Consider the following 71,430-nt stretch of genomic DNA (forward strand, 5'->3'; position numbering starts at 1 on the left):
TGTAACAGCCTAGAAAACTTAGTTTTTTTTATATATATATTATTATAACCATCATTTTTGATGGTTAGTACTAGGAAAAAATAAATGCCATTTTAGCATATTATAAAGGAACTTAGGAGCCCATTAAAGTTGAATGGGAGCAAATTCCATCCAAATTTCAACTGTTACTCAAAAAACTGAAATTGATATATAGTCAGTATTTACTTTGCATTTCATTCTGCTCTGCAGTATTTGTATCAGGGAATAGGATAGATGCATAATGTTGTCAGCATTTCTTTTAAGTGATTGGATATTGTATAGCTCTTGTTTGGTTTCTGTCATCTATATTTGAAATAAAATCAAAATAATATGAAATCCCCTAAACATATATTAAAAACATTGTAAAAAGTATGACGATTCAGTTAATTTTACATTTTAAAACATAATTTTATTTTAATCACCAGACAAAATTTAAGAGATTTTCAAGATCTCACTGGAAAGTTCTCCAAAATGGGTGCTCTCTACTCCAGGACTTGCAGAATTTTAGCTTTGTTAGGCAAATTTGCAGGCAGGCTGCTAAATGAGTAGGCAAACCAGATGTCAAGAAGTCAAGACAGGCTAATAAACTTGTATAGCAGACACACTTTTTCAGGTCTATGCTGCGTCTGACCACATGCCTTTGCTGAGTCAGGAGACCATCCATCATTGCAGGCTGAGTTTTCCAGGTCTGTAGAGTTTTCTCCTCAGGCACTGACCAGGTTCGGCAGAGGTAGCAGGAGCCGCAGCTCCCTTCCCCAGCAAGCTCCAGTGCAGACTCCGTCTGAAGCCAACACTGCAGGACTAACAAGACAGCTATTTTCTAGATACCCTTCAGTTTGCTCCCCTGTTGAGACTACCAAAACCACCGTTGACATGACCTAGGAAAACTGCTTGTGAAGAATTTGTTAAAGACACTCATGGTATACAATCCTAGACTAAACTCTTCATAAAAAAACAGTAGCTCTTATGGAAAGCAGAACTGATATTTTAAAATAAGATAACAAAAATGTCTTCATGACACAAATACACTTGTGTCACATACTATACCTGAACAAAATATATTTGTAAAAAGAGGTTTTTTATCCTTATCTTTTTTATCCTTTTCAATCATGACTTTATTGGTCTCAGTCTTCATCAAGGGGTTCGGTTAACTCTTGTTGACTTAATGTCACAATGTACTTCATATTACTTGTAGTTGTAAGGAAGGCTAATTGATTCATTAGCTATTCATTTGAAGTAAAATCTTGTGAATTCAGTTTGGAAAGCAGAGACTGCAAGCATGTTTTTAAAATAATATATATATATATAAAAATATATATCACAACAATTTTTGTCTTTCCTTTCAAGTACAGAGTGAGGTAGGAGGAGGTGGGCCACTTCTTGTGTGTTTCTTATTAATATAATGAAAAATTACAAAGCAAAATAGAAATTATTCCAGGTTTACATGAGTTCTGTTTTTATGATTTGCAAAAAGTACAGCAGAGCTTTGGATCATTGCTCAATATTGTTTGTAGGAATTTAAAATCTCAGCTTTTCATATTAAAGTGAACATATTACAGGATTATTTTGATGTGTCACTTGGTGATATTTAAAAATATTTAACTATTATGAAGCAACAGTATGTCCACTCTTCAAAGGCATTTTTTCTTTAGTTGTCCGGCTAGGAGTAATTCAGTTAAAAGGTGAAATGGAACAAAGGAAGGTTTTGTTAACATAAAGCCAATAGTGATGTAAAATATTTATTAATATCTAGAGTTCCTATTTTCTTTTTTCTTTCAGGAAGGAATAATGCAAGTTAGAAGACTTTTACTCAATGATTTGAATGGTTAAGTTATATGAGGACTTTTCCTGATGATTATTTATTTCTCTGAGTACTTACAGCCTTGACAACTATAGGAAAAGTACTATTAAATATATGGCATAATTTAAAAGCTGGAAAGCTATAAATAGTACAAGAGATACAGATTTATGAAGGGAGTCTGGTGCACGCAGGTGCTTGTTAAAAGAAACCAGTCATGCAGTTCCTTAATTTAGCAAACTGATAGCATCAGTATGTGTACTAAGGACAGGAGTAAGTTCTCTGTATATTAATAAACATATAACCTATGTTTATATGAATATCTGTATATGTGGATGAAGCTTTAAATACCATTTATATATACAATCATTATTCATTTATTTTCACCTTAATAAATTGTATTCTTGAATCATTGGGCTATGATTTGCATCCAATTTGATGACAATATTTAGGAAAACAGCCTGAGAACTCATAATTTAAAATAGTATATACTTCCTGGCATTGTAAACCAGACATAAAACATACACTGTTATGTACTTTTCCAAATTTGTTTTCGGTACTTAGTGTTGCAAATAGTGTTATACAAATCTATATGTATATAGATGTTAAAAAATGGACTTTCTGAGTGAGTAAAATCTTCTCTAGTGAAGAAAATAATATGAAAGTAAAAAAGTGTCCCTTAGAAGATGTGAAGATAAATTTGTATAAAGGAATAAGATTCAGAACTGAGGTCTAGTCTGAGGACTTTTACCAAAAACTAGAGATGTGACATTTTGTTTACATTTTTTTTCTCCAAAACCAGGTAGCTTAAGCTTTGTGTTTTCCCAAATCAGGGCACTGCATTTTTTGATATTCCTGCTAATTTTAAAAGACAAATTTCCCACGTCCCATGAGATGTGCCTCTCCCTAGCTTCAGCAAAAGAAAGAGCGAGTATAGTAATATAGCTGTAGGCACAAAAATATCCCCTTCCCTTCTTCCCTGCCCAATTTTCTGCATATAGCAGGATCCCATTTTGGGGGGCTATGGGATGCCTCTCCTAGGGGAATCTTCTGGTTCCTTTCCATCTCCTGCTGCCCTGCCACAGTGCAGGCACTATTAACATCTCCACAGCCATTCCCCCACTTTTGTCTGGCTCTGTTAATCTAGCAAATAAAGCCTGGAAGTCACAGAAAAACTGCAGCACTGCAAATGAATAGCATATGACTAACAAGTGGGCTTATCTAACTCTTTTTGCTCCTTGTCTATAATGACTGTACCCTAAATGACTGCCACCCTTGATAGCGAGATCTGTGATGTGTCCCTACAAGAGGACAACAGAGACTTTACCTCGGGCTCGCCATCGGTGTGTGTACAGTTACCATCACTGTACATCTGTTTGTCCACCTTTAAAAGAGCATAATCAAAAAACAATTGACACAACTCTGAGTGACTGACATATCTCTCACAGATTTTTCTTGATTATGTCTAATGAATTATGTCTTTAAAGAATATATATGATTTCAGAACTTGTGATAAATTTTGGCCAGCTTTATGTTTTCTGCAAGAAACTTGCCTCCTGAGCTTTACATGCAAGCTCCAAGCTTTATATGCAACACTGAAAGCTTGTAAGTAATTTGTTTTCCAACTCAGAACATTTCTAGAAAAAGCAAGTCTCTGTTAATACAGATGGTTCTATATATGTGTATATATTTACACACACACACATACATATATATCTGTGTGTGTATGTATATTAGAGACATTCAGTTCCTGTCATGTTGCATCCTATAACTAGTGGAGGAAAAATTACACAGGGTTCCTCACTTGCTTCCAGCTTGTAATGCGTCTGGCTCAGATATGATATGACAGATGTTCAGAATATGCTTATTTGTTCAACATTTTAAGGTGATTAAGCAGAGTCTAATTAGATTCTAATAGCTTAAATTAGCCATGGAATTTACAGAGTGCCCTAATTTTCAGTTTTGTAGCAAAGAGATTCAAAGCAAAAGATCAGCATATTTTCAAAATATTAGTAACTTGTATGTTGATGCTACTTTTCTGGATTCTATTGGACTAATACCATATAAAATATTAGGAAAATTGTCAAATTATTTACTATCACAGCTATTTACATCACAGACTTGAAGTGTAGCATCAGGTGATGGCACTAGGTCACAAAGAAACATCCTTTACCCCCTGGTTCACTTGGGAAGGATCTATTTGCAGAACACATTCAGTTCAGGGACAGCACTGCACCACCAGTGTATGCAGAGGTAATGTGTACAGAGAGTCTGTTTCAATGGTTATTCAGTTGCTGTGTTGCAATGAAATACATTCCCTTGTGTTCTCTTCAAGAATGTGCAAACTGTATTCATAGACTGTGTTTCCAGATTATAGCCATTTTATTATTTGTATACTTATCCTTTTCACTAAGTGCCCAATCTGGAGTTCAAAAATGTATGTGAAATTCATGATATTCATACACATTGCACTTTATATTAAGAGGATTCTTGTAAATAATTTATAAATAGGCAATAAATTTTAATACTTGCTATAAGTGCATAAGACAGACTACAGTGGAAGAGCTGATAAGGAATCCTGCTTTGGTTTCAGAGGCCTCAGTTTCAGCCATGTTCTGAACCTCTATTACAGGCCAAGTCTAATTACTTAAATTGAAATCTGGTTCATGGTCATTTCATCTAGCTACTCTAAAGCTAATATAGATGTGATACTGGCCATATGAGCGGTAGCTACAAAAAAGAATTCTCTAAAATTTGCTCATAGCCATAAGTCAAAAGGACCAACAAAGCTCAGGTGGACCTTTGACAAATATATTACAAACATGAGTCATTCGCATTGAATTACTCTAAGCATATCACAGAATTACAGAATGGTTGAAGTTGGAAGGGACCTCTGGAGATCATCCAGCCCAAGCCCCCTGCTCAAGCAGGGTCACCTAGAGCATGTTGACCAGGACCCTATCCAGACAGCTTCTGAACATCTCCAAGGATGGAGACTGCACAACCTCTATGGGAGACCTGTTTCAGTGCTCAGTCACCCTCACATTAAAAAAAAGTTTTTTTTTCTCATCATCAGATGGAACTCCCTTTGTTTCAGTGTGTACCCATTGCTTCTTGTCCTGTCACTGGACACCACTGAAAAGAGTCTGACTCCATTTTCTTTACACTCTTCCTTCACATATTTATACACATTGATAAGATCTCCCTGAGCCTTCCCTTCTCCAAGCTAAACAGGCCCAGTTCTCTCAGCCTTTCCTCATATAAAAGATGCTCCGATCCCTTAATAATCTTAGTAGCCCTTCACTGGGCTTGCTCCAGTATCTCCATGTCTCTCTTGTACTGGGGAGCCCAGAACTGGACACAGAACACCTGGTGTGGCCTCACCAGGGCTGGGTAGAGGGTAAGAATTACCTCCCTTGACTTGCTGGCAATGCTCTTCCTAATGTACCCCAGGATACCGTTGGCCATCCTTGCCACAAGGGCACATTGCTGGCTCATGGTCAACTTGTCTACCATGACCTCAAGTCCTTTTCTGCAAAGCTGCTTTCCAGCAAGTCAGCCCCCAGCCTGTACTGGTGCAAGGGGTTATTGCTCCCTAGGTGCAGGACTCTTCACTTCCCTTTGTTGAATCTCATGAGATTCCTGTTCATTTCTCCAGCCTGTTGCAGTCCCCCTGAATGGCAACACAACCTTCTAATGTATCAGCCAGTCCACCCCATTTTGTATCATCAGCAAACTTGCTGAGGGTACATTCTGTCCCATCATCCAGGTCACGGATGAATAAACTGAACAGGATTGGACCTAGTATTGACCCCTGGGGCACACTGCTAGCTACAGGTCTACCACTAGACTTTGTACCAGTGATCACAACCCTCTGAGCTCTGCCATACAGCCAGTTCTCAATCCATTTCATTGTCTGCTCACCTAGCCTGTACTTCCTGAGCTTGCCTATGAAGATATTATGGGAGACAGTGTCAAAAGCCTTACTGAAGTCAAGCTAGGCAGCATCCACTGCTCTCCCCTCATCTACACAGGCAGTCATTCCATGACAGAAGGCTATCAGGCTGGTTAAGCACGATTTCCCCTTTGTAAATCCATGCTGACTACTCCTGATCACCTTCTTGTCCTTCATGTGCCTGGAAATGGTTTCCAGGATTAGCTGCTCCATCACCTTTCCAGGGATCAAGGTGAGGCTGACTGGATGACAGTTCCCTGGGTCCTCCTTCTTGCCCTTTGAAGACGGGAGTGACGTGATTTCTGCCAGTCCTCAGGCAGCTCTCCTGATCACCATTACTTTTCAAAGATGATTGAGAGTAGCCTTGTTGGACATCAGCCAGGTCCCTCAGCACTCGTGGGTGCATCCCATCAAGGCCCATGGACTTGTGTGTGTCTAGTTTGCTTAAGTGATCCTTAATGTGATCTCCCCCACCAAGGAAAAGAATTCCTGCCTCCAGACTTTCTCCCTTGTCTCTGGGCTTGGGATTCTTGAAGGCCAGTCCTACAAGTAAAGACTGGGGCAAGGAAGGCATTCAGTACCTCAGCTCTTTCCATCTCCTTTGTCATCAGGGTTGCTGCCCTATTCAGCAGCGGACCCACATTTCCCCTCGTCTTTCTTTTGTTACTGATGTACTTATAAAAGCCTTTCTTGTTGTCCTTGATGTTCCTCACCAGATTAAAATCCAGATGGGCTTTGCCTTCTCAGCCCCATCCCTGCATGCTTGGACAACATCGCTACATTCCTCCCAGTTTAGCTGTCCCTGCTTCCACCTTCTTTATGCTTCCCTCTGATGTTTTGCCAGGAGTTCCTTGTTCATCCATGCAGGCCTCCTACCACCTTTGCTGGACTTTTCACTCATTGGGATGGACCATTTTTGAGCTTGGAGGAGGAGATCCTTGAATATCAACCAGTTTTCTTGGATACCTCTTCCCTTTTGGGCTGTATCTCATGGGATTCTTCCATGCATGTCCCTGAAGAGGCCAAAGTATGCTCTGCTGAAGTCCATGGCTGTTAGCCTGCTTTTTGCTCTGTTCCCTCCTCTCAAGATCCTGAACTCCACCATCTCATGGCCACTGCCTCCAAGGTTGTCCATGACCTTCACATCCCCAACCAGCTCTTCCTTGTTCGTAAGTATGAAGTCCAACAGAGCACCTCTCCTTGTTGTCTCTTCTGTCACCTGTATGATGAAGTTGTCTCTGTGCTCTCCAGGAACCTTCTGGATTGTGCGTGCCCTGCTGTGTTGTCCCTCCAGCAGCTAGTGGGGAGCTTAAGTCTGCCTTGTTGACCAGAGCCTGCGAACGTGAGGCTACTTCTAGTTGTCTGTTGAAGGCCTCATCTACTTCTTCCTGATCAGGTGGCCTATAGCAAACACCCACGACAATGTCACCCATATTGGTCTACCCCTTCATCCTTACCCATAAGCTCTCAGTCAGCAAATCGTCCACCTCTAGGCAGAGCTCCATACCTTTCTGTTGCTCTTTCACATAAAGGAAGACTCCCCCTCCTCACCGCCCTGGCCTGTCTTTCCTAAAAAGCCTGTATCCATCCTCTGCAGCATACCAGTCATGTGAGCTATCCCACTGTGTCTCCGTGATCCCAATGAGATCATAGACCTGCAACTACGCACATATCTCTAATTCCTCTTGCTTATTCCCCGTGTTGCATGCATTAGTGTACAGGCACTTCAGACAGGCACCCAAGCATGCCGATTTCCCAGAAAGGGTGTGAGAGGTTTCCCCATAATGCTGTTTTGTAGCCACTTCCTTGCTTATGTGCAAATGCTTGCGGTGCCCCCACTTAAGTTCTGTTTTGTTGATTACGTGTTCACTTTTGTTCACATCAACCCAGGGCCCTTGCTTGCCAGCCCAGCGTAACGCTCCCTCACACGGCTGCTGCTATCAGTGAATATTATCCACTGTGGCCGAGTTAGGCACTGGGGTTGTTGCAAGGGTGACAGCAGAAGCCAGAATCAGAGCAAATTGGACAAATGCAGCTAGCATTTTCCTTCAGGCTTTACTTCCAGCATCCCCTTGGCCAAGGATGCTTTGGAGGAAAAAAAAAGATATTTCAGCAAGCTGTGAATGTGGAAAATGGACTTATAATAGAGGTTTGCAGACCAACCACTTCCAAGTATTTACCTGTGTTTGCTGCATGAAACCTGTGATAATCAGTAAGAATGAAACACACAGCTCTTAGACTGTGGTCTTCAGTGAGAAAGTGCTTTGCATGCTTCAGCCCTTCTTAGGTGAGGAGCATATAGTGTTGTGGTATTGTAAAGCCCAGTTGCAGAACTGGCTGTGAGAGGGGAAATATCTTGAGGCTCAGAGACAAAGTTACAACTTTTTTTGCTTCGGGGAATCTCCAGCAGTGTTTGACATGGAGCCACTCATGGATCAGGAAAGATCTTGGGGCACCATGCAAGACAGACCATGACTGGCAGCTCTCTTCTTGGCTGTGTCCAGCTGGGCTCCAACACAGCAGTTCTCACACTCTGGATGTTCAGCCTCCCATATTCCTCTTTTTCTGGAATATTTTGTCCCTATTCTCCTGGGACTGAGAGAACAAACAGGGGAAGGGAAGGACTAAGGCCTAATGAAATGCTCATTAGGCTAGGACTTTTCTTCCTCCACTACCTCCAGATTACAGTCCACGCACCCCAACTGGAGAACAGCTGCTCAAAGAGGGATATACGAAATGTCCAAGAGGCAAGCTGGTTCAGAAGGGAAGTGGTGGCAGGGGGGCTTCCTTGGTTCCTCCCAAAGCTCTACAGGGAGTGCTGTGATCACTGGAATAGGGAACGACGATTCATTTTTCCAAAGGACAACCTATCAAGAACACATTGTCCAGCTTGGAAAGCTGTAAAAAGCCACAAAGCCTCTGCCCATCCCCCAGCTGCTAACGGAGAAGCGGAAGAAACCTGAGCACACCCCTTTTTCCAGCCCCGGTACCATAAGCTGCAGACCAGCTTTGCTCACAGCTTTTACCCTGAAGCCTCTGCTTGAGCTTGGTGTAGCTGAGAATGCCATGCATGTGTGGGAAGAGGGAGTCCCTGAGGTTTGGACACTTGTAGCTAGTTTAACTCCTTCCTACAAGTTTGGGTCTCAGATGATGCTTTTAATTTGTTCAACCTCCTTTTAAGAATTCTTCTTTCACTCACTGGACACCAGGGTATGGCATATGGGCACCCTGGGCACCAGAGAGCCGTTTTGTAGCAACTGTATTTCTTGCAGGTCTTCAAGTGATTTATGGACTGTGAGAGGATTATTTGGATCTGGTCACAACCGAGAGGGAAAGGAGAGAAGGTAGCGCTCTCTCTCTCTCTCTCTCGCTATTTCAAGATGGGCTGGAGATACCTCTGCAGGAGACTGTGCTAAAAAGCAGCAGCCAGTGCCTGCCTTGGCTCATAGCACGGTCAGCCCCTATGGTTTGCCTCTCTCAGCACCACAGTGCCCTTGCCTTCCTGTGGAAAGGAAATGAGGCTGTGTGGTTGCACCCCTCTTCTCCCCGACAAGGTCCTCTCCTCCCCATTCTGGCACATACAGCACATGCACATCTGCAAGGGAGGTTCAAGAGTTTGCTCCTTTAATATGCAATAAAAAAAGCAACTCTTCCACATTCAACAAGAAATACCATAAGCAGGAGCCCCAGGCTTGGCACCCTCCTCCCCTGCTGCTGTTTGAAATTAGGTAACATGTGCGGTTTGCTTAGAAGGGTTTTTCTCTCCATGTGCAAAGGAGCTCCTCGCTGCAGCAGGGCTGCTGGCATGAGATGACTAATGTCTTAATCTACCTCTGTGCTCACCAGCTGAACAAACTACCCCAGAAACAGAATGTTCTCACTGGTATAACAGTGCCTACCATAAGGGCCTCTTCCTTCAGGGGACATGGCTGCCCCAGCATACACAGCTACCCTGAGGGAACCTCTAGCATTGGCTTGATTAGAGGCTCAGAGAGACTGCCTGACACCACAGGATGATGTGGTGGAAGGCATCAGTGGAAGTGAGAGACAGAAGTGAATCATATGGGGAAAAGAGGGGAGGAAAGTATAATAATACAACAATTAAATTAACTGCAAAGAGTTTGCGGAAGGCACATCCTACCCCATAACAGACAGCCTCTTCAGCCCATGGATTGGGAACCATGCACAGCTCAAGCCCTGTGTGCAGCCATAGGATTAGGTAACTGGCTGTCATGCAACGGAAACATACAGGTTGTGGGTAGAATTCTGGATAAACTGATGAGGAAGGGGAGGACAGGAAGAGGAAGAGAAGAGGTTGTGAGTGGGAAGGTGTTGCATACCACAAGTACTTGTGCAAGAGAGGCTAGAGTAACAGGGACAGACTACCATTAGTGTTCTTCCTTTACTGGCTTTAATGCTGCGGATCCCCAGGCTTTCCAGTCTAAGAGTGATAGGCAGTGGGCTGGAGACCCATTCTATGGAGAGGGATAGGAAAGAGGCACGCAGGAAAGTTTCAGCAGCCTCTCCTGTTTCTTGGGCAAGATTTGTGGTCACCTCACTGGAGAGAGAGATGGGGAGCTTCTGCTTTGCCCACATTGTACCAAAAAAAAGTCCACTGAACTTCCATGTTCTCTAGCAGCTTTGAAACCCCCCTTCGCAAGTCTATTGCGTGACATCCCTAAACACAACAATGATTATCTGGAATCTGAAAGCAGCTTAAAAATAAAAACAACTCAAAAGAAAAACAGGAATAGAGTGGAGGAAGGGGACAGAGTCCTTCCCCTGCTGGCCCCTGGTCAGAGGCGAGCAAAACAACACACACAGCCTCTTACTCCACAGCACACCAATCTGTAGTGTTCACAAGGCAAACATAGCATCATCTTCCTTTGCCTGCTTCCGATGATGGCTGGCAGCAGGAGGGGAGACAGACGTCCCTGCTGAGGAGCTGGACAAAGTGGGTAGCCGGTCTGCAACTTTTGCTCGCTCTTCCAGGAACTTGTCAAACTCTGGGGCAAGGGCAGAGAGAGCATTAGCAAGGAGGGAGGTTTGTGGAAGTGCCAAGGTGCTGTCAGCAACAGCTGAAGAAAGGGGTTGGCTGGGACTCTTACCTTCACTGGTGACACCTTTCGCATCCTCTGACTCTCCCTGGGGAAGGAGAAGAAAGGCAAGGTAAGAGGCAAGGTAGACAAAGACACCTCCACAGACGTGGTTCTCTGCCTGCATGGAGGGAGAAAGGATGGTGCTCTCCTCCTTCAGCAGTACAGGCATGTTAGAGCGACCCTGAGCCCTGGTTCATTAGCTATGCCTCCTAAAAGGCTAATTATACTAATAGGGTACCTCAAACCCTGGTGTCCTTTGCTTCTCCTCCCATGCTCCCTCAAAGCAGGCTGTGCCACACGTTCAGCCGTGCTAGGGCTGTTGTACACTGCCTAAACTCCAACCCTTCAGCAAGAGTCAGGCAACTCTGACAGGAGTGCTAGCTCCAGGAAAGCAAAGGTCATGAAGGTTTTCAGCAGAGCTGCTAAGAGGGAAATGGAGACATAGTCTGGGGGGCTGGGAGAGACCAGTGACAAAGAGGCTCTATGTTAAGGATAAGGGAATGTGAGCAGTGCTCCAGTCTTCATGGTTCTTGCTTGATAACTATCAGAGCCTCCCTACAACTAGTTGAGACTTGCAGACAGATGCTCTATACCAGATGCACAGGAGCCACCTTGGTCCTGCCCCTCACTTACCACATCAGTGGACAGCCACTTCTCTATGTCTTCCATGAAATTGGCTTGGGGGACTGGCACCTGGGACAGAAGAATGAGAAAGAGATGAGGCCAAGGAAAGAGAGGATGTTCTTGAAACCCACTCCTCCAAAAGGAAAGCCCAACCCAAAAGCTAACCCTCTTGTCCCACCATTCAGTCAGCTCAGGCCCTTCCAAATCCAACCAGTGCCACTGCAACTCTCTCCTTGCTACCAATGCCACCATTCACCTGCTTCCTTCATCCCATCCACACCTGGACATGCATGTTTTTCAGGATACGTACCATTGAAAGCATCTGAGGTCTTAGGACAGACTTTGGGGCATTAGCACTGGACCAGGCTTTACATTTTGGAAAGGAACTACTAGGTGGAAGTTGGCTGCTCATTGTTAGGCAGCCAGAGAACAAGAGACATACTTTTCTTCACACTGCCTGTCTTCCACAGAGCAGTGATATGCCCAGTGATGGTCTGATGTCAAAGTCTGTGGTGCTGCAAAAACTTGATGTCCTCAGTTTGATACCACATTGAGGGGGAAAAGGCACCTGCCTTACCTCCCTGGTAAGATCAGTGTACAGCAGTATCTGACATCACAACAAACTATAGAAACACATACTTCAGAGAGAAAGTTCTCAACAATTAAGGTAAATTTGACTACCAGTAGGGAAGAGGCTAGTTCAGAAGAGTTTAGGTCCCTGGCCAATTTATGCAGTGAAGAGACACCTTCTTATGGACAGAGATAACCTTGAAGGCAACCAAGACCAATTCAAACCACAGATCCTCTTCTCCAGTCATGAGCTTCTGGACAAAGCTGAGCAAGGGGCAGCCCTTGCTAGAGGCTCCACAAGCAGAAGCAGGAAAGGGCATTTGTGGGAACTTATTTCTCAGCCTCTGAAAAATGTATAGTTCCCCTGCTGTGAGGAAAACAGCAAGACCAAGCACAAGAATAACCTTTTCTTACCAAGAAAAGGCAGATTTTCCCCAAACCATGGAGTAAGTTCGTTACCATGAGTGGTAGACATTACCACAGCAAGATAGTTACCATGGCTAGCAGATGGATGGGTGGGGAGGGAAGACGATGTGCAAGATTAAGGAAGTTTCAAAGTGAAGTGGCTTTATCTATCCAGAGAGGAACTCTTTGGGGTAGAAGTGTATCCAAGCCAACTGGACAGCACATGGGGAAACTTGCTAGAGCAGACATCAGCCTGGGCAGTGCCCATTTTAGGAAGACAGGCTAACAAGCATTAGACCTGAGAGTATGTCAAAGACTCAATGTGCCTGAAGGGATACAGACGTAGGATTCCTGCTGCCAGAGACATGCCATTCAACAGCTTGAGGGCTCAAACACTTTATCAATGTCCAGCGGCTACAGGAGGAGGCCCTGAACAACGTAAAAGGGGAAATTGTGTTTTCCTCCAAATGGGGAAGCTCAACCTGAGAAAGAGAGGCTCCTCAACAGGCAACACAAATGGCAGCAGCCTTCCCCAAGATGCCACTGGTTAGTGCTTCTGCCCCAGAATTCAACATGAAATGGATCATCCATTAGCTCAAAGAGTGGCACATGCTCTTTGGCCTCAGAGCTCCTAGGGTTGTTCCCTACAGACAGGTTTACTTGAGGAAGGACTGACACTCTGCCTGTTTCCTTCCTTGGTCTCCACTACTGGCCCAGACAAGGGGTGCTCCATTTCAGTTTACAGTCTCTCTTGATGTCTGCTGTGCATCCTCATGTGCTGTACCAGTGCCACCTCTAGTCCAGCAGCCCCAGCTTCCTTCCTCCCTGCTGGCACTGCCATGATCTCACCATTCCTTGTCGCATCATCCATTTAGTCAGTTGGGCTCCATCACTGGAGACACCAGGCTCCCCCTGGTTGAGAGAAAGTCTGCACTGAAAGCTGCTGTCACAGAGGGTGAGGTACAGGGGAGGCAGTGGGTTCAGTGCTGGATGGGCAGAATGCACTGTTACTGATGGCCCACCTCTCTGATTGCAGAGAGGAGATGAGTGGACTTGAAAACCTGCTAAATGGAGTAAAACATATTTCCAGGTAGAAATTTCCCTGCAGATATAAGGAGGCCATCCTGTTACTGAATGAGTCAATTCCAGACTTCTCATACCTCTGGCAAGGTGGGGAGTTTGCTCTCCCCGCCTCCAGAGTTTAAAGAATGGGGTATAGAGTCCAGGTATTAAAAGCTGGTTAGTATTTGGAAGAGTTATCATCAGCCATGTTAAACATTTGATCTTTGTTCTAACAGACTGCACATTTATTGTGTTGGGAAGCAAGAAGGACACTCACTCCTGGTGTGCACTAAAGGCTCTGCAGCCACTTACCACTCCCGTGTTCTGCTGCCGGACATCCAGGGCGCCAGCAAGTCCTTTGGAGGCTTGGGGATCTTCGTACTTCATCCTGAAAGCATGAAGTTATTTAATGCACAGACTGGTGAGCAGCTTGAGAATGTAAAGCAGGAACTGCTAGACATATATTCAGGGCTGCTGACTGCACAACCATCCATCTCCTGTTATCTTCATCTAGAAAGGTGTGCAGAACCTCTGCTAAAGATGTAGGCCACAACAGAACAGACTAATCTACCCACTGCAAAATTTCTGAGATACCACAGGACAGCCCTGGCACATTACAGGAGGATGATGAGGGATCATATGAAAACAACCATCCAACAGACTAAGTTACAGACTTAAAGAGCTGGATGCATCAGTGACACACATCTTTATCTGGGCTGACTATAGTAAGAGAGATACATAACACAGACTGATCAGAAGATTATAGCTACTATAGAAAAGACTCTAGCAACAAGCCCCCATATGCTCAGCTGCCTTCACAGGCACAGTCACAGCTCAGAAAGATATCTTTAACCAATACCACTCAAAAACTGATGGCAGCAGAGATTCACTGGCCCATACACAGAAAGTGAGACTGGGTGAACAAAATAGCCCTGTGTTGCCTCAAGATTTCCAGACGCACCATTATAGCAACCTCTTTCCACAGACTGACATGTCCCACCCATAATCTCCCTCATCCCATTTCTGCGCCCCCTACTAGGATGCTGCCACACGTGCCAAGGCCACACATCACCATCTGATCCATGCAGACTGGGGAGAACAGTCCATCCATGCTGGAAGAATGAAGCCTCTCCCAGAGACTCTCCGCAAGCCTCCCCTCCAGCTGCTCCCAGAACCCTCCTGGCAGCTCTAGGGGACCATCAAATGGAGCCATTCTTGTTGGACGCCAGAGGCTTGGGCCACCGTCGCTCAAACTTCTCGAAGAAGTGCTCATCAGTGAAGGGGCCGCTGTGGACAATGGCATCAAGGATGAAGTACAACGCTGCTATCATGCCACTGATGAGGAAGAATGGCAGGAAAGGCTTGAGATGTCTCAAACACTGCTTAACTGAGACACTCATGAAGCATGGGGGCTCAGGAACAAACCCCAGCTATCCTGCCTGTGTCTCCTGCCAGCATGTCCTGTCAGGGAACAGCAGGGGAATGGCTCTATTTACAGGGAGGGAGAAACTGAGAGCAGGGGCTGGTGTGTGAAATGGGAAGCCTGAGCCAGTGAGAGTAGAGGCTACCTGGCAGGAGAGCAAGTGCAGGCAGATGGCGGGTAGTGAGGAATAAATAGAAGACGTCTCGTTACTGCAAAGATCACAAGCCTCTGTCTGTTAAGGATTGGGCCATGTTGGAGGGGATATGATTCCAGCCCTGCCCAGATCTCCCTCAGCCTCTAGTCGTGAGCACATACCAGCAGCTCAGACGTCAGACCCAAATCAGGCACTGCTGCCACCGGTGTTTTTGTTCCAGACTGCCCCTGTCCCCAGGGTCTCCAGCACACCCCACTCTGTATTGGGAGCACCCTCCAGGCAGTACCCCTGAACACCCTGATATACTCTCTGAGCAGGAATTCAGAGCCCTGACTGAAGTGGTTCAGAGCTGTGAGTGGTGACAGCCAGGTCCAGTAAATTGGCTGGCACTAGCTAAGCCCAGAACAGTTGTGTATGTGTTTAAGCACTACTTTTCGATACCCCAACATGCTTCTAGAGCAGCAGCGTCATGGCCTAAGGAGAGGCATAGCTTGGTCACAGCACAGAGGACAGAGCCAGTGGGACAGGACCAGAATTCTCTCCTAGAAAAGTCAACCAGGCTCACGGAGACAGAGCAGGGCAGTTGGCTTGGGAAGCTCAGTGCTTGGACAAGATTGCTAGGAATAAAACAGGCCGTATGTTGGCCATTAATCTTCCTGCCACTTGTACTAGAAGCAGTCTGAGGCAGGGGAATGAAAGAAGACATCCTTAAGGGATTTTAACTTGCGACTGTCCAACTGTGGGACAAGGCGATCCTGTGGACTGAGACCAGGAGCAAAGGTCTTTGACGGCTGGAGGCAGCTAGGTGCCTGCAAGGCTCATAGAGCCCTGCTCAGTAACCTATGGAGAACACTGGATGATTCTGACAGACGTAACAGATCCCGAGTAAGATCAGATGTAATCTCTCAAGCCAAAAGTATCCAGCTAGCATGGCTTTTGTCACCTCCTCCCAGAGTAAAGATTCAGGAATCCACTCTTTGCAGTATGGAAGAGACCTCTTCAGCTTAGATGGTACTATGGAGACACAGACTCTCAGACTGTGCTTTATATGAGGCAGTCTCAAACACATTACAGAGGAAGAAACCACAGTCCTGCTTACCAATGGGGAAGCTGAGGCACGAAGATGTGCCCTGACTTGCAAGCCACAGCAGATTATATACTTCCTGCATTCCAGTTCAATACTCTGTACTTCAAGCTGTATGGACATTCAAGAGTTCCAAAATTCAATATCATCCCACTGAGGGTAAAGAGCAACTCAAGGGTTCAGAGACAGATAAGCAAACTTACCTAGTCCCATTCCACACCTTCATCTCCAGATGTTGAGCCTCCCCAGCTACAGCCCGACACAGCACTGAGAGACATGCACACACAGAATACACTTCCTTCTCCTCAAACCCAGGAGGACATTGCAAAGGGAAGCTGATGGAAGCAGGAAGAATGACTGGGAACAGAGACGCCATCCACTGTGGAGGTCAAACTCTGTACTGAAAGGATGAGCTTCTATAGCATTCTATTGCCTCCCAGGAACTGTTGCTGGTTGGGATCACAGTGCCAGCCCTCCCTTCTGAAGCCAGGTGTCCCCCTCACCCTTTGTGAGAACGCAGGGCAGCAGGGGCTGCCACACTTACTCTTTGCGCTGCTCAGCCAGTGAGCTGCCACGAGTCAGGGCAAACATGTCAAACTCTTCTTCCAACTTGCCAGAGGTGTCAAGGGAGTGCAGCCCTGCACTCACACTGCTCGAGCCCAGGTCTGCAGGAGAAAGAGCAGGGTGAGCAGGCAGCACAAAAATAAATGGAAGACCATGGGCTTGGAGGTGCTAGGTAGAAAGCTAGTGTAAGAACAGCCTAAACTGCCTTGGGCCCACTCATCTATCCTGCCCCTGGGCAGCAGCACAATATATATGCTCATTCAGTGTTGTGAGTGAAGTGACAGAATCAGTTTCTTTGCCTGCTCAGTAGATATTTTCAGCTCAGTCTCTGGCAGCAGCAGAATCAATTTACTGCACTGATTCTGAAGGCCAGATGTTCCTGACTATTTAAGATAACAAAGAGCGAATTACTCCATAACCTGTGGATGAGGCTAACCTGTACTTCTGGCAAGCACCTCCCAGACAGATGAATGAATTTTCATGACTCAGGTGTCATCTGAAAGACCCTGACTTAATAAATACATCCACTGAGTTCTGTAAAAACTATCTTGCCAATTTTCTGTAGTTTCATCCAAGCTGTACTGAATGTGCCTGCTGCCAACAAAAGCTTCAGGCACTGACATGTAGGCTGGTGTTATGTCCTGAAGGTTCCTCAGGACAGAGTGCTTTCTTGGTAGACACCCTGCCAAATCTTGGGTCCTGAGAACAAGATGCTCGTGGCTGCCTTTGCAGCACAGCTGAGCAGCTTTTCTTCTTCCAGACCTCAGTGATTAACCTCACACTGCACAGCAAGAGAGAGGCAACCAATGCTGCTAGGGATCAGAGGGAGAGTAACTATCACCCTTGCCTTGCTGGAAAGCCCAGTCCCTAGCCACAGCCTAACGCTGGCGTCCCTCTTAAGTCATGTCCATGTCCCACATAACCTGAAGTGTGGATGCTGAGGCATATGCTTGTGTCCCTCGGCACATAAACAGGTTTCTTTGTGAATTTACTAGTTGACAACACACCCTATTTCTCTAGATTACTCTATGAAGGTGGCTAAATAATTTTGGGAGGGGAATCAAAGGCATTAAAGGATTCCCAGAACAGAAGAAGGAGTGAGGGGAACAATGTATGGCAACATACTCATTCCAGCCAGCTGAGAGGAGAGATTGTTGGTAGCTTCAGATTGTCTCACTGCAGAAGCAGCACTGGGTCCCAGATCAATCAAGCTGTTCTCTGCCTCATTTGGCATCTTTAGAGGAAAAAAAGAAGACAGTGAAGACTTTTGAACCCAGACAGCTTGCATTTCTCAATCCCAGTTTGTTAACACTGGGGAGGAAGGCCTTCTACACCCAGCAAAAGATTGGCTGGGGAGCCTCTCCCTGCAAGAAGGGGGATGGTGATCAGAGAACTGGCTGAGAATAGTGTCAGAATAAGCCTTGGTAGCCAGCCTCCCAGCTCTGCTGGATGCCAGTAGGTCAGGTAATGGCTCAGGGGACAGGACAGTGCTGATATAGCTTGAAGTGGGGCAGAGCAAATCTCTCTCCAACTCAGCAGGACATAGCAGAACCTGCAGGATGCAAACCAACAGGCACAGAGGGGGAGTTACCTTAACAGGCTGTCCGGTCCGAAGACGCTCGAACCTGCAAGAAAGATGAGAGAAGACATTTTAGTAATGTGAGCTGTCCAAGTGCTTATTCACCCTCAGACCTGAGAGATTCCTTACTAAGGGTTGGCATAACTTGCCCCTTCCCACATATTAGGAAATGGGTAGCATGGTTTAGGGCCCAATTTCCCCCCAAGACAGGAGACACCACAGCAGGACCCACAAAGCTGATGTCTCCAGAGGTGTGGCATGAGGAAGCTACTTGTGATCCTCTAGAGCTACTCCTAACCAAAGTGGTTCAAACCCAGCTCTCCTTCAGACAGACACAAGAGACTAAATTCTCCTGACTTCACCCCAGCATAAAAGAGAGGTTTGGCAAAATGAAGGGAAAAAAGGGGCCTGCCCCCACCTGGGCAAATCCTTTCTGTTCTTTTCTGCCTCAGAGCTAGAAAAACAGCTCTTTCCATGCAGTTCCCTTCTCCTCCTCCTGGACTGGGCCACAGGGACATCTCTATATTGCCATCAATAACTTACACAGTGGCTTTGAAGGGACAAGAAAAAAAAAAAAACAGCAAGAGCTGAGGAGTGGATCTATTCTCAAAAGTGGATGATACAGACTGATACACATTGAATATTACATTCATGGGCAAAACAAAAGGGTGGAATAGGAGGCCCCCAAAGGGAAGCAAACTCCCATGGAAGAGCAGAGCAGAGAAAGGAGGAGATAGGTACCTTTCATGGCGGAGAAACACATTGTTGAGGTTGTCATTGATGAGGAGTAGCTCCTCGGTGAGCTGCTCATGGAGGACACGGGGAATCAGCTCCAGCACACGCTGTTGCATGGCTCTGCATGTCCGATTCAGCTCCTGCTCACAGCAAGAGGAAGTTACCACAAAGATCAGGCCAAGGCTGAGCATTCACAGGTTTGGAAGCCTGAATAGGACAGTCAGAGGCTACTGGGGTCTATCAGCAAGTATTTAGGGAGAACAGATATTGGTATGAGAGGCTCTTCTAATGGAGTTAAACTGAGTCTGAGATTTACAGTTCCTGGTTTGCTCTGTCCTTGCAGTGAACATGTGCTTCTGGTGGAATATCATGCAGGAAGGCTCTCAAGAACTATGCAATACCTTCCATGTGAAATGATTCCAGCCTCAATAGTGCAACTTCCCTTGGCCCTTGAAACTCCACCTTCTCCTTGTCTCCCTTATGCTGTCACTCCCTGATAAGCCTCACACTAAACTGTCCAGTGCAATTGTTCCCCATGCCTGGCATATACAATGCCTCAGTCCACTGAGTCATTGCTAAACACAGCTCCATGTGCCAGCCCTTTGACCCCACCAGTAGCTGCCTCATGTTCCTTACTTGCAACAGTTCCAGGTCGGAAGTCTCAGCCTGGGCTGGCATCAGCTCTGTCAACATCTCTGACATCACCTTCATGTTCCCATTCACCACTTCCAGCTCACCGCGCAGTTTCCCAATCTACAAAAGGGAATGAAAGTCACTGCTCAGCCTGGGAAGACTGAGGAGATGGCTGAGACAGCTCTGAATGGCAGTGTACAGTGTGTGTGAATCCATACAGCCAAAGGGAAAGGCCATTGCAGAACTCATTTATCACTGCTCCGTTTGGCTCTCGGGAGCACCCAGCAAAAGCAAGGCCATCAAATTACCATCAAATTCCATTGCTGGTAGCAGATGCCAGGCCCTCACCCGGGACCTTTGTCAATTAGGCCTAACCTTGATTTTTAACAGCCAGCATAGACTATGGTTATAATTCAAGTCTCTCTCTCCCCAGCCAGCAGCTCCTATGTGGCAGCCACACAAATCATCTCGTTTCCAAAGCAGCGTAAGAGGGAAAAAAAATGAATTAACATTCAAAAGGTTAGTCTGGGCTAAGCATGCAGTTGAAACATTTTCCCTCTGGTTTCAGAGGCTACTAATCAGCCTCTTGAGAGCAGTTATCTAGCCCCTTTTCTGCAAGAGCATGCAGCCTACCAAAGGCTGGAACATTGGTGCTGAACCTGTATCTTACAGAGTCAGGATGATGAAGAAGAAAAAAGGATGGGGAAATCAGTAAGAAAGCCCTGGCCTTTGGAAGTCCCATAGCCAGATGGGATTGATTTATATAAAATCATCAGTGAGGCAAGATAAATATAATAAGGAAGCATCTACTGAACAAGCTTTTGCTGCCCTGCACTATGAAGACCTTCCTCAAAATGCATGTTTCTCTGTTCCCCACTTCCCCTAGTCAGGGGATTCTCCATCTCCCTCACTGCAAGAAGCCCTGCCTTAAGAAAATGTAGTCACTCTGGGCTCATGGTATACCAGCTAATCACCATGACTGTGATGGAGCTTGGATGGTGCTTTTGGAGGAGCAGTTCCTCAAGCCAAGATGCTAGGAGAGGACCAGGACAGCAGTTCCAGAACTGCGCTTGTGAAACAGCCCCCAAATGTGAAGACAGCCTGAAGCACCACAGGGCCCATGTTCAACTCACCTGCTCTGGCGTGGGTGTGATGGGCACATCGCTGGAAGTGCCTGTCCCCATGGGCAGGCTGCCAGGCTGGAGAAGGGACTCTATCCGCTGAGGGGAGTTGACCGCAGGTGAGTTCTGTCCAGACTGTGAGTCAGAGCCATACACAGTCTGGAGACAGAGGAGTAGACAGCCAACATGAGAAAGAGGGGGAGATGTTAGACACTCACAAGTGACGAGGCAGTGCAATTAGGAAAGAAATGTTGATGGAAAAATCCTCATCTGCTTCCAGTAGGTTTTCTAGATTCGCTGCCTTAGCTCCCCCAAAGCTCCCGCCCCATACCTGCAGCTCCTTTGACCATCTAGCAAAGAGGCTGTCCTAGAGCCCCTCACCCCCCAAAAGCCCTGTAACGGCTAGCTGGAGTTGCTGGAGTCCCCACATAGCTCCAGAATGGCAGCAGCCCAACTCCCTTCTCCTCAGAGATGCCTCCATACCCTCTGTGGTGTGTGGATGGGTGACAGCATGTCCAGGTCAGTCATGGGGAACTCCAGACCTTTCCGCCTCAGGTCTTCATAGACAGTGACAACACCTGTCAAGTCCGGGGAGCTCCGGAAGGCATCTGCCCAGGACTGGGGAGAAGGAAACAGTGTAGCCCATCACTATTTAAAGTACTCTTCTATATAAACACTTAAAGACATAGCATACCCTGAGCTGGTGCACAGGCCCACTTTTCTTGGCTCACCTGGATAAGGGTCAGCACCTTGTCATGCACGATGGCAGGAGGATTGTTCTTCGGCAGGATCGTTCTCACCAGGACACCTTCTACGAAGTCCTGGCTGGCCACAAGGACATGGAAGCGATGGCCACAGTTTTTAACACATGTCTCCAGGACCTGCAAAGGTGAAGAACCATTAGCTACAGCCTTCTCTGACTGTGTGTGGTAGCCTTGCTGTCTTTAGACACCTGTGTCTTTGCAGCCAAGGACTCAGCACGATATAGCGGAACTGAGAAAGAGCCATGACCACTCACCGTCAAAGCCAGCATAACTTCATGAAAGTTCTTATTCCCTACAATCCTCTTCTTTATGGCTCTGAAGGCATCTTTGGGCCTGCAGGAGAAATCAGATGAAGAAAGACCAGCAGAAGGTTGAGACCTGCCTTTAGAGATGCAAAGCAAAATGGCCACGGGCACCCAGAGCCTCATACTGAGCAGGTGACCTCCCACCAGGTTTTCAGGATGGCTTGAAGCAATGACTGTTAAAGCAGCTCCTGAGAGTGGCTCTGCAAGAGGAGTGGGGTCCTGCTAGCAAGTGCTGTTGCCAAAATTTGAGGCCTCTGTGCTGATGTCAGCAACAATCCAAGGGGCACAGGATGAGACAGAAAACAGAGTAAAAGAAACACTAGAAATGTACTGCTTGGGGGTAGAGCTAAATCCCATGGCAGAGAGACAAAAGAATAGGAGAAAAGAAGCTTGGCATGGGGTAGAAGCAGAAAGGAGAGAGAGAACTACAGTAGTCCTTGTGCTGCTCAGAGAGAAGCTGTTTGATAACACTTTCCATGAAGAAAGGAGGCTAAAGAGAAGTAGGAAAGATGCAATGGCAAAATCCTGCCCATCTTGCAGGTGGACAAGAGAGCAGCAGCATTGTAAGACCTCCTCAATCATTCTCTGAGGGTAGAAGCACTGTGGTCTCAGCTCACTGTGGCCTTCTGAAAGGCAGCAATGAAACATACTCTGTCAGAGCACAGAAACAGAGACTGGGCTGGAAGAGCAACAGTGCTGGAGGATAAGCGTGAGATTGAAAAACTCAGCTAATGAGGAGGGAGGGAACGCATCAACCCGCAGGGGTGCATGGCTGCAATGGACAGGCATTAGCAGGGGAAAGGGAGAGCTCTCTCCATGCCCACAGTGAGAGTGGGACATGACTAGGGTGCAACTGTGTTACCAGGGACCCAGCACTGAAACAGCAAGCGGCCACAGCTTGAGAACTGTGGGTAGAGATGGGCATATTTGCACCATGGGGATAGCAGGACATGAAAAGTGGTGTTCTGTAAGTAGATGTTTAGCTTGGTGTACATATAACAGTGCAGCTGGAGATAGGCTGCTTGCTAATCCTATATGAGCCTCACTGAAAGGTGGAACAGCAAAAGGCGTGAAACCTACATTTTTTATTCCACGTAGCACCTTCCTTTTACATGCTGCCCTTGACACCTTCGCTATGAGAAGGAGCAGTCCCCTCTGAATTCACTAGCAAATCCCCACGTCCAGAATCAATGTGCCTGACAGATTTCTGAACATCTTCCCTTAGGGAGAGGGGGGCAAGGGCTCTCCCACCCACTTTGCACATGTCTGAGTGACTGTATATGAAAATACCTGAGAGCAGAACCCCAGCAGGACTTGCACAGTCAGAGAATTGACTAGCAGCCTGAGATTTTCCTATCTCCTCAGTCACCAACCTGGAGATTTTTACATTCTCAGAGGAGAGAAAGAGAGGGCTATGAAGGAGGAATAAATCAAAATGACAGAATTTCAAATATGCCTTTGGGAGATGGGAGGCGAATTGGCTTGAATCAAGGTTTCTCTAGGGACCCTAAAGGACTCTTTGAATGGCTCTCTGTGCTCATGAAGATTAAAGGGAAGCATCTAACAGACAGTCTGACAGCTTTAGTGGGTCCCTAGGTTTCCTCACAGAGTCAAGTTCAGGGACTGTGGGGCAACCTGCCTTATTACCTCCACCAGTGCATGGTACCACTTAAGTCTAGGGATGTAGTGTTACAGAGTGTGCACTGGGACCCACTGCTGGAGGCATGCTCTTGTCAGCTCCCTTACCCTTCTTCAGTCTCGTTAATGATATCACAGATCTCCATGTTGAGAGCCCAGTCCTCGCTCCGCAGAGATCCATCTGTAGCTCTCTCTGGAAAAAAGAAACCAAGGCAAGACAAGACTAAGAGCTCTCTCACAGTTTGCTGTTCAGCTGTCATGAGCTGTTATGACACCCCAGAACCTAGTGTCATTCTCCACGGCTTCCACCAGAAAATGTAACTGCCATGAATCAGGCTGCAACATCCGGGCCATGAAGTGCAGCCCACTAGGTGTCTCTACCACAAAGCAGGTGGCTGGCTGGGACTAGAAGGGGTGTGTGCTCAGCTTTCCCTCCAGCAGGCATGCTACAAACACAGGCAGGTTCTCTAGTGTCCTACACGAAAAGAGAAAGGGCCTCAGCAGAAAATGCATAACTTCGGTTCCACAACGGGAGGAAAGGGGGCTTGTTTGCTTTGCTGCGGCAGGGCCAGCATAGGAAACCATAAGTCTGGTCTGCTCTCACTGTCTTGGATCTAATGTCAATAGCATCACTCTTGATTTGCACCAAATTAAGGAAGCAAAAGAAGCAACCCCCATCTTTTTACATAGGTCCTACAAAACCAAACAAGCAACCAACCAACCAAAACAGTGCTTTCTGTTGTTGAACATTTACATACCTCCCCTGAACTTCTGGCCTCTGGAGAGTATGGACATAAGTGGACTGCAGGCTCAAGTCCAAGCAATATCATTTCGGCTTGGACTGTGTTCCCTTTAATTAGGAATTCCTGAATTGGCCTTCATGTTATTCATGGCAGAGATTCATGCAACAAACAGCTATTACTGAGAGCACCCATGTCTCCACCCTGTAATCAGCCATGTCTCAGTCCCAGCTGGGCTAGCTGACTGATGCCTTTAGAGACAGCACCAGGAAAGAGAAAGACTAGTAGGGCAGGCAGGACCCAGGCACTCTCCAGAGCATGGAGACACACTGAGATAAAGCAGATGGCAAGCAGAAGGAGAAAACCTTCTTTCCTAGCTTTCCCATCCTCTAAAATGCCCAACTTGGCAGTCGGGCAAGAAAAATGAGACTAGCCAGACCATTTCAGCACCTACAAGGTGCTCGTCAGGAGAATTTCAGACCGAGTTAGGTACCTAAGTGCTTGCATTTCAAAACTGCTCTCCCTGCAAAATCTGGAGCCGGCCCTTGATGTTGTAGGTCCTCCACCCCTTTGCAGGCACCCTCCTCTACAGAGCTGCCTTTTCCTATTTTTGACCCAACAGCTAATAATCTGTCTGTGGAATGAAAGGAAATGCCCATTCATGCAGTGGTATTGGGATAGGGGCCATAACATGGGAACAAAGATTTTTAACTCCTGCCTGGGTAAACACATCCATCCTATTTTGGGATGTGCTGTTTTTAAGCAGCAGGCAGAGAGCTATTCACAGCACTCTGCAATACAGCCACACTGCCTTCATCTGTTACACGTGTCCCTCCCACAAATTACACACATCACACATATCACAATGTGAAGCTACCTATACTAATCTTACCATAATCCAGCCACCACCTTTTCTGCTGACTACAAAATATAATGATTACACTGTGATTACACTGATTACATTGTGGTTGCTACAATCAGATGGAAGAGGGCAAACAAAGGAAGGACAGTGGCAGAGCACTCTTAATGCTTTTCCACATATTTGAATGTTTGGTTACTATTTCTGCCCTGTTGTAATATCCTGAAGGCCTCTTGGGTCAGGTGATGTTTCTTTCACTTCAGCAATTAATTTTAAATAGGAATTCTAGTCTCTGCAGATCTAACGTTCCTCACTGAGACATATGAGATAGCATTACATTGGGTGATGTGGTAGAGAATATCTAGGGCAGTAGGTTACAGGGGAGCATACCTGGTGCACAGCTCGTATGCAAATGAATGGGTGAAGCTGTGGTCATACATCTGGGGAAAATGTTTTCCATAAGGGCTCATTTGGCGTCAGGAGTTGGTACAGTGGCAAAGCTCTAGCTTCTCTTCTGTCCTGGGATGCCGCACACCCAGCCTTGCCAGGTTGGTCTGATGCATTTGGTACATAAGGTCACAAAGGTACACTTCACTTGCGCTCTCCCCCACTTGCGCTCTCCCCCAGAATGCTGAGGAGCAATTGCTGCTCAGTACACAGCTTAGTTTAAACTCCAGTCTATCTAGAAGTTTCCCTGCACTGCTTGTTAACACTGGCAATGAAGGACACAAATCAGACACAGAGGGGTTTGCCCTACTAAAAGGGAAAATCCTTCTCATCTGTATCCACCCACCCCATCACTGAAGAAACACACTGCACATGGAAGGAAAAAAAAAAAAAAAAGCCCACAGCTTGGGAACAGGTACAAAAGCTGAGAAACTCTGAGCTACAGAAGAAACTGGAGGATGAAATGAAAATTGTTTCTAACCATGAAGTCTTTGTCATTCAAAAGTCTCTCCAAACCCTCTTCAACCTCATTTTCACCATACACAAATATGAACAAAGTCTGCAAACACTCATCTCTTGCCTCCCCGTACATGGTGTCACTCTGTAACTTGTTCCTCCCCTCACTCTTTTCCTCCTCCAAGTGCATCAGCCCTACCAAGGTTGAGAAGCAAGTTTGCTTTTCAGAAAGGAATGTAAACTGTACACACTCTTTCACCTGGCTGACCACTTATAGGAAAGTAAGGATTCCTCACAAGTGACACATAGAGCCCCAGCACTTACGTTATAAGGAAACAAAGATCCTGCTGCTATCACCTCCTCTCTGACACTGGTCAATGAAAAGCTGCAGAAAAGCAGCAGATCTGCCATAAATGCAACATACCCTCAACAAATAAAAATCAGGAAGAGCAGAACTAGGGCATATAGAAAACAGGAATGTGAACATGAAACATTTTCAAGGACAAAGCACTTGAATCTACCCAGTACAGATTAGCCTTGGGACAGCTGGAACTAATGCCCTTTTAATCCTCCTGGCTTCCAAGCACTAAGGGACTGAAGGGACTGTCCAAACTTAATAAGATATGTTGGAGTTTTCTCTGAAAATCCTCAGCTTTACCCTTTACTGAAGCCTGCAGAAGGAAAGGAAACAAAGTTTATTCATTAGTCACATGAAGGATCAAGATGGCTGGCCCTGTTTTCATGAGCTGTAATTAGTACATGAGCTGTCTGCCTCTCTCATGAAATCTGAGCCCACGATGGCTGGGAACAGCGACAAGTTCCTAAAAACAGCAAGCGCGGGAGGCAGAGCAGAACATGGCTGCCTGCCCAGCACTCTACCTGGCAGGACTTATTGGGGAGTTTCTACTACTGTGTGCCAAGGAGCTGATCACGACCTGCTGCAGAAAAATTCCACGTGACGGGGGTTATCAGCGAGTGTATAAATGCCGTCTTCTTCAAAGCCTGAAACCAACTGGCTGCTGAACATCCAGAATGCAAGTGTCCTTCATGGGGCCACTTCAAAGCCACCTTATTTTGGCAGCCAGTCCAGCTTCTCGGGTGTGACAGCACTGGGGTTTGTCTGACTCCAGCATGCTGCCTCACAAATTGCAGAATCTCTGAGGACTGCGATATGGGCCAAACTCACATCATTTGACTTTTTCCTTCCTGGCATTTGATGCAATCCTGCTTACTGTAACTAAGTTATCAAAACTATCTGGAGTCTTAAGATAAGGAATAATTCTGAACACAGGATCAATGATACAATGGAACTGTATGTTCCTTTGTGCCAAGACCAAATTTGACTCAATAACTTTTCTTTGTTTCTTTTCAGGTTTATTGTCTTTTCCCTTGTGGCGGGGAGAGCTCATTGTTGGACTTGAAATCCACCCATTCCTGCAGCAGCAAACTGTCAATACAGTCAATAGTGCAGAGAAATACACAAGTTATGGACAGAAGATAGTAAGTAGGCTCCAACCCCTTTGTTTCTGCTCAGAGATCTGAAGCATCCACAGCCAGTCAGGCAGCTTTCAGGAACTCTTCACAGGTGAAACGCTCTCCAGAATGCTCACCAGAAACTACACACCCATCCTCCGAGTAAGGTCCTTAGCCAGTGTTCCCTACAGTACTCAGTCTCACTAGTTTTAAATTCCCCACCAAAGCATCAAACACTTTCCCACCTATTTGAACAGCAGTTTGAGGGCATCAGCATAGTGTAAGTCCAGCGGAAAGCAACACAAGAATCCTTTCCCCTAGCCTCCCTACAATTCATAGTGTCCCTGACCAAAATCATCATCCTGTATAAAGTCTCCTTGCTAAGAGTCATGCTTTCTCTTCCCACAAGGAAACTTCCGTACAAACTCAGGAAGGACTCCACCATTCAGCCTTGCTGTACTCCTTCAAAGATGGATGGTGACAACTCACTCTCTAGAGATATGCCTCCAAACCTCATTCAAGGATGATGATGGACACAGACTTGAACTTATACAAAACTGTGGGTATTTGAGTCTCTGAATTTCTCCTCCTGTTGCCTTCCTGTGAATCAACTCAGAATCTCAGGGATCAAAACTCTTCAGAGAGCTTTCTTTGCCCTTTCTTACAGATACAGAGGGCACAGAAGAAAAGGCGATACTTTTTCGTGAACATTAGCTTGCAGGGACCAGTCTGTTACTGACAACAGCTGATATCTGCTTCCCACCAATTCCCAAGATCCCGAGGTTCAACTCACAGAGGAGTGCAGGGACACCTGCAAGGTGGGATCTAAATGACCATGGCAATTTTTCTAGTGCATTGTGTTTTACTTGCTTCTCTCCCTCACTGATAAGCAGAGGCAATCTGCTCTCGCCAGCTCCCTCTTCCCAGTCTCTACTTTTCATGTCTCTCATGCACAATTTCTCCCTCCTTCCCAACTCTTCGTCATCTCTCTGCTACATCTTTAGTTTTCTCCCCAGTCTGCCCTCACTCACTGGAATAACCAATCTCTGTCCCTTCAGTACTGTTATAATTACTAGCTATTCCAAACTCCAAGCTTCAAGAAAGAGAGCATTCATGGCATCTTCTTCATTTTCACACTCTACAGTTGCCTTGTTACTACTAGAGTGCTTCCCTAGAGTTGGATTTTCCATTTTGAGGTTTCTCAGAGCTCCTAGGTAGAGGCCAATGGGATTACCATTTTGTGTGGAGAGTCCAAACTGTGATGCTTCAGCACTCTTTGGAAAGTTCTCCACTGTCAAAACTATTGCATTAAAAAGTTGTCTGTATTTCTCTTTGAGGAAGAAATATTATGAGCTAAAAACAGAACAGAAGGAACTTTTGTGAACAAATTCCAGAATTGGGAGTAAGAGGCTGGAAAACCTACTCCTCTGCAGTTTGCAACCAACTCATTCTGAAACAAATCACTGAGTTTATCTGAGCGCCAGTTTCCATGTCAGCAAAATAAAGGAGACTTACTACATTAACATTAATGAAGCAATTAGAGAACATCACTGGAGTGTGGCACAAAAGATTTTTTCATTCCACTGCCTTCACCTAAAGCTGTCTTAGGCTTTATAAGCTGTATCAGGCATACACGACTTTGCTAAAGTAATTTACAAGACTTTTGTAGACAGCTCAAAGCAGCAGCACTGCTAATTTGCAGGCTCGGCGATCAGGGTTCTATAAGCAGCTGACACTGACCTACCAAACAACTTGAGGTAAGTCATGTTTGCTTCTCAAATAAAGTAATGAAGACAGCATTTATCTATGTCCCCAGGATGTTGTTAGGCAATGATCAAAAGGAGAAAAACATTCATATTTACAGCCACCATCCCTTTAAAGTCCTCCACACCTCAGTTCCTTTCTCAGACACTGCAAGTCCTCCACCCCTTTGGACTCCCGTAACCCCAACCATTAAGATCTCTCTATTATCACACTTCTGGTACTAAGAACTCTAAATTCCTGTCTGACAACACTTTTGAAATACTTATTTCCTCTTCTTCACTGTTGGTTTGTTACTTGGAAACCCCTTCTTTAACAGAAGGAAAGCCCAGGGGGAAATCACCTACAATCTGTCTACTATACTGATCAAAAGATCTAGAGGACAAGAAGTAATCTGTAACATCTAGAGATTACTTCATTTTGCCTCAGCCCGAATGCAGAAATCATCTCCATTATATTCACATAGGGAATCAAAGAACATTCATTCTGAAAAGGACAGGAGAATGCTCTTCCTGGAAAGCATGATGCAACATGTGATAGCTGCCTGCGGGGACATCAAAGATCATCTGGAACTTCTCATTACTTAGACATTTTCCTGATATCTTTGACCAAAGTGATCCTTGCCCCGCCTTGCTGTAGCGCATCTCACCTACGTTGTTCAACACTCTAAAGTGTGCCACATTGCAGTGCCCTATCTATATTTTTGGGGCACTGCTTTGGGCAGCAAGCGCCTCCAAAATAAGCAGGACTTATAAAAGCATTACCTACTCCTACTTCTATTACTGCTTGCTCCCTTCCTGCCCCATACATGGCATTGTTTACTGTGTCATCCATGACAGTCAGTACACTACATGTGCAGTCCTCACACACAAGCACTTTGAAAACAACTGAATTAGGAATCAGATTTTCAAAGTGAAGAACACAGGTTGGCACCAGTGATAAAAAGCCAGAGTGAAGAAGCATATAAAATTACAAATGGCCATTCTCCATCATACATGCTGGAGAGATTAAACATGCGACATCAACTGCATTACTTCAAGCACAACCAGAAGGCACTTAAGACAATACAATAGGGGAAAAAAAGAATCTTTATTTAAGTATTTTAAGAACTGTATCTCTGTTTTGAGACTTTAGGAGAACTATTGCTGTTCTTGTTCTTTCTACTTGCAGCATCTCTTTGCACCACCTTTTTTGATTACTTTCTTCCCCTGTGTTCATCTAGTTGACTGGAGCACAGGATCTAAAAAAGACTTAGTTGTCCATTGGCCTGAAAGGTAGCTGAGTAGATGCCATAATCCTGCCATTGATTTCATCTCCCATGCTGATATTCAGCACTACCAGAAACCTATCAGTGCAGGGAAAAGTGCTTTCCTTTCCCTGAAGCTGGGGTGTGGCCCTATTGGGGGGGGGGGGGGGGGGCTGCTCACTGCAGACCTCAAGGCTGGGAGGTTCAGCAGCAGCCCACGAACCCTGCAGCACCAGGCACGTTCCTCCTTCAGAGTGGAGGGAACACCAAACCCCCAGGGAAAAGCCCCAAAGAGCCTGGGGCAGGCCTGACCCACCTCCCACTAGGGCCCTCCAGGCTCTGTCATGGCCCCCGGGAGGCCCCTGTCTTCACGGTGGCCCCCCAGCCCTTCCCGCCTAGAAAGCTGATAGGCCCCCCGCACCTGAGCCCCAGCCAAACAGTGATCCCCACGTGCCTCCCCCTGCAGGTGCCCACTCGCCCCACGAAGCCTTCATGCAGGTGTCAGCGGGAAGTGCCCCGAGCCAATCACAGGCCTCGGCTTCTCGAGGGGGCGTGGCTCGGACCACCGCTGCTTCTGTCCCTTTAAGTAAGAAAACTTTGCCTCGCCATCTCAAGACCCCCTCGCACACGGATTGGCTGGCCGATGGAGCCGTCCAGGTCTGACTGCTCGCCATTGGTGGACAGCGCCTGTCCGTCAAAGGGGAACGCTCCCCTCATAGGCTGGAGCCCTTTCAGGCCCGCCGTGGAGGCGGGGACGGCCGCGCCCCCTCGGGGCTCTCGCCGCCGCTTCCTGGAGGAAGGGGGTCCAGCCAGTGGGCGAGCCCACCTCAGGGGCGCGGGAGGGCAGGGGAGCGGCGCGGGGGGCGGGGCGCGCGGTAGCGGGGGCCTCACCGATGCGCTGCCCCACGGGGGAGCTGAAGGGGTTTCCTAGGAGAAAGTCCATCGCTGCCGCCGCCGCCGCCGCGCCGCGATCAGCTGACTCCGCCGGCGCTGCTCACGTGACGCCCGCGCGCCAGACCGGGGCGTGCCTCCGAGCCCCGGCCGCGCCGTGACGAAAGCGCCTCGGCGGCCGGCGCTTAACGGCCACCGCCCCGCCGGTGGGGGCGGGGCGGCCGGTAGCCCGCGGGGGACGGAGTTACCGGAGCGCTCCGGCCCCGGCCGTCCTCCACGCGGAGGGGCCCGGGAACGGGGCCGCTCTCCGAGGAGGGACGGCCTCAACCGCTGCTTTCGCGAGCGGCCATAGCGAGCCGTGCGTCCCTCCTGGTATCGGGCTTTTCCAGCCCGACTGCTGTGAGCAGCTGGTGTTGGCTGTTGTGCACTAGTGGGACTGAGGCCCGCCGCACGTTTTCCCTGCAGGGAGGCTTTGAATGCTCTTTCAGCAGACGAGGCAGGTGTTTGCGGCACCAGCTTTGAAGAGCCCAGCTACTGACAAGTTTAATTTCCCTGCATGCATCTTCCCTACCACATCGGGTATTATCCAGCCTTTAGCAGCACAGCTCTTTACAGTGTGGCACCAAGTCTGGGAGATGTTGCTACTGATGTATCTGGTTGCTACTGATTTCTTACTGAAACACTAGAAGAGTTTCCTCAAACCCACTTCCGCACCTATACAGAATAAGCATTAGAGCTGTGTTGAAATGTGTGAAAGCATGTGGTTATAGGCTTTTTATTTTTCCATAAACTTCTGCTGAAACACACTCTTACAAGGAATACAAGTTGGCTAGTAAAGTATCACATGTGCAACAGCCTCGGGTCTTTGGACATCGTACCAGCTGAGGGTGTAATTGGCCAATGCATCTTTCAGACCCTGGAAATGGGGAATTGTTAAGAACTAGCACAAACTGTGATCTAACTTTGCCATGCCTGTAGTTCCTTTCACTACCTTGATCTTGTGTCCCCTGTACTGTTTCACCTTAACGCCACAAACAAGAACTGAAATGAGAGAGCAGGGAAGAAAAATGCCCCAATGCTCTAGTATCTGCAATACTAAATGGTATCTTTCCCTTCAGGAAGGTCTCCAAATTGTCAGTGTTCTCTGAGTGTTATTTCAGGTGAACTGTGCTATTAGAATAGCTTGCTCTGAAAACAACTGAGATTAAGGAATTTAAAATTAAAGGTGTTTCGCTGAGAAACACTAAATACTAGTAGTAACAACTGTTACAAGAAAACACAGTAAACGCTAGAAATGAATGACAACACTGCAAATGTTAAAAAAATTATATTGTAAGTACAGTACAAAAAAGTTTCTTTATATAATTGTAATGTAATCTGGATCAAACAGCAAGGAAATAACAAAAATATAAAAACTGCTAAGTCTCACCAAAGTTTTCCCTCTAGTACCAAATACCACAAGATACAGATTATACAAAGTGTACAAATTTTAAATAAAAATACAATACACTAGGGTTGTGTGTGTTTTTAAACTCTTCAAGAGTTTTCCATTGTACAGATGACAAAGTTAGAGCTGATGCCCTTCTGTTCCTTAGAGATCTACCCCTTTACCACAATGCTGTCCGTTGTAAAGGGCTGGAAAGAGCCAGTTATTTTGTGCCAGTCCCAACAGCAGATGCTTTAGTAAGGGTCCAGAATCACAAACTGAATTAGTCTGCGTCCCTCTCAGGCCTCTTCCCAATTTCAAGATCTCTGGGATTAGTCATATATTGTCAACATATGTATTCTCTGGTCTGAGGCTTCAGATAAGAACTTACATGATAAGAACTTATATAAGAATCTTCTGCTTCATCCACTAACTTACTGAGAAAACATAACATTGAACTGAGAAAAGCTCTGTAACAGACTGCCGTGCACTGGCACAGTTGGGGAATACATGGTAAAGACGAATGAGGAGAAAAACCCTCCTGCACACCTGAGGATTTAATTTAAATATGATTTGGGACTCAGCCATAATGAGGGACAGCTTTCAACTGCCCTGAAAAAGAGAAAGTACACTTCAAATTGGAAGTAGTCCAAAAGTGCTCCTCTATCATTTTAAAACTTTTGTGCTATAAGGGCTGGAGATGCTGGGGTCAAATTAAAAAGCCTTATGCTCCAGCTTCTACCCAGCTTCATAAGATAGTCTGTTTTTTACAAACACTTAAAATCTTGTTCTTGTTTCCCCATACAGAGCCAATGTCGGCTACTGCGCATAGAGCTGATGCCTGCAGGAAGTGGCTGAGGCACACCTGATTCATATTTTCCACACATTGTTGGTGGAGGGAGGGATTTTTGCTTTTAAATTATATATATATATATATATATACACACACACACACACACACACACAGAGAAATATACAGGATAAATTAAAATCTGTTACAGATATTGGTAAAAGTTAAATACACATGATATGAACACCACATACACACAGACACACAAAAGCCTATATGAGAATCAAGTGCTCTCCTGCATCTCTTCTAGAGGAGCAGAAAACCAAAATACCAAGTATGTGGCTGGAAGGAAGGGGAATCAGTCCAATCAACTGACATGTACCTTGTTCAGTCATTACTGCTTCAAACTGGTCATTAGTCACTGCCTCACAGCAGCACCATGGCTCTTTCAATACTGCTGGTGAAAGGCATGGGATCAGCAATCTCAAAAGCTCAAGTCCTCTGTTCACAAAACATGTGCAAGATGAGCAGAGGCAATCCAGGTTTCTCCCATCTGCTACCACTCTCCTCTCCATCAAAGTGGGCTGACCATGCCCTGGAAAAATCAGCAGGAGGTTCATTCTCACAAGCCAATGCAGTCTCTTGATATCTCGTGCTAATGGCAATTTGGATGCAAGTCCACAAGAAAAGAACAAATTTGTTGCCATCTTCAACTTTAAACCAAATGTAAGCTACCAGACCAGCCAGCTGACGCTGACAACTTTCAGTCATCAGTCACTGAAGAGGGAAGCTTGGAAGTTGTGACCGAGAGGTGAAGACCTCTGTATCTTTTATCAGCTATCCAGCTTTTCCCTCAAGCAGTAGATTTTAAACTGAAAAACAGTTAGAAACAGGGCTGGTGAAGAGTTCAGTTCTACTCCTTGGTCCAAAATAAATTAGCATCTCTAACTGCACATGGAATAATTAACCTTCCAATCTTAAGTTGCAAGGTATATCAGGAGGTCGTCTTGTCCACCTCTGCTTAAATAAAGTCCAACTACAGCAGGTTGCTCAGTCAATTTTTGAATATCAAGGGTGGAGAATCCACACCCTCTCTGGGCAATCCATTCCATTGACCACTTTTATGGTAACTTTTTTTTTAATATATATATCTAGAAATTGATCCTCCGGCTGCTTCCCCCACTAACAGATCTGAATTTAAGGCTAATATCTCAAAAGCTTTCTGAATTCTTCATAAAAATGCTTTCAGACTGGAGTACACTTCATTCACCAACAGATAAGGGTTCTTTCAGCTTAACTGCACAACTTTTCATAAAATTAATAGAAGTCAAATAATTACAATCCTATGTATATACTATACAGATATAAAATGTTAAAACCCTACACATGGAGACCTTAGAGAGTGCCGGCATAGTGCATATGCACACAAGTCAGTTATGCAGAGGTTGAGCACATCCCAGGATCTCTTCCTGTCAAAGTCCAGGCATGATGTAGGCAATGTTGTCTAGTGTGTTTGACTGGGAAAAGAAATTCAGTATTGTTTAACATTAGATAATGACTCAAAATCCTTGAGAAATGATACAGATGAAGAGGGTACTAAGCATCTTCACTGTCTTATAAGTTACCATATGATGAGGCTAACCAAATCTGCCTAGTCATTATCACCACTGCTAGGCTAATTTGTGCATTCTTGGAAATATGAGTAAATTAAACACAAAGGTAGCCTCAGTATTTGGAAGCAACTGTAAATAAAGAAAATGCATAAGACTTCGCTCAGGTGACCTCCTCCTTATGAACCCCATACTCTATCTTTGAATTTTGAGCAAGCCACATCAGCCAAATCACAGCAACCACTGGGAAGACTTGTGATGAAGGACTTGGGCAAAGTGATCAAAGTAGTAGAATATACATAAAAAAACCAAACAACTGATTCTACATACACAAATCATTTGTGAAACTCTGCAGTGTAAAAGTACAGAGAAAAAGCCTTAGACACACCTACTAATAGGGTGTCGGATGGGAAAAACAAGTGCTCTCCAGTTTTCCCTGCAAATATTACAATTCTGAAAGTAAGAGTCCTCCCCATGCATATCAGAAAACAAGACCTAGCAGTACTATCTGTATGTTCTTCAAATGCAGTATATCCGCAACCTCAGACCTGTGACTAGATGGCTGAAGGAAGCCTTAATAGCTGCCTTTTTATTGCTGAAGACAGAAGAGCTGGATCTGTATCAGCTGTGATTCTAGAATTCAGCAATGCTACCTACTGACTGGAAAGATAAATTGCATACTACATGCAGCACTAACTACTGAAAACTTTATCCATGGTTTAAACACTGCTATCTTTATGTATCTGATGGTAGAAATCAGAATAATTTATTATCAAGTCTGAGTACCAGTTTTCAGAAGTGAAGGGTAAGTACCTTAATGCATCAAAAGCTCTATGGCTCCTTATAACAATACAATGATCACGTTTCCAAGATATGCACCATTAGTCATTTGGAAAAGGGGTGTCATTGCTCTGATTACACTTGGCAAGCAAGAAGGAAAAAAAAACATAAGATGTTTTTCCACAGCTTAGGATGGAAACACCCTGATGACTCAGCTTTTGTGTAGACAGCCACTTTGTGCGAGCTCACAGCCTAAGCTGTCAACATTCTTGCTGTTAATAATCCCTTCTCAGCATGAATCAATGTTTGGGCTGTCCCATAAAACATGCCAATTCATATCCTATTTTGTTATTCTGTCAAATTTGTCTTTAATCTCTAACTTGTTCAGTGTATTTTTGCAGACTATATATTTTTCATTTTTGCTTTGCGTCCTCCCCACTCCCCGTTTTCTGCTTTATTCATGGCTCCTGTTGGAGGTATGACTCCTGGTTCTTTTCATGCTGTTGCCATGTTACTCTGTGTCCGCGTCATGCTACATTGATGCCACAAGCTGTTGCTAAATCAATAGAAAAGGTGGAAAGAACTTGTAGCCCTTATCCAGTTCCCTAAAATAGAGACTATTTCCTTTCCTTGGAGAAGGTTAGAGCCACATGTAAACTCAATCACATTAGGAATCCTAATTAAGATAACGAGTTGTTTTTTACACTGCTAAAAAAACCCATAATGTGTGCTTACAGAGCAGCAGGAAGGGGCTTTTCAATTCTTATGCAATTTTCAAAAATAGTGATATGTGTTTTATTTGGTTCAGATGGATTAATTCAGTCACTAAAGCAGAACCCACACGCGTTGCAGTCAACAGAACTAATGTTACATCAGTTTACCTTGAAGCTTTAAATTTTGTGTCTTTACTGGAAAAAAATGTTGTACAATACTGTACAGCAGTAACATCTTAAAGAATTTTATGAAATATCCCTCTAAAAACTGAATGAGCAAGACAATTTTCTTATCTTTGTAGCATTGGAATTATAAGCACGTCGTAAGACTGATTTATGAGAAAACAGGTGAAACTCCACTGAAATTAACAGGTCTTCAAGGGAAATAACCACAAGGAACTCACCAAAACTTGCTTAGGGCAGCCATTCAACTCAGGTAGTTGCGTTGTCAGACATGCTAATGGGCCCAAAGCACAGATGATAGAATCTAGAAGTACTGATAAACTTCCTGAAACAGCCACCATTCCCTGGAAGAAAGAAAAAAATGGATAGGGACAAGTAGCAGAAATCACAGTTCTTTCACAACTGAATTGATTCTCATGCAAGTAACACAGGCTCATGCTTGTGGTCATCTACTTTACTTTCATTATTTACAGAGTAACAAAACTATACCAAGCACTTCACATACAGAGACTGCCGGTTCAAAAAATTTAAGAGTTCAATAGGCAACAGGCATAAGTAGGATAAAAGTAGGGAACAACCAGAAAACAAGGTCAGACAGTTGTTAGTTTTATAAACCACTTAATTACACAATTTGTGTAACGGAGCTTTTTGCCATTTCCTACCATCTATTGTGTTAGCTACACAAGCCCTGAAAGGCAGTATCTCTGTTGATAGTTTTATTTTCAAAGCCTAAAGAAATGCTATGGATGTAAAAAATGCTTTAGTGACTGACATACTCCCAGGAAAGGGAATTTTTTGCATGCTCTTTTGTGAAGGGGGAGATTTTTGCTCCAGAGTAGTTCTCTGAAGAATAACCTTAAGGAAATCATACTGAAAACAAAATACAAAGTGGGATAAGATGATCATGTGAGCCATTAAATTCACTCATATTTAATATTTGAGCTAAATATGTGTTCTCCTTATACGCTGGGCCAAGTTCTGAAAGCGTGCGTGTGTGTGTGTGCATGTGTATGCACGCGCACACGCATCTGTGTGCCTGTGTGTGTGCGCGCGTGTGCCTGTATGTGTGCAACCACTATTATCTAACTGTAGGAAACCATTAGGATATCACATCTTCTATGTTACCAGGTAAGCTGAAACATTAGTAGCCCCTACCCAAAGCACTGCCAACAGTATAGTGCCAGAGAGCAGCAGCATATGCAAAAAAACCCCCGTCTTGGTAAAGACTTTCTCTGATAGTTTTCTCAGAAGGCTTGAGAGGGTAACAGAAACTGGATCAGAGACTGGCAAAGACAGAAAGGGAATACTAGATACAAAGTGAACATACAGTAAGAAAAGATTGAAGAGTTTGTCGAGCTAAGAATTGCCTTCAAGGGCCTAGAGTTGCAAGCCAGGAACCTGTCTTTGATATCTACTGTATACTGACAAAAAAGGCTTTTTATTTCACTGAAAATTCACAGCAATACATCAAAGAAACAGGACACTCCATCTTTCTCTTCCTAATACAAAAATATTGGCTAACCTTTTAAGTAAATTAAAATTATAATAAAAGAAAGCAATCCTATGTATGGATTACATGAAATCACCAAGACACTACTGGTTCTGGACTCACCTCTGTTTCCTGCAGTCTGTGACCAATGAGGCTCAGAGATTCACCTAGCAACTGTAAGTGTGCAGCTACATCAATAGGATCTGTCTCAGGGACTTTGGCTGGTGAGGCAGGGACCACCACAGTGCTAGAGGGGGATTTCTTATGAGGAGAAAGCACGCCTGTTGGAGAAGCTGGAAACACACTAATTAAAATTCCATATTGTCTTCTCTCATTCTTTTACTTACAAGTCTATTTACATAGTAAAGTTCAAATCTCAAAAGCAGTAGATGCTTCAATAGTTCTGTGGATCTGGCCCTGCAGTCTTTGGAGTCAAAACTTCCCTTCTACATGTGCAAAACATCTACTCCAGTTGAATGCAGTTTCATAGGTCGGGGAGATTTGGTAAACAGGAATGCCAAAATAACCATTTTTTCTCTTGCAGCACGCTAGTCCCACTACAAGTTCCCTGCTGCTCCTTCTTGTTTTCTGTTTCAATTCCTAGAGCGCAAAAAAATCCCTATTCTTCTAATTAGAATTAGACAAGGAAGGTTTTTTTTTTTTTTTTGGAAACAGGCTGACATCATTCTTTATTTTTGAGTAAAATATAAATTAAAAAAATGCCAAGACTTGTGAGTAAGCAGGTAGTAGCGGGAAGCAGGAAAGGACCTCTGTTCTTTATTTCACAGCCAACGCTATCTCTCCTATCCTAAAAAAGATTTGAGCAAACCAGGTGCAAAAATTACCTTTCACTTTTGGTGCACCATCTGAAGATGATGCCTTCCTCTTCACAGTGGTGGCCTCTGCTTTATTCTGTTTGTGCTGCAGATACTGAGCTTTCTGTTTCCAGACCTGCAGTTATCACAGTATGACAAGAGAAATTTGTAACATCAGGTAATTCTGTAACCTGATGCCAGAACCTGGAGATAGAATGACTTTATGTAGCCAACTGGTTGAGCAATGCCATGAGGATAAAACAGATGCTTTTATAACCATAAAGGCAAGGTTACCCATTTTTCTGTACTATAGGGACAGAGGAAACATTTTGTTAGGTATGGTGGCAATGCTGCCAGCATGTTCTGACCTAAGCATCTAGTTAAGAGAAATCATTTTACAAAAACATCTCACACAGCCTCACCAGTTTATCCTTCTCAGGTAGCTGCTTCCATACTTCTGCCAGTTTTTTGCTCAGCTCTCCAAAATCTGGCAGAAGAGAAGAAAAATGTTTAATATGCATGAAATAATAAAATCAAGGAGAGAACTTATGAAATTTATGTGATTGTTGACAGTGCAATAATTGGCCCATGCATACACATTTAGGAAACAACCCGTTCTACATGAAGAAAACCCTGTCTGCCCAGGAAATTATTTCTGGTGCGTTGTTTCATTACTAAAATGAGAAAAGCTGATATAGGGAATATAAAACCGTATGTATATATGGAAAAGTGATGCAATGAACCTGCAGAGACAGGTCTCAAGTAAATGAAAGGGAGAGCTGGCAAATTTCTTATCCAGATTCACAGCTTGGTTAAAATACAATGAAATCAAATCATGAAATCAACTCCTATCCTCTTTACTGTCTCTTATTCAAAGAAAATTGGCATTCTTCACATTCCATCAAAATTAAGAGTTTGGTATGACGCAGAGAAGGTATGTCCTGATAAATAATCTGACAGATGTATAATTAACAGAAGACAAGGACAGATTATTCTCTCACCTATCCCAGGGTGTTCAGACACAATAGTTGTACGATACTCCTTACAGAATACTTGATAGGCAGACATGTTCTTCTTCTTTGGCTAGCCAGAAGAGGAGGAAACAAAGACTTTTAATTACAATGGTATCTACTTGAATTAATAATAAATTGGCATTTATAGAAGTCTTAAAGAAAGATACTGTGCTTAGATCAGGAACCTAAAGAAGCAGTGTTTTAGACGGTCTGGCTGAATTTAGTCGTTATGAAAGCACAGGAACTGGCCAGATCCAGTCTTAATAGAAGGCTTATCTTGCAACAGCTCTATCAATGCATTTCATTCATAACTCGCAACTTGTTATTCTAAATCCAGGATCAACATACAACTCTGTTAATATATCTCAGTTTTAAAACTTAAAAAAAATCTGTTACACTATTCACAGTACCTATCATAGATCTGTCAAATGATTTCAGTCCTCATTCTAATGTTTTGTTCCATTCCTTGCATGCCTACAAAACATTTCACAGTGACAGGAAAGTAGATAGTAGAAGTATAGTGATAGCAGAGGCCTAAGCAGCTGCCAAGCTGTGATCAGAGAAAACTGAAGAGTTGAACAAACTTGGGCTACTTCTGCCCATTTCCTGACACAAAGCAACTCTTGTCTATATAGACATTCAGAAGCTGTTTTTCCACATTTATACACTTACACAGCTAGAATTATGTAGTCTGGAAATCTCATTCATACGCTAGCTACAATTTTTCCTACTCACACCTTTGGAAGTTAACCATGAAAACCTGATTTTATAAGTACAGGACAAAATTGGGAATGTGGTAGTCTACAGAATTAGAACTTCATTTTAATATAGGAATAAATGGGAAAGTATCTTCACACTTCGGAGTAGGGCTTGATCCCCTTTTTACAGAAACTATCATGATGGACTAGATCACTGCTAGCCTTGCCCAAACTCCTGTCTGGCAATAGCTACAATGAGTTACCTTAGAAAATGACATAATTGTGGCATAATCTGTACCAAGCAAATTAAGTATAATCTTTTTGAAGGACCTTTGTCAGCTAAGGACTGTCGTATACCACAAAGAATAATGATTTATATTACTTTTGTTACAAAAAGAAATCAAAATAGCTGAAACATTTTTGCCAAACATACTGCAACAAAACCATTAATGATGATATTAGTTATCCTTCTGTTTTAATATAACATGCTGCTGTAATGGATAGGGCACTTGACACAATAAAATTATTTTCACGATAGTGAAAGTTAGCAATATCTTTAAACAGAAGACAAAACAAGGTAGCAAGAGGTAGTAGTTCTTACTAGGCCAATTGTTATTGCTGAAAGAAATCAGACAAGCTTTTGTGTGCACATGCCCTAAAAATCTGTTTAACATTTTCAGCTCCAGCAGTTAGCCTAATAAATTGTATCATTTCTACCATCAGACTGTCATACACCCTCCAAACTGTGCTTTCTGCAAACTACCACTTTGAAAAATTAGGTTCTGAAATAACGGTAATGAATTCCTTGATGACTTCTGCAACACTGAGTGCCTAATTTATCATTACCCAACTTCAAAGTCTCTGGGTATCCCAATTTCTATCTTCCCTCCTATTTTTCCTTACTTTTTCTTTTTCTCTTTCCCTTTCCTTCTCCTTTTCCTTCTCCTTTTCTTTCTCCTTCTCTTTCTCCTTCTCCTTTTCTTTTTCCTTTTCTTTTTCCTTCTCTTTCTCCTTCTCCTTTTCCTTCTCTTTCTCCTTTTCCTTCTCCTTTTCCTTCTCTTTCTCCTTTTCCTTCTCCTTTTCCTTCTCTTTCTCCCATTTCTCAGCTTTTTCTTTCTCCTTCTCTTCCTTTCTCCTCTTCTTCTCACCCTGTCCATCTGAGTGAAAAACAGGAGGAGGTGGAGGAAGAACATAGGGAGTACTGGCAGGAGGTGGTGGTGACACTGTTGCTTCTGCTACTGCCACAGGGTGTCCAGAACTCCTTTTAGATTTAGAGTGCTTCTTTTCTCTATGTTTCTCCTTGTCTTTTTTTTTCTTACTTTTTTTTGACTTCTTCTTCTTCTTGATTTCCCGGTAGGAATCATCTATCACTAGCTCTCCAGCCTCCAACTCCCCACCAGAAGATGAACCAGAATCTGGCGGTGCTTCCAAACCTGAAACATCGTATTCACTCCCATGGCCCTCTGAGAAAAGGGAGGTGTCAGCACCAATCCCCTCGGAAGGCGGATGTGGGTCTGGAGGTGGCTTGTGCTTCTTCCGGGCTGACTTCAGGAAGCTCTGCAGTTCATGACCCAGAAGGAATGAGCCTTGGTCATCTCGAGCTGATTTCTTTGAAGATTTCTTTGCAGTTGCTGGTGGTGAAGAGTAGGGGAAAGACTCATCGTCTGCTGCACTGCTTCCCTTCTCCTTAGGTGAAAGGATGAGCTTCATCTTTAAGCCATCAGGTTCACGGAGAGTAAGTGTCTCTGTGTTCACATAGAGAGGTTTCATTTTTTTAGATTTGTGGTAGCTGCCATCGTCAAGTGAGTGCTCCCCACTGCTTCCGCTCAACTTCTTCTTGTGGTGCTCCTTTTTGCTTTCAGAATGCCCAGAGGAAGAATGAGATGATGATTTTTCAGAGGTTTTCTTCGAAGACTTTGAGCTAGTGGCCAAAGGTGAGGTGATAGCTTTGAGTAGATCCATGGTTGTATCAGCAGAGGGTGGACTGGAAACTGCTTTTTTCTTCTTCTTTGATGGTAGATCCAAAGGCGAAAGATCTGAAAAAGATCAACAGAAATGTACATCAAGATGATTCCCTTAAAGACAGCATTACACTAGCTTAAGAAGTGAAGTCGAAATACTGCAATAGTTATGATTACAGCTAACTGATCTGCATCCTGGCTTAAGGATATGGACTCTGAAACTTGTTACCATCTCAGTGCATTCTTGCTGATACAATTCAAACAATTTAAGGAAGAAAGATAGACTAAGCAAGTTCCTGATGTTTTGTCTGACTCAATTTTTTGTCATGAAATAGCGTATTTTGATATCTTTTTGAATCTGAAATATTACATCTCAAGTGCAAGGTTTTCTTGTTACTTTTAGTCAAGGAGAGACTAATGAATTGAAAACACGAGCTTTTTCATTCTGAAAACAGATTTTTGATAAAAATTAAATTTGTAAAAATATTCCAAATTCTTCCAACTCCAATTTCTTTTTGCATTAGGACAAAAATAAATCTTAAACCTTTTAAGCCATTATGAACTGAATTGTCATTTTCTGGCCAATTTATTAACTATGAGAATAATGTCTTTGTATTTAAACTGAACCCTAAAGTGTTTCTCTTACGCCTTGACATACTGCATTTCTACGAATTCAGAGAAATAAATACCATCTGCAAGTGAAATCATAGCTTGTAATACAACAGGGAAAGAAAGAAATACAAAAGCCAAAAAGGCTTCCACTAGAAAACTGCAACTTGATAATGAAAAGAGGGATGGAAGCTATATATCCTCAACAATGCAACTTTTTAAGCTAAAATCTGAAATATCAGTCCTTATCTTTTGCTGTCTGGTACAGTATTCCTATCAGGTTTCTGTTTAGTTGTCCTACGACAGATTGGTGTACTTTCTGTCCTGAAAGTGCTGACCACAAAACTTGATGACATCGGTTGATGAGTTCCCTTTCCTCAAAGTCATGACCAGTTAGCCCCTTCCCCTGCCTGACCACCATCTTACCTCTGTAGCTGAACTCATCGGAGGAGTGCTTTCGCTTCTTTTTGTGAGGTTCTGTCCCCAGAAAGACAAGCTTGCTGTCCTAGAATAAGAGCAGAGAAGTTGCTGAACAAACATGATGCAAATTATAAGAGATTCACATGGACTACTGACATAGAAAATAATTCGTAAGAGTTATCAGTTATTGGTTCTACTGTAATACCAAGGAACCCTAGTCATGGACCAGGATCCTCATTCTAGATGCTATGCAAACAGAGGAAACATTCTTTGTCCCCAGGAGCCCCAAGGGTAGGTATAAGGCAAGAGACAACAAGCAACATACGGATAGCCAGGAAAGTACAAAAAACAGTATTAGTCAGCACTGGTTTCAGCACATCAGCCACCTCACTGGCATCAAGTTTTCTGTAGACATTGTAGCAAAACAGGAGTATAAGAAGGAAACTGAAAGAAGACATCTCTACAGGGAGCTCTTCCCAAATGGAAGGAGCAATACAGAAGAAAACGTGGAAGAGCACATTTGAAAGTGTTAAGAAATGGGCAATGGAAGCCAGCATTTGAAGATCAGCTGATGAGTTGACCAAAGACAAAAGTCTACATATTACTATGGCTAAGAAATAACTGAGCATGCATAGGCTGTTGAGCCTTGAAAATGAAGGTGAGTAGTTCATATTTAATATGCTGAAGAAGAGAAAAGAAGTGAAAGGAGGCAGAGGGATGGGCCGGAAAATGATGGGCCGGAAAATTGACCTCCACATCTCATGTCACCCAATTACAATTTGTTGCTTGACCAATTTACAGTCTGAAAATGAAGCTCCTCTGCAGAATTCCATCTGCACAGTAGAAGAAGATGATTTTCATTTAAACTAGAACTTTTTTTCTCACATTTAAAAAATTAAAAAAACAATCACAAGATAGTCACCTTTGAGCTGACAGCAGAAATTTTAGCTCAAAGAGGAAAGTTTTGAAGAAACTTAAGTTGTCGCTACATGATTTCAGTGTTAAGGCCCCAAGGAGATGAATAGGGCAAGTTCATACCTCTCAAGAGCTATCGTTTCAGGCTGTCTGCAGAATCAGGAAGACAACAGTGCATCAGTTAATATTTTATTCATCCTTTGCTGGCTCTTTATACAATTGTAAATTCTAAAAATCTTATTTTTGTGTGTAAAGTCATTCATGCTATCTCATGACTTGCAAGGTTCTGCACTAAGGCTAGGATAAGACCCCACTACCCTATTTTCTAAGGCCAGAAAAATCAGAATCAGTTGTATCTGGGATTGGCCCCCTCCTTCTCCCCAGAAAAGCTACTGAACAACACAAGACACTTAATTAGCTGCTCTTGCTATCTTCTACAGGAATTTCTACATAGACAAAACCAACGAACCCTCCCATCCCATCTCATCCAATCCCATCAGTAACTTTATACACATCCTTACACTTTCAACCTTTTCTCTGAGAGCTTCCTGACCTGAGCTGCTATCTCCTCCTCCTCTTGCAGTAGATCCTCGTAAGAGTGTTTTTTCTCTCGCTGTGTCCTGCCAGCTGCCAGCCCCACGTCATCAACACTTCGGTCACCCTCTAGGAACTCTAAGATTTATGTGAAATGGGGAAAAATGGAAGAAATGAAATACCCCATTAAGGAACAACAGACATATGGTTTATGCGTAAAATATGACAGCAGCAAAAATCGGCGCAGAGTGATGCATAAAACCCAACAAGTCCCGGGGCCTAAAAAATAATGTGCTGTACTCCCTAACCACAGGAATAGGGCTCAGTGCTCTAATGCTACCACAGAAGTACCCAAGATTTCATTTCTAAAGCTTGTATATTTCTTCCTAAAGACAACTGGCTCTAGAAATGTTGCTATGACTAAATCTCTATCTCTGGTCTCCTGTTCCATTGAGCTGACAGGGAGAAACAGGCTGCAGTGGCAGAGTACCTAGTCAGAATCTTCACATTAAGCAATACCACCCATTTCTCTCAAGTTCTAATCCCAATACTTCTTTACTTCTGGAAGTCAAGGGCTTGGGATCCTGCAGAAACTTGACCAGATTAAATTTAAGGTAATACCCTTCAATGCTCCATAAAAGCCTAGCTTTCTCTCCCACTCTCTGACTCCATGGCCTACAAAGGGCTGCAGAGGGTACCGTTTTTTGGCAGCTCTCTCTGAAATTACGAAGCAGTCATACCTTCTTTCTTCCTGGAGTCATCATAAGCCATGGTGGTCCTGCAGGAGCCTGAGAATGTGTTGCCACGTCTGGGCTCCTTCCCCCGTTCCCGTCTACAGGAAAAGGTCTGAGAAACAGAGAATGAAAATAACCCTCCCAGAAAGAAAAATCATAATGGAATATGGGAAACTTCCTATGAACCAAATGAAGATTCTCTGGAAGATAATGGGAAAGGAAGGGAATCTATCTCCTGATCTGTTCATGCTCATATTTCGGGCCTGACAAAAAATTTTGTTAAATTAACTGAATATAATGGGAAGCTGTTTTTCTCTTATTTTTAAAGAGGTAACAAACAACACAACCTCTTTTTTGTAAAATCTCCACATCGTTGAATGAATTTATTTTCAAAAGCATAAAGAGCGTGAGAAAATAGCTACATTTGATTTTTAAATGACACACAAAAATTGAAACAGAAGTTGTGTCAAGATCCTTTTTGTCAGGAGCCACTGTAGCAAAGAGTGGGATGTTTAAAGAGAAATTCCGAACCCTTGAATCTCAGATGAAGTGAAAGAAAGGAAGAACCAAGCAGGAATCATTGTACCATAAAAGAATTATTTCAGATCTTTTGAACTAAATAATTGAAGATTTTGGAGTGAAGATATTCATCTTTCTGGTGCGTTTCCAGACACTACCACTGCAGCCATTCTGAATGTCAGCTTGGGAGAGGGAGCAGAGGAAAGTATTCCTTTTTTCTGGGACTTCTGCTGCACCCTTAGTCCCTGCCCGCTCACCACATTCCAGGTCTCTTCTAATTGAGTCATTCTATTCTACAGTTGCTGGTATATAGAAGCACAATGCCATTATGGAATAGTTGCACTCTAGTTCTCTCAGAGTTCTTCAGTCAGTGACCAGCTTAACTTGAAAAGACTGACCTTATGATAATCCAATTAGCACTTGAAAGTGTGTGTGTGTACGTGTGTATGCACATCTGCAAGTGTTAAATCACAGAGACCATGCAGCTAGTTCTGACTAGCTGATACAGTAATCTTAGCATATTAGTTACATTTGAATACCTTAAGCGCAGGGAACTTCTCTTACAAAAAGTGTATGTATTCCTGCACATACACAAATTTTATGAATAACTGGCTGATGCTAAAAAATATACAGTGTATTCAACATATTGTGGTTTCTCAGGTGAAAGAACAAAGCGCCAAGTAATTCAAGCTTACAGGCACACAGGAGATATTTTTTAAAAATTCATAAAGGTGCAAGTTAATTTTTCTGTTCTCCAATATTTTGGGAAACCATCAACCACAGGATTTTTAAAATCAGTATTCTAACCACTATAAATTGTTGCTAGCAAGCATAGCAATTTGTAAGCAGAACTTATGTGTACACACAACAGCACTGTGCTTCACAGTTAAAAAAAAAAAAAGGGTCTTGCCACTTGATGGGCTCACAGTCTTGGACTGGATCGTGCAAACATTTCAAGATGTCTACTTCTCTGTTGTCGTACAGACTTCAGTGGGAACACACATGATAATAAAGCCTTGAGCTCAAAAGGACTAAGGCTTAATGTAGATGCTGCTCAGCAAAAACAGAAGATGGTCATTCATGAGAGGATGACACTAAGAAACTAAGATTTGTTTATAGCTACATGCATACCTTTTACTGTTTTTTAAAACTTAGCTAAGTTGTCTGGCAGGTAGAAAGGCTGGTAAATAACATTCTTGCCCAAAGGGGCTTACAACCTAGACAGCTAATCCTACAAATATAAAGCATATTTGTAACTTGTCTTCTACAAATTCTGATTAGATTCCAATGCTTTAAATTCTTAGGTTACAGAAGATATCACACAAGCTCAGTGGGGCAGGTCTCTCCAAGTCTCTAGGTTGCTAATACACGCTTCTGCAGGATGAGGATCACACCTTGCTCTTCTGCAAACCCAGTGGCACTCTCACGTTTCATTCCTCCAAGTGAGGTTGCACAACTCACTGGCGACAGACGACGGTACATGGAAGCAGAAAGGCTGGCAGCAGGCTCCCATCTTTCCTTGCCCAACCTGCCGCACACGTCCCCTGTTCCCTGCGGGAGCCGTGATGGCGCGGAGACCACGCTGGGACTTTCGGGGTGCGTGTAAGCGGCAGACATCTGCGTCTGTCTTTCCACAAACACGGCGCCCGCAGCCAGGCAGTGCCCCGGCACAGAGCGGCGGCGGGCAGCACAGCCCCGCCAAGCCCGCCGCCCTCCGCCTGTGGGGCAGCCGCAGACCCGGACGCGCGCCCCTCGCTGACAGCCTGTGTGCGGAGCCCGGCTGCGCATGCGCACCAACACCCCTGCCCTGCCCTCCCCCCCCGCCCCAACGGCTGCGGCTCGCACCTTTCCCGCCGCCTCCGTTTGAACCGGCCTCAGCCGCCCCCCGCTCCCGCCCGCGTGCCCTCTCACCCGAGCGGGCTCCGGCCTCACTCCAGCCCGCAGGTCTGCCCCTGGAGCAGGCCGAGCGTGCCCCCGCGGCGGTGGCGCCGAGCGCAGGCGGGAGCTGCCAGCCCGCCGGCGCCGAGCGGCGGCCGCAGCGCCGGGGTGCAGAGGCACCGCCACCTCACTCCGCGCTGCCGCTTCCCGCCTCGCCGCCGCAACCCGCAGCCGCCATCTTGGAGTGAGAGAAAAGACACCCCGCCCGGCGCCGGCGGCAAGGGGCAGCCAGCCGAGCGCCGAGCCTCTCCAAGGCGGCAGCGAGGGGAAGGGAGAGAGGGAGGCAGGGCATGGGCGCGCCGAGCGTATTGATCGCGCAGGCGCTGTGGGTGCGGGCGGGAGGAGGGCGTTGTTGCGGGTTGGGGTGAGGTCTGCTGCGTGTCCAGCCTTTTTCCGCCGATGGTTCTGGCTCCTGCCGCGGGCAGGGCTCGGTGGGAGGAAAGTGTCGGAGTTCTGTGGGGCAGGTATCTTGGCCGGTAGTGCCGGGTACCCTGGGTGAACGGGAAGTCCAGTTATTAAGAGGCAGCGTTTTCGTCGGGTCGGGCGCGCACACGCGTGAGCAGGCGGGGTGCCCCCGCGGTGCCCGTCGGGCCTCCCCAGGAGCCGACTGGGCCGCCGGCAAGTGGCATAGGCAGGTCTGAGCGCCTTCTCAAGGGCTCGGCCATTACTGCAGGGGGTTCAAGACATAGGTAAAAAAGCTCAAGAGCAGTCTGACCAGAAAAAAAGAAGTGTTTTCCCCTCCATGTTAGGCTTTCTTCACTCTGTTGGCTCAGGAGGTCGCTGTTCAACAAACTGCACTTAACTCTTACCTAAAATCCCATAACTCCTACTGATGCAGGAGTCCTCTTTTTATGCGGGTGCTAGTGACTCTTTGTAAGAGGCTGCTCTCAGGCACATGCTGTCCACAGACTACAATTCCGAGCCATGGCCAAGGTTAAAGCGACTTCACCCATCACAGACACGTCGGTTTCCCTGCACTGACAGATCTGCGTTCTGGTCTTGCTAATATTTTTGTGTCCTAAGAAGTGCATAATGATGATGATGATTTGAGTTACTGCAGGGCCTATAGGGACCATAACGGCGTAGCTGTTTTACACCGTATGAATCTATGGTTTGATCCAAAGTGAGGGTTACAGGCTCTAATAAATTTCCCCAGCCACTATGCACAGATCAATGCCTGCAGGTGCAGCAGCTGTTACACATCAGAGTAAAACCCACCAGCTGTGAGGACAAGCACAAGGTCTGTGCAGATGTTCTCATGCATGTATATACTCATGCCTGCTGCTGTTTATGCTCTTTATAAAATCACTCCTTACCTTCCAGCCCGTAACACAGGAAGCAGTTATGGTCTTCACCAGTTGAACAAACGCCTCTCCACAAATATATGTCCAGAACCTTGGCAGAATTGACCACATTGCCCAAGACCTGCTATTACAGATTACTGATGATGTTTTTAGAGGTTCCAGTGATAAGTCCATACTCCATTCTACAGTGCATTGAGTTCAAGAAAAACATGGCTTCTGTCACCAGAATTTTACAGTCTTGAGCTTCCTTGCTGGTATTGCACACGGTATGGAAGCATCAAATAATTTCCTGGAGCGAGTGAGCATGACAGCCTACAGGTCAGGTAGACACAATTGGGAGGAAATAACGATAGGGTTTTAGCATGGTTGGGGTAGGCTAGGTGCAGCCTGAAGGAACAGAGATACAGAGTGATTTGAAAATCAAGTCTAAATTAGCCTTGTGTTTGAGAATTGGAAATGTTTGATAATGGTAGCTCATAAATATATAGGGATGGTATGTTTAATATTCTGCACCCTAGAAAGAATTTCAGCTCCCCTGCAGTTTAATGGTTTTAGCACTGAATGTTTCAGAGGTATTAGATTGTGTCAGTGATTGCATGTGGAGGAGAGAGAATGAATTTGCAGGTGAATTTGTAAAAATGAGCATATAGCAGGATACTTGTACATAAAGCCACTGAAGCACGGAGCATTCAGATCTCCCCTGCTGAGATCCATCCATGTTCCTCTCCTCCCACAGAATACTAATAATACTAATAATACTAATAATACTGCTAACAGTACTAATAATACAATATAGTCCCTCATACTGTGCTTTTCACCAGTGCAGAAGGGCTCAGAAAAAACTCATTTCAGTCATTCCTATTCCCTACGGCTAATAAAGGGAGTCACTGGCATATACTGGCTGCTTTCAAACAACTTAGCCTTTTCCTTTTCTAGAAAATCCAAGGATTCCTTTAGAACATACACCTAGACTATAGAGGTCAGGTGGGGAAAATGTCAGGACACTGACAGCAAATTTTAAGAGAATCACAGCCTCTCCAAATGCGTAACACCTGGCAGAACTGTATCTTTGTACTGTTGAATTGGAAAGACTGTCATGAGGGAATAGGAAAAGCAAACAGTCCCCATAGTTTCAAAGACCTGAAGTGCAGCATCAGTTAATCTCATGCTATTGTGAGAATATTGCCTATTCCTTTTGCTCAGAACATCCTACATTCTTTGGCCTACATGCCAGAGAGAGAGACTGCTAGAAAAATACACAGTATGTTCCTTCTGACGTCTCGTTGGCAAAGACATCCACATTATATGAAATGCTGTTGCCAATGCAGAACATTTTGGGATGTGGGTATACTTACTTATTTTTGATGCAAGATTAATTGTGTGCTAAAGGCTACTGCCCATTAAGGTGACCAGTGTGGTCTTGCTATTCCTATATATATCCCCATCCATCCTTGTCTGCATATTTTCTCCTGCCTACACTATTTAAGATGCAAATTTCTAGATTCAGTAGCTCTCTTTTTCTTTCACGCTTGTTTAGTACTTAGCCTGGTGAGTTCTCAAGTGAATTGAATATAAAAATAATTGATAATAACTATGAGCACAAGCCTACAGCCAAGTTATGTACAAAATTAAATACAGAACTCAGAGCTGTATGAGCAATTACCAGTTCTCCCTGACACAGTTTGCAACTCAGAAATCTCTTTTCACTCTTCACCCATTTTTCCACACTTTTTTCCTAAATTCACAGAAAATTTGGCATTAACTGGAATGGGACCTGGATTAAATCCTATGATCCCTACCTCTCCACCAAAAGCCTGCTTTGTTTTGCACAGACAGTGCTACTCTTCTTTGTGTACACTACTGGTAACTTCTAAGTTACCACCTACCAAACTGCCCTTAAAAGGCAGCATAGTATATTACATTTTGGTAGGTTCTAAAGAAATAAACACATTTTAAAAGGCTTATGGGTATGAATATGGAGGAAGTGACTTTAATGTCACAGTGGAGTTCAGGAAAAGTAGATATTGGGTGCCAATTATCTCAGCCCTATAATTTCACAAGTCTTATTTATAAACAAGGCTACTGAGTCCTGTTTGAATATAAGGACTCACTTCCTTAGAGAAGTAAAACTTCAAAGATTTGTTATCTGCATTGTTTCAGTATTGGAGATTTGCTTAAATTACTTCCCATTTGTCTTCAGTTCCTGCAGGAAGCATTCATTTTCTTGCCTCTTCATCTGGGAATATAGTCACTAATGAAGCCACAAGCGTAGGTGTATTCATTTGTAACATCAGTACCACAGTTTGAATGTCCCCCAGAGCCACAGCATCTGTCACAGTGGACACGTATTCTCTCCCTGTTCTTAGTGCTGCAGCTTCTGTATCCACATGCGGAGAGAGGAAAGCTGGGTGGGAGGACAGTGTCCTTGTCCATCTGGTGGGGAATCAGTACAGTAGGATTAGTGGAGTCCAGAGAGGAAGAGGAAAGATGAGTTTGGTTAGCCAAAGGGAAGGAGGAGATACATGGGTGATATGCATAAAGGAAAGATTAAATGCAGAGAATCAGTGTCAGATTTACCTCTTTTCACTGAGGGTGATTTCCTCCTAAGTAGCTTCACACCTCAACATATGCCAGGAAGAAAGAAGTGGTTTAATCTGAGTTTCATGATGCCATACAAAGCCTATTTTCGTGCTTTTGCTGGTCAGCTCTATCTCTGTGCCACTTCCCCAGGGTTTTTGCTGGTCTCTGCTGACTATAACGCCCCACAGCCCCAGTCCCGTGAAACTTGAGGCATTCAGCCTTATCTGGATTCCTGTTTTACTTTTTCGCTGGATCTGGTGATTTACTTCTTTCCTCCTCTCACACCTTAATTCTCTGTATGACAGCCCTCATCTGTAGAGGCCCTACTGGCCTGCTACTCTCTTTTAAGAGAGAGTTACATGATCCTTCACCTGTAGGAAAAAGCCCATAACTCCAGGCTTCTTTCCTACAATTTTCCCCAGCTCCTCCTTATGACAGAACCACTGCTTCAGCATTTGTCCTGCACTGGTTACCAGATAATATTATAATCTGAAGTTTTACAAGCAATGGATCAACCACACAAAAAAGGTAGAGTTAAACCGCTAACCTGGAAGCTAAGATGTCAGTTTGGCAGCTTAGGTGCGTGTATAGTCATTGCAAAGTTGATGTGGTCTTGCCAGGCCTGCTTACGAGTGTTCAAATTGTGAAGCTGTGGCTCTCTAGTGGGATTGCTCTAGGATCTGTGTTTGCCTACCGGTAAACTTCTCTCTTCCTCTCAAGCCCCTGAGTGGGAGAGTTCTTCATCAGACAGTGCATTTCTTGAAACATTTCTCATGCTTCATGCTCTTTGTTGCCAAGCTAGAGGTCTGAAGCAGATGGGCAATACATTCCTGCTTGTAGAGGAGCTGCTGTAGCTATTCGCTGACAACAGGAAGCATAAGAAATAGAGAAGGGGATGTGTGCAGAGCTCATTCTCATCAGGCACTGACAAGACAGGAAGGAGAAACAGGTTGCAGGCTGTTGTGGCTGTGCATCTGCTCTATACACACCTGGTATCAGGGAAAGGACAGTGCAAGGCAGGACCATGCCATTCTGTAGGCATAAACATGAGGGCTTTTAAACAAAAATGGCTTAAACAGAGATGCCAGAGTCTGCAGATGAGAGACCATACTGGCAAATCAACAGAAAAGTACTGCCACCTGAACATTAACTACCTGGTTGCTACAGCTCCAAGGCTAAACAGCTAGTGCTGGCAAGTAGTTTGGAATGTGAGGCTGATGTGTGTGAAGGTGATTCCTTCTACCAGCCCGCTTATAGCTGATGGGTGTTGTTGAGAGGTTGTGAAATAGTGTTTGGCTTTGAGAAAATGGGCTCTCTGAACTGTGCGGGGATCATCATCATCAGTGCTTACGGCTCTGACCTTGATTGCATCCCTGCCTGGAAGCCAAAAATTACATCAGTCACAAAGGTGTAACTTAAATGTCCTGCCAGCCGTGTCTGAATGTAAGGACAACCTCACTGACACCAGTGTGGGAGCCACCTGCAAAGGACATAGGTCATGTACACGTGCATTTGATGCCCTGTTGGAAGGAAAGACAACCCTACTCTCTTCAAATAATGTAGACTGGTCACTGCTTTTTTTATGGACAAGAGCAAGAGTTGACATGTGGAATGGGCTTCAGATGCCAAAGTTTGGAGTCAGGGCAAAGGCAGTAAGAAAATGCACTGGGGCTGGGGCTGGGTGAGTTAGAATAACAAAATGTACCTTGTACACCCACATGCATTATAGAGTGGCATGTGTGGAGAGAAGTAGTGCTGTGGCAGGGCATTTTATATATGGCTGCAGTTTACACACCAGTTAATTTGCATTTATTTCAGGATCACAGGACTAGACAAGATGATCTGGGTCATCAAGTGCTATTCCCTGCTAATGCAGGCACACTGTCACATAATCTCTATTGTAAAGTGAGCTATCTTTATCTTAAAAACAGTCAAGTCTCTGCACCCCACAACACCCGCTGGGAGGCTGTTCCAGAATCTCGCTCATCTGGTATAGCTAATATATTTATTGTCTCTTGTTGGTGTTTATGCACTGATGTATTTATAGAAAGCCATCATATCTCCTGTCCATACTCATTTTGCTAGGCTAAACAAGGCATGTTCTCCTGATTTCCTCTTAGCTGACAGGCTTTGTTCCTCTCCCCACGCTAGCAGCCTTGCTCTGTGCTTGCTTCACATTCAGTTATTCCCTGAAGCTGGGTGACTGGTAATGGGTGTGGTTTGCTCAGAGGTCCACATTAATGTATTAAGAGATAAAATATGCATAAAGAAGACTGTGTTGAGCACAGTTGCAGGTGTCTGAGTTGCCTGTAAGTCATAACATGTTATAAAAAGCAGTGCCAGTCAAACAGACTGCATTGTGCTTTCTCCTGTAGTCACAGGGAGACAGAGCAAGCAAGGAACATTCACAGCCTATTCACAGCCTTTTGGGGACCAGGCTATAGAGCCCACTTAGCTCTAGATTTACAATGTGACTACAGCATGTGTAATGTGGAGGAGGGACTGTCATGTCAGGTAGGTAGCACCATGTGGTATTGTACCATAGGGTAGGCCACCACCATCACATCGAAGGCTTTGGGATGTTGATCTTCACTTGGGAACTAGAGCTGACCTTACTGTTTCTTCATTTCTCCAACATGTCCTAGCTACAGCAGGGCTGTACCATCTTCCCTTTTTTCTTTCTATCTCTGTTCCTCCCTGTACTATTTTTTCTTCTGATAGTCAAGGTGCCTGTCAGATGTGCATCTATATTCACTCATAAGCAATCATCTCTAAACTTTTCCCTCCTGACTCATTTTCTCCAAGGGGCAGTGCAACAGTACTGTCTACCAGCCCCTTTTGGGTGGAAAGTTTACAACAATTATTCCAGAAATTATGCTAAAGAGCTACAATAGCACCCTTCTTTCTCCCACTTTTGCTTGGAGTCTACCCTGGGTTATTTATGATGATGGAAGGTTGGTGGAGGTGAGGGAAACCATGGTGATGGCATGGCTTCTGTTTTACACCTGGAGTCTAGTCCTATACCTCTGCTACCTTTGAGGTCTTCACCAATGCATTTCCTGTCTTCTCTCTGTTACCAAATACCTCAAAATCTCCTGGCTCAGAAATGTCTTACGAAGTCTGGTGGTCTGCATGCTCTGCATGGCAGTCTGCATTGTCTTAAATACCTCTGTGCTTGAACAAGTAGACAGATGGATGCTGAACATGCAGTTGTAACTCTTTTACTGCTTCAGTGTAGACACTCTTTTTACTGCTCTCCATGAACTGGACAGCTTCCTCTTTGACCTACACCTTTTTGGGACGATACTGAATTTATATTTAGATAGGTACTAGTTTAAACGGTTTAAACTAGTTTAAATTAAAAATTAACAATTGCTAAATTGTTCCAGGCAGTTAGATCACGAGATCTGTTGCATTTGCAGATTGAATATAGGATGGAGTCACAGCAATGAGAAAATGGGATGTGATTATAATATTTTTACAAGGAAAATTTTTATTCTGGTCATTTGGCTTTTGCGTGCAGGGGCACACATGATGGTGGAAAGAGCTTGGAGTGCTAGGACTTTCTGGGAATCTTCACTCAGAGGAAAGACAGAAGCTGTAGTACACAAAGCCATCAAACTAGCTACCTAAAAGCAACCTGTCCTTGGCTTTGAGGTAAGTATAGCTGGTCAGGGACACAGTCAGTGGCTCTTCTCTGTGGTTGGACTAGTGTTTCTTAATTAACTTGCTTAAAGAAGTCTCACCTGTCACTGTGACAAACAAGCTGAACTGAATATTGCCTCCAGCTCACTTTACTGGTTTACAGGAGAATCTAAATATCTAGACCTGTGGCATTGTGACATGGCATAAGAGAACTATCTAATGGGGAAGTCTGCAGTCTGGGCTACGGCCAGGCTAATACTGGGAAAGAAGTAGGAGTGGAGTGGAGTAGGAGCGGAAAGCCTATGTCAGATGAGTTGCATTTTAACTGTGCTTTCCACCAAGCAAAGAAGCTCAGACACAAAGGAGTCCTAAAGTTGAGCTTGAAAGTTTTGGATGGAGACAGCATTGGGCTGAAGCATAAGTAAAAGTATGGGGTAAACCTACAATGAGAACACCTTCAGTGTAATGCTTATCAGAAAACCTACAAAAGAACTTGAGATCCTCTGAAATGAATCAGAGAGGGGGAGCCCCTTCAGCTTATAGCTCACTGCAACCAGGCAACAATGTGTTGAGCTCTCCTCTTTTTTTCCTTGAAGTAAGGTCCAGCTGGAAGTTGAGGGTTTTGAATATTTGTCTGGGAATGCCAGAGCTGTAACAGTCTGACTTGAACTTCTGGAAAGTAGTTTTGACCAGTCTCACAGTGATCCCCAAATCCTGACCATGTGCACAAGCCCTGTACAAATCAGTTACATACTATATGGGGAAGCTAACTAATTCTCCCAAGAAGTACTGGTCCTGAGTAAGGCACACAGATCTTTATAACACACACATTTATTTCAGTGAGAAACCTGCGAAAGGGTATGGTATTCTGCAATTAAAGTTTTAAACTAGGGGATTTCCAAATAAGAATTGCTGTTGTTCATTTCTGTGAAGGATACAGCACTTAGTGTACCTATGTAAAGAGAAGAGAAGAACATCCCCAGTCATAATTCATTTCTCTTTTTAACCGTACCAGCCTGGTAAGGCTATTGAGTATTGGTACAGCACTTGGAACACAGAAAAATGGGATGTTTTATGGTGCTAAATTCAGTTCACAGTTAAATGTCTCAGGTAATGGAGGCTTTTACCACACCACTTGAGAGACAGTTCCTGGTCTGCTAGATTTCGTAAGCAGGGAGTTTTCTTTTTGTTTAGTTGAGCTGCTTGCTTTTTCAGAAGAAATAAATGGCCAAATAAAAAGCAAATCTCAAAACCTCCCCCACTGAGTCTATTTAAGTTGTTGCTGTTTTATCCACATTTTCCTCATTGAAATGTATTAGTTTCCAGTTGAAGGAATCTGAAGAAAAGATGATTATTACCAAGAAATTTGCAAATTAACACAGCTCAAAACACCCCCACAGCAGTGTTCTAGTAAAATGAATAAGTTTGGGCTAAAACTTCTATATATTTATTTGGATCATTCTGTATTAAGATTTAGCAATCCTATTACTGAGATGAAATTTAGGATTCTTTAGATACATTTATCCTAGAAATAGCACTAATAAATTGTAAACTGATGGATGGGAGAATGAGGATAGCATCTAAGATCAAACAAGGAGAAAAGCAACAGACATTCTTCTTTTTCTATTAAAGTTGTTTGCATATTTTCAGCACATCCAGCAATTGAATAGTTTTTGTGGATGGACCAAATTAGTGGTTAAAGAGAAGCAAAATGCACAAAGTATGGGATGCGGGATATTGCACTGCTATTATACAAATCGATGCTATGGGTTCAGCAGGAGTTTTGTGTTCAATTTAGATCACCTCAAAGGAAGAGGAGAGGGAGATTGGGAGTCAGACAACCACCACAAGCCTACATATGGAAAAAGTACCATATGGAGAAAGATTGAAACATTAGAAAAGAGATGCAGAAGAGAAGGTGTGGGAAACACAGTACGAAGAACTGCGCAGGAAAAGTGAGTGACCACTGATCATTGGTTTTTTTTGAAACAAGGGGAAAGAAGGGTTTACTGGAGAGGAAAAAGACTGATTAAAGGAAGATTTCTTCCATATGATACAAAAAGAGGCAGTGGAATTCCTTGCCTGTGTGTCATGGAGTCCAGTATTAGAGCATAGCTCTTAACAAGGGTGGAAATTTCTCTTGCTAACTCTAGTGTATTTATTTCTTGTAGTTTCAAAAATATATTTTTTAAAATACTGCCATTCTGGAAAGCAGAAACATTCCAGAACAGAAATTAAAACTAGATTTTGAGAGCTTGTCAAGAAATGCTTCGAGGAGATAAGTGATCATATAAATGTCAACTGCAGTTTCTTAAATTTTCCTCTGAAACGGCTAGTTGGTCACTACCAGTAACAACATCTCAGCAATATCTTCTGGGCTGAACATGGATCTACACATTACATTCTGAAGACATCCAAGGCTGAATTTTTCACTATATTCCCATCTTTATTGAAGTTCACAATTTGTGTGCATATTATTCAGGGCTGCTAGCTAGTGCTAACTGCCAAGATTTACAGTCTTTCCTTACCTCAAATGGCTACAGAAATCACCAGATGGCAGCAGAGTCATTTTTGGTCTACTCTGACTCTGAACTTCTGGTCACAGCTGCATGCTCTGGGATGCTGGTAATAGCCACAGTTCCCAGTTTTGTAGAGTATACAAAGACAGCTATCCCTGCTAAGAAAATATCTGCCTCTTTCACAGCAAGAGATTTATGTTTTCCATTTGGAAGGATAGGTTTTAAGGAAGGATTCTCTATCTTTCTCCAACACTGCCCCTATTTATGGCTTGCAAACATGGTGAAGTTACTGAATAAAAATTCTTATTGATACCAGGGATTTGGCCCATCTGTGAACTTCCACAAGATTAAGGGCTTAATTCTTATAATTTGGCAGTGGAAGGAATCCTCCAAATTGCTGGCATGCCACGCATTTTTAAAGCCCTCTCTACATTGCCAGAGTTGTGGAAAAGTAGTAAGTGAAGATGAAAAGTAGAGCATTTATTTATTTACACACACAGACACTCACACATTTAAGGCTGCAAACATTCCCTTCCTCCTTCTTTCTTCTGCTTAACTTTTTACCATGCTGTCCTCCAGCAGGATTTAGAAGTCTGAAATGGACTTAAAACAAAAATAGATGTTCTGTTTCATTATGAGCCTATTTCAAAGAAGTGGATTATACTTTCAGTGGACTGAATACATTCAGGTGCAATAAGTATTGTTTTCTCCAAAAAGTTTTGTTAGTCAAACAAAAAATAAGTATTGTCCAGTATGCGAACTCTAAACATTTTCCTATGGTTCATTTTTAAAGTAGCCTTTAAGATTTACTTGACTAAATCAAATATCAGGAAAGAAAAGCTTATGAGAGGAAAATCACTGCATTAGCAGTGATAAAATGGAAAATGAGAGAGACAAACATGAGTGCAAACTCATCAGCATCAGACTAAACTCAGAAATAGACATTTTACATTTCCATAATGCTGTCAGCTGCCACTACAGAGACAGGGATCTATTACCTCTGTTTATACTGCTGCTAACTTAATTTATAGTAATTTATTCTATAAAAGTAGACAGTAACTCAACTGGCTAAGAAAAAAGAATCTCCTTTGTGCTGAAAATAGAAATGATAATGCATATAATAGATCTCTGAAAGTAACCTGAGTGGCCAGTTAATAAACAAGGTGAGTTAAATTTATTTTTGGTAAATTGCAGCACGAATTACCTACTCTTATATGCACATTTGTACGTGGAACAATAAAGGTAATCATGGCACATTTACTTAATATGATTGAGTTGGCCCAGGTTAGCTCCCCACTTGCAGGCTTCTTTATTTTTTGGATGGGGAAGGGGTACATGGGAGGAGGAAGCAGGAACAGAAGTGGGCATGATGTACTCGGGGCTGAAATCAGGCACATTTCATGACCAGCTTTCTGAGAAAAGGATTTGATGCAGCTTTGTCCAGGAGGAGATGAGCAGCTCATGACATTTCTGTTCAGATTGCAATGAAGATGCAAAATGCCAGTCTTTCCACTGCATTCAGTCTAAGGAGGTATCCAGATGGTATTTTGCAGGCAGACATCAGTGCATTCTGCTCTTGCTCTGAACCAGCTGACACAAGCCCCAAACTGGAAGATAGTTGTCATACTAATAATCTGAGGCCACATTGCCAATTCCTTATCGTGATGTATTAGCCTGAACTTAGTTCTGTGCTCACCACTGCTACTCCACGTCCAGTCTGGAGCTGGTTGTGTCATGTCAGATTGGCTCTTGAACAAGTTTGTATCTGTTTGCAAAATACCACAAAGACGTACCTGGAGATGATGGTATCTCAGCCCTTTGAGTGAGATTGTGTCCCTGCTTGTTAAAGAATATGGTTTGGCTCAGTTAGACCTCTGCTTTAAGGCAGCAGTCCTCAGCATTTTCATTCCCTGAGCAGAGGTCTGGACCTTCTCTGTAGCACACTGAAGCCTAGTGATGAGAAGCTTGCTTTTCTTAAGTACCTTTCAGGCCCCCTTAGAAGTAGTTCATGAGCCTCTAGGGATCCGTAAACCAGAGGTAGAAAAGCATGGCCCTGGGAAGTTTAAGGGATATAATCATGAGCTTACAGGTAAACATGTGCTTAAGTGCTTTGCTGATCAGAGACAGACTGCCAAACTGGGACCTTGGGAGCTGCCTTGCTACCACAGTTACTCCCTTTATGACGAGAAGTTGATCTTCAAATTGAGGTGGAACATTTTCTTGTTGCAACCTAACCTGTTTTTGTGGGGGAAAGGGAATGAACTAAAGCACTGGTAATACTTTGTGGCAATCTCTGCTCAGCATATAAATAGCTGGGAGCAAGACAAAATTGAGAGCATTGTCACTGTTGTGCTGAGATCGCCAGATCTGAATAATACAGGGGATGAGGCAGCTGAGGACTGAGCTGCACGAACCAAAACACCAAAGGAGAAGTAAATGCAGGAACAGCAGGGGTCCAGCATGTCCAGTGGTGACTCTGGGCAGAGAGAGGCACAAGAAGTTTGCATGAGTCCTGCCTGCCAGCTTTCTGGCATCAGAGAGTGCTGGGCCAGAAAATCTCACATGTTATGTAATGCCCCTATTACATTTGGTACTATATTCATGATCCTGCTGACCCTGCAACCTCCCTGATGTTTCCAGGGTTAACAGGTGAGGTTGACTTTACATGATGCAGCTCCCCATTCAGGACGGTGAGGACTCCCGTGATGGCACGGGTTTCTTGCCTCAGTGTGGCCTGTGCCTCCCACCACTTGGAAGCCTCCACTGCGCTTTCACCCTGTGGAGCTGCTGGTTCGCACCACATCCTCACCTCCTGTGGTTGTGGAAATTGATGAGGTCTACATTGCTTTGCAGGAGCAACTGGGGGATATCTGGCAGCACAATACTCTATGACCTCCTAGCCCTACAAGCAGCCTGTGTGTGTTCCTGCTGACCACATGATAACTCACTTGGCACATGTGGAGTGCTCACATAGGTCCCATCTGAAGGCTTACAAAGCAGTCCATGGGAAAGACCAGTCATAAGAGCAAACTTAATGGCTGGTATCTCCAGGACTTATGCCCAGGTTTGCCTTGAGATCAAAGCAGTGGTTGAACTAGCTTTTTGATGCCTGAGCTGCTTCAGATGTGAGCTTAATAACAATCCATGTTTGAAAATCAAAGTTGGAACACGTTCAGAAGTCAGCCTAATTCACTCTGCTTCTAGCCCTTTAAATTGCTGTTACTGGAGGAATGTCAAGCTGCTAGCCAAAAAACTCTTCCTGTTGCAGGACTACACTGTATTAAGTTCCTGCTCTACCCAAAGGGAAAGTAGGAGACAAGAAAAGTGTTGATTTTAAAAGGACTTTTTATTTAATATTTCAAATGTTTACAGTAGATGCATGCAGAGCTATGTGGAGACTCCTACTGAAGGGTTTAGATTAAGAAGAAAAAAATAAGTTGTTTGATTCATTGGCTCAGAGTCTTTGGTAATGTAGAACTAGGAGGGCATTGACTTACAACAGGTGAGAGCCTAGGACAGAGTCTGATAGCCCACATCATGAGTAAACATACAAAAGGCTTTATAAAAGTGCTAAAAGATAGTCATTTTGGTCCTTAATGTTATTTGGCTGCTCAAGTACCGCTAATTTCAGTGGGATTCAGAGGGTTAAAACCTCTGAGGATCTGCCATCTTGCACATATATTTAAACCTCCTAACAGACAGGGTGAGGAAGCACAGACAAATTCTTTCAGGTTCTACATACCTCAGTTCCCATAACAGTTTTTCCAAATTCACATGGTCAAGCAGGCAACACTGGCATGTGCAGCAGCATTGCAGGAAGAAGCAGAAATCTTTTGGTGCATGGCAAGAGATGACAAGTCTGAGCCATAGTGTCGTATGAAAGAGGATACCAAGTTGCCTGTGGGAAACAAAACAAGACTTGACAGTGGGTGGAAGAGTGACACTGGCGTAATGAGTGTTGAAATGCAAAGGAACAGCATGCACAACAAGTTGAAGCCTTCTCGGTGTACAGTATGTACCAAGCAGAAAAAAATCACTGGCTATGATTTCAAACCCAGTTGCTGCTCCTCAGGGGCCCTAACAGAGCAATTTATTATGGATGCAAAAGCAAGAGCTTTCTTGAGAACATGGTTAAAGTTTTGAACTCTGAAAGCTTTGATCATAGGGCTGATTTCTGTCCACTTCAACCCAAGTTAATTAATGTACAGAACAATAGCTCATGACAGCCTTTCTGATGCCAGTCAAATACTGAGATGGATTTTACTTTTTATGACTGCCCATCAGAGAGCTACAAATCAAAAGTCAATTAGCAGTGCAATTTAATGCATTCAAATGCAACAAACTGCAAAAATCAGCCACACTGCAGGTTACAGGTAACATCACACATTGCATTCAAATAGCTGCATTGTCAAGTCTGTGGAACTCCATGAAGTTTGCCTTGAAGTGCCATTCTGCTTTGAAAACCAGGCTCTGAAAAGCTCACTGTGTGGTTCCATGTTTATTGCATTGCTCTGTCCTTATCAGATCATACTGTTTAAAAGAAGATGCTTTCATCTTCCTATTTGGCAGCTCAAGGTGGGATCAGAGAGGCAAGCTGGCTTGTTCTTCCATGTCAGCACAAAGAAGATAAGTGATGTACATGTGATTTCATCCCACTGTTTTTCACTATGGTTGGGTGGTCCTTGTTGTCTCACCCAGTAACACCACTGCTGGAGCATTCACCACAGTGTTTGCTTTTTATAGAAGCAAACTTTGCCTTTGCTGCCCAGTGTCATTTTCGGTTAACATGACTGGTCCTGCAGTGGCTGTAATGTTGTAAGCTGCATTTCAATGTAATGCAGCTAGTAGATTGTTTAGTGAGTTAAGAAGCTATGGTATGGCCTTCCTTCTTTTGATGTCCATTCTAAAAGGTCTCTCTGGCCTTAGACTTCCAATGGTCTGGTGAAAAACACCTTCAGACACCAAAGTGTTTCCTCTGCTCATGCTTAACTGAATCCACATCCCTTGCTAAGAGATAAGAGGGAAGACAAATGAAGTGAGACGCAGAGTATTGAACACATCCGTCAGAAATTTCTGTGAGAAAAGCCAAGGTAAAGTTTCACTGCAGTGCAATACAGTGTTTGTTCCTTTACAGTAGCTGCAGACTGGGCTTTGTCAGTCTCATTTACTTTTCCTGCATAGCTAGGTCTAGGTCTAGGTCTAGGTCTAGGTCTAGGTCTAGCCCTTTCTTTCTCCTTCTTTTATGCAAGCAGTTTCTCCCCTCAATTTAGGAGGGTGGCACCTATGCACACCTGCTGAGGATCTGGCCCTGTGCTCAGAAGAGAGGTCTGCAGAAGGCAGAATGGGGCTGGGCTGGAGGAAAGGAAGCCTGGGGAGGAGGAGGACTCTGTGAGCACTAACACAGTGCACTTTCCTTGGGATCTATGCTTTGCAGGGGACTGTAAGTTCTACCTGAAGGTTTTCCCATGGTTGGGGTATCCTCAGGTGCCTGCTCTTTATGGATCCTTCCATCTTCTGTGACAGCTGAGCTCACTCTGGAAAGTTTTTGTCAGCTGTGGTATTCAAGAGTCTCTTTCCATCACTCAGACAGCTTTTTTCACTGACTTGTTAGAACATAACAGTCTTTGACTTCCCTGTCCCCAACCTGGCTGATTATCAGTCAGTGGTGTTCAGACGTTACTGGTATGGGGCTGAGGTGGACAGGAACCTGATGGTTTTATTAGTCTTGTTTCCCCAGGAAACCAGGATAACAAGTGCAGATTCAATGAGTTTTCCATCAGCTAAGGAGATGGCTTATAATGTTGATGCATCTGGTTTCTTCTGACATGCCTGTGGGTCGCTCAGTCTAAGAAATGGTATTAGTGAGCAATCTTTGCTTTTCTCAAGTGATCTTTCCAATATGTTAATTTGTTTTCTTCCTAATCCACCTTGCAGCGAGGCTGTGATCTCATGTGAGGTTATATCTACACTATCTTAACTGAAACAATTAGGCTTCTTGCTTTAATTAAGAGAAAGCCCTGCCCTCCCTTCCAAAACTGTAGGATGTATTTCTTTTAGCTGTAGCTGCACAGCTCTCACTGACCTAAAGCTCAGCCAGGTGTGTGGTAGGAAGCACCCAGGCTCCTTCAGGGGATCTCACATATAACTCCATGGGAAGAGAATCCTGCTCACTTCCTCCTGGGACTAAACTGCTCAAATCCCTCCATAACCTCTAAGGGAAAGGAATTAACTCAAAAATAGACCCTGCCTTCAGATACAAGCTTGTTATCTGAGTGTTGAGCAGGGACTTCATACAGGAACCCCTTAGAAGGTACTTTATCACATGCTTCCCCTCCAAAGGAAGCATTCAAGTGGTAAACCCCCAGCAACACACAGCAATACAGCTTCAACTAACCTACTCATGAGCCTTAGCAGTGTTAGGCAGGATCCTTTGGCTGTTGTCGTTGCTTTGACTCAGGGAATCCCTGCGTTTGCTATGATTTTTTTGCATTTGCAACCGTAATGGGCAAAGTGCTTCTCCTGGGCCTCAACCCTTTCCAGACTCAGGTGGGGCTCGAGGACTGCTGCCTTCCTCAGCTACCTCAGCTGCATGAACTCTTATTTCGGTAGCAAAGCTCCTCCATTCCCGTGGTGGCTGTACAGTCCATAAGTGGCCCTCATCTCTCTCCTTCCCCATCCTGGGGCCTTGACAAGGCTTCCTCCTCGTGAGTGATAGTGCATTAGCAGTACAGGATCAGAGGCAGGTGGAACTTCTTTTTTTTTTCCTTTCTAGGGCCTGTCCTTCTTTGTTTCCTCCCTCATTACCTGGGGTCTGTGGCATGATGCTAGCCCAAACGTGCTGTGACCATGTTGCTTATGGTGTGTGTGGGGTTACCCATGTAGCTGAAGAACTTCCTACCCCATATAGCACACTGCTCTGGAAATGCAGTGGGTTAATGTTTGCTGCATTGCTCTGTTTCACCTTTATTTGCATAAGCCTTCCATTAAGGTACATTTTCCAGAGCTGAAAGGACAACACAGTTAATTCCAGCTCATCATTTATTTTGAACTTTTATGACAGCCTCCCTCTTCCAGATCCCACTGTGTGGTTTGTTGGTACAGGGTGGCTGGCCTGTTGGCCCTAGCACTGGCTGCAACTCAGCAGTGAGGGAAGAGAGGCGTAACACAGTTGCCGTGTTTTGGGCTACTTTCCTCAGCCAGCTCATGGGAAGAGGTTGTTGTTTAGGGATTGAAAGGCCCAGACTGCACCTTTCACCAAGACTAGAGATGGACCTAGTAGAAGCGAAATCAACTGCTGGGTAGCAGTGACAGAGACACTCACTGTCCTTTCCCTGAATAGTAGTTTAGAGGAGGGTGGCAGCAGAGGGCAGTCTCCTCCCTTTATATAATTACAAGACAGAAAGGGAAAACAGAGCCTTTTCTCTGAGTAGGTGGTCAGAGGGGCAAGTGAACATAGCAGGGGCAGAAGTGACAGTTCTTCCCTTCCTCATCACCAATGCAATAATCATAAAGGAGATAAAAGATGGTGGGGAGTTGAAGCTTGGAGAGGCCTCTGCTGCTGGACCAAAGAAGTGATGAAAACCTTCTGGGAGCCTGTAAGGGGACACAGGAGGAAAGAAATAAACAGTCTGTGAAGAATGGAACTAATGAGGCCCGATTTCATTAAATTTTTGTCTCATGGTTGATTGTCAGCTCCAATTGAAACTTCTCCTGTGGTTGGAGGCGTTTATAAGTCTTCTGAGCTGTGTGGGCTCTTGTCTCTAATAAGTTGTGAGTGCACCTTGCAGACTTTACATCACTTGGGACACAGAGACTGTTCTCTACCCAGACCTCTTAAAAAAATAATAATAATAAGCTTTCACTTAAGCCTGTCATCCCTGTGAAATTAAGTTGAAATTGTACAGTGAGTTCCAGGGCATGAGGGAAGGAATGGCAGACAACTGCAGACACACACACACACACACACACACATACTAACACCTCTGCACAAAGAGCATAACTGTGTGAATCCCATTTCCTTAGAAAATCTGGATCAAAATGTCTGACCTTTCAGCAAGTGGAATATGGACTAAAATGCTCTGAGAGCTTTGGAGAAGTAAAGCACTGTGCAAATAGGAGGCTCAGTGTTTCTTGTCCAACTCCCATCATTGTTCAAGGAAAGTAGGAATGCCACACATGATGCCTGAAATCTCCTGCCAGTATCTACGTCCAGCTTCTCCCCTGCAATTAGCTTTTAAATGGGAGAAAATTGTTTTCTGCACTCAGTCTCTCACTGCTGCCTTCTTCTTCATCTTCCTTTTTTCATAAGCAACATGAAATAATCACTGGAAAAGAGGGAGAGAGGGAGAGATTAATTAAGAAGCTTGTATTCCAGTTTGAGGCTTTCACTGATAATCAGAAACTGCTTGAGTTGTGCTTTCAGGAGTTTGTAATATGAACAGAATCTCTGGATGGGGAGACAGGCTGTAATTAATTTCTCTCTCCAGTACGATTACAGATATAAATAGTAAAACAAAGACAGGCGAATTTCAGCAGAGGTGCCCATGTTGCATGTACTGTATCATAATGTTGCTCAATAGCAGATTATTTTCAACTCAAGGTCAGTGGTTCACAAAATGAAAAGGATATGCCACCTGATTTCCAGGGGGTCACTGTTCTTAGCCTTTGCTAGCATAACTCCTGCTAATCATCAATTTCATCCACTTTTCAGGCGTAGCAAATTTTCTCATCCGTGTGCTACCAGAGACCTGTCCCACGGAGGGCTGCAGCAGAAACTAGTTAAGCTGGGTTAGTTTGAGCTTTAGTATAGCTGTATTGTAGAAAGTGTGAAGCCTTAGCAAGGAGATGAAAGGCATGGATTGGCAGAACCCTCTACATGCTTTTTAGCATTTCAGTTTTCATAGGAAAAAATAAGTGTCTTGCTGTTAGGGTTCTGTGGCAAATTCCAAAAGAAAGAGCAAGTCTAGTGTTGCAGCACTGAGCAAGTTTGCAGACAGCCTGAGAGAGCAGCAGTGGGATATGAACTACTACTACAATTTGTTTCAGTAGGTGTCATCTCCTCAGCGAGTGAGGACACTTCCAGCATCCTCAACAGGAAATTCTTCCTTGCTGAACAAAGCCTGGGGGAAAAAGGGAGAAGGCTGTGCCTACAAAGGCTCATGTATTCCTTGATAAGACCCAATGGTCTAAGCAATATTTTAGGCAATGTGCTTTAAGACAGTGAGGGTGTAGCACTGGGCAGAGAACATGCTGTAAGTTTCATTTTCCAGGTTGGGAGGCATAATGTTCTGGAAATGTGGCTCTTCTGTAGGCCCTCTGGTCCAAAGGCAAGGGAAAGCCAGTGAGATAACAGCCAACTCTTATTTAGTGCTCTTCATTAGCAGCCATACAATGTTTTTCAAAGCAGATCAATAGCATCATCCACTATTTTACGGAGAGGGACAATGAGGCATAAGAAAACAGCAATGCACTTACAATTTCTCCTAGCCATAGATACTGTGCTTTCTTTGACCCACACTTTGTCTGATCCAAAAATCTATACAGCTTCCTTTAAGGGCAGATAACCACAACAGAGCTAAACTACGAGCAGCTTCCAAAGTAAGTTGATGCCACAGCAATAAAAACTATTCCCATTGTTCTCTCCATGCTTGTCAAAAGCGATATAACGTTCCAGCTCTGGACATATGTTAGTAGCAGGAATAAGGAGATAATTCACTTTAAAAGCTTTTTTCTGAGTTTTATGTAGAGATTTTATCAACTTGTTCTTGTACTGACAATCTGCCTAAAATAAAAGACTTTACTTTGAAAACAGGGGTTTCAGTGACTCCTTTTTTTAAAAAAAAGCAAGGAAGCAGTAGGCAGGGAGTGGCTGAATATGCAGCAAACTTGGTTCCAGAGGAGAACAGGAAGAATCAAGCTGTTGTGTGTGCTGTGGGTCAGAACTCGTTTGTCAGGTAAAGAAAAATGTAGGAGATATTGAAAGGTCTGGAGAAGGTCAATGAAGATAGAAGTGTCATTGAATTTATAGATGATGAGAGATTGCAGGGACTCTTTAGCCAGAAATGATGACTAGTTAGAGGGAGACTTGTCTGAGACATTCACAATGATTAAAGATGGAAAGTGAAATTGATTGCTCCTTCCTTTCTTTTTTCTTTTTTTTTTTCTTAACCCTGTCCTGCAGTGTGGGAACAAGAGGTCACTTGCTGAAATTAAAGGGCAGCAGCTTTAGAACCGATAAATAGAAATCTTCTTTTTTCTTTTTAAAACGATGCATGTAGTTTATCCATGGAATTTCTTGTTCCTCTCCCTGAGGTCATGGAGGCAAAGGCTGTGGCTGGATTTTAAAGAGGCTAAACTAATTTCACAACCTTTTACAACATTTGTGGCTACCTGAGGCAAGGCAAAGAGGACAGAATTTGAATCATATACTTTGGGGCAAAACCTCAGTGCTCCTGATGCAGGATAGAGATCTCTTTGCCACAGCACGGCATGGTCTTTTGACACCTATTCACTGAGCAAGCAGCTGGGGTGAGTTTAAACATTCCCATCCCTGTGCCATGACATCATTTCTCTGCCAGGGGTTTCTGTTTCACTGCAGAGGCATCTGAAGGGAACATAAGCTTTGAATCAGCTTCTCTCATTCCCAGGATGTATCTTAAAAAAAATTGACCTTCACTGCTGGCTTCAAGCCATGAATTGGAGCACCCTGTGCTTCAGAGTTGTCAACTCCAGCAGAGGAGTGAGGTGGTGGGGAGGGCCATCCCTTCCTTTAACCTGCTACAACTCCATTAGGTCGGGCTTATTTGTCAGGGTCCACAGTTAGCCTGGGCACTATTATTTATCCAGTGCCTTTCCTCTCCTCTTCCCTCTGATGCAGCAGGGACAGGTGTTGCAACATCAGGAACACCAGCATTCAGTTCCACTACTGCAAGTGTCATATTACAATACACTGTTAGAGCCATGGATGTCTGCAGATCTAGTGGAGCAGCGTTTCTGTAGCCAAAGAGTTGCTCGGGGTGAAAGGGTGGGCCTAGGACTGGAATATGTGTGGAAGTACATTAATGATGTATGTACTGATTTGCAAAGTGCTTGCAAGTATCAAACGCTATTGTCATATTGACGAAATGAGCTCTATATTAAAAAGATAAATACATGCCAGGCCCAGCATGTGGCTCTTGCCTGCTCTCCAGAGTAACTGAGATCTGGCCTCAGAGTTCAAGCAACAGTTTCAGCTCTCATGGTTGTCTTGGCCTTGTCCTTTCTTAAGCAAGGTAGCAACCATCATGTTACGTTCTTTGGAAAGGAATGGTTTTATCATTCATTGGCCATGAAGCTCCATCTGCTTAGGAAAATAGTGAATAAAGTACAGGGAAGGCTGTAAATCTGCTTTGATGTGTGTCCCTGGATAATTCTGCCAAGGATGAAGAGCTAGCTATTTTGACAGCTGGGCCCTAGGGATAAAATTACAGCCTTCTAATATGCCACAGATACCTCACCAGGAGTAAAATCTGGGCTGGGCTTTCACTTCCGGGGCTGGGATTCAGTTTCCTTTGCAAGTGTATCTTCAAAAGAAGATGGTGATGAAATATGTACAGTTGTTTCAAAGGGAATTTGACCTCCAGCGAAACACAGATTAGAGACATTTAGTAGCACTGAATATTCATTCAGGGGAAGCTTTGCTTCAGCCACAATGCCAGGGAAATCCTTGAGCTATCAACATCAGTGGTCACATCCCTATGTCCTGGAGAGCCGTTGACCATTTCCAGCATTATGAGAATCACAAGGTTCCTAACATAATGTACTTCCACAGATACCTTTCTGATGTGAGTATTACCTGTCAGCACCCCTGATATTTCTTTTCCTGACAGTGCCCTTCTGGCTTGTCCTTTTTTTCTGCAGCATCCATGTCTAAGAGCTGAGGTTCTGTATTGTTCTGCTCTGCCACAGGACATGTTTTCCTACCTCACCAGTCAGAAATCATAGGATAATGTTATTCCACTGACAATGCTGTCAACTCCCTAAAATGTTGCAGGGTGTTCCACTCAGTGACCACTTTGGCCTTGCAAAGCTGTCATTTTCCTGGTTACATGCAGAGTTATGGGGGCAGCATCCCTGTTCAACAATACTGTTCATATACTGATCTTATTAGGACTGCTTCCTGCTACTTGCTCCAATGGCTGTTTTCTGCAACCCCTTTTTCCCTTCCCTATCACCCAGAGTACCATCCTATCCTTCACCTGTATTGTGCATAGCCAGCTGGAGATGGCGCTTTAACTAGGAATGGGCCATTTCTCAAACTGACATAGCAGGGCAGACTTCTTGTGAATTTTTCCCAAATGCCCAGATGGTACCCCCCACACCGAGATTACTGTTGATTAGGTGGAGCCCTTTTCCATCTGGGCTACAAACCTACACACAGAGGAAGGATTATTAATAATGCATCAGTGACTGTGAAGAACCATGATAGGTGGTGACAGAAAGTAGGAGATGAATACATTCAAATCAGCGTCCTTGGCAGGTATATGAAATATTTTTGTGCTTGAGATGGAACCTTTAGCACTGTACAACCAGTACCTCAGACGAGAGATCCAGCACTGATACTGTCAGTCAAATTTGATTTTCTCCAGGTTCCTCTCACCCATTACTATGGTGTAGGAACACCTTTTATCAAGCCATATCACTAGTGTCTGTCACAGGTGTTTCTTTTCCTTTTCTTCTCTTTTTGGCTCCAGGAGAAAGAGAACAAAATTAAAACAAGCAGAGAAAGAGGAAGAGAGTGGGTGCATCTGTGGGAGCTGTGTTACAAAGGTGACTGCACTAAACTGCAGGCCC

At 44.1% G+C, this 71,430-nt stretch overlaps 2 protein-coding genes across 6 annotated transcripts; both read right to left on the reverse strand.

Annotated features, from left to right (window-relative positions):
• Nucleotides 1-9,373: 9,373 nt before the first annotated feature.
• Nucleotides 9,374-31,554, reverse strand: TOM1 (target of myb1 membrane trafficking protein). Its single transcript, XM_026118025.2, has 15 exons — nt 31,405-31,554; nt 23,640-23,724; nt 21,843-21,921; nt 21,556-21,705; nt 21,308-21,442; nt 20,837-20,983; nt 19,707-19,823; nt 19,077-19,210; nt 18,348-18,381; nt 17,882-17,990; nt 16,737-16,857; nt 13,844-13,919; nt 11,504-11,563; nt 10,880-10,916; nt 9,374-10,777 (listed from the first exon to the last, which is right to left on the reverse strand). Exons 1-15 carry the CDS (start codon nt 31,454-31,456, stop codon nt 10,629-10,631), a joined length of 1,485 nt encoding a protein of 494 aa, XP_025973810.2. The 5' UTR covers nt 31,457-31,554; the 3' UTR covers nt 9,374-10,628.
• A 1,161-nt stretch (nt 31,555-32,715) lies between these two features.
• HMGXB4 (HMG-box containing 4) lies at nt 32,716-48,799 on the reverse strand. Of its 5 annotated transcripts, none has more exons than XM_064513198.1 (11): nt 48,525-48,799; nt 46,101-46,206; nt 45,380-45,498; nt 43,918-43,996; nt 41,825-42,957; nt 40,212-40,293; nt 39,633-39,697; nt 39,241-39,346; nt 38,519-38,688; nt 37,128-37,250; nt 32,716-35,137 (listed from the first exon to the last, which is right to left on the reverse strand). In XM_064513198.1, the coding sequence occupies exons 2-11, from the start codon at nt 46,129-46,131 to the stop codon at nt 35,093-35,095; spliced, it is 1,953 nt and encodes a 650-aa protein (XP_064369268.1). In that variant the 5' UTR covers nt 46,132-46,206; nt 48,525-48,799; the 3' UTR covers nt 32,716-35,092. The 5 variants fall into 5 exon arrangements, with proteins under 5 accessions (XP_064369268.1, XP_064369285.1, XP_064369278.1 ...); XM_064513188.1 differs by lacking the exon at nt 32,716-35,137 and adding an exon at nt 35,148-36,566 and having other exon boundaries at nt 48,525-48,654; XM_064513215.1 differs by lacking the exon at nt 46,101-46,206 and having other exon boundaries at nt 48,525-48,678.
• Nucleotides 48,800-71,430: the final 22,631 nt, after the last annotated feature.

The sequence above is a fragment of the Dromaius novaehollandiae genome, chromosome 1, assembly GCF_036370855.1.
Source record: "Dromaius novaehollandiae isolate bDroNov1 chromosome 1, bDroNov1.hap1, whole genome shotgun sequence".
Classification (NCBI taxonomy): Eukaryota; Metazoa; Chordata; class Aves; order Casuariiformes; family Dromaiidae; genus Dromaius; species Dromaius novaehollandiae.

Bases quoted from the DNA above. Each gene is read 5' to 3' on its own strand.
- TOM1 (XM_026118025.2), bottom strand. From the start codon at position 31,456: ATGGACTTTCTCCTAGGAAACCCCTTCAGCTCCCCCGTGGGGCAGCGC. The intron at 18,382-19,076 runs GTACCTATCTCC...TCTTTCTTGCAG, and splicing joins GTGTTTCTCCGCCATGAAAG to GTTCGAGCGTCTTCGGACCG. The intron at 17,991-18,347 runs GTAACTCCCCCT...TTTCCTCTAAAG, and splicing joins GGACCGGACAGCCTGTTAAG to ATGCCAAATGAGGCAGAGAA.
- HMGXB4 (XM_064513198.1), bottom strand. From the start codon at position 46,131: ATGGCTTATGATGACTCCAGGAAGAAAGAAG. The intron at 43,997-45,379 runs GTCAGGAAGCTC...CTCTTATTCTAG, and splicing joins AGGAGGAGATAGCAGCTCAG to GACAGCAAGCTTGTCTTTCT. The intron at 35,138-37,127 runs GTGAGTTCCTTG...TTCTTTTCCCAG, and splicing joins GCTGCCCTAAGCAAGTTTTG to TCAAACACACTAGACAACAT.